The 72,089-nt window shown below is 42.5% G+C and overlaps 1 protein-coding gene across 6 annotated transcripts; it reads left to right on the top strand.

Annotated features, from left to right (window-relative positions):
* Positions 1 to 30,938: 30,938 nt before the first annotated feature.
* On the top strand, positions 30,939 to 70,224 carry Thumpd2 (THUMP domain containing 2). 6 transcript variants are annotated; one of them, XM_052186465.1, is made up of 11 exons: positions 31,064 to 31,142; positions 36,422 to 36,510; positions 40,817 to 40,952; positions 42,840 to 43,249; positions 44,411 to 44,488; positions 47,567 to 47,619; positions 52,081 to 52,168; positions 58,505 to 58,576; positions 59,355 to 59,469; positions 65,115 to 65,223; positions 69,603 to 70,224. In XM_052186465.1, exons 2-11 carry the CDS (start codon positions 36,484 to 36,486, stop codon positions 70,000 to 70,002), a joined length of 1,488 nt encoding a protein of 495 aa, XP_052042425.1. In that variant the 5' UTR covers positions 31,064 to 31,142; positions 36,422 to 36,483; the 3' UTR covers positions 70,003 to 70,224. The 6 variants fall into 6 exon arrangements, with proteins under 6 accessions (XP_052042428.1, XP_052042424.1, XP_052042423.1 ...); XM_052186466.1 differs by lacking the exon at positions 31,064 to 31,142 and adding an exon at positions 36,705 to 36,777 and having other exon boundaries at positions 36,468 to 36,510; XM_052186463.1 differs by lacking the exon at positions 36,422 to 36,510 and having other exon boundaries at positions 30,954 to 31,142.
* The last annotated feature ends 1,865 nt before the right edge of the window (positions 70,225 to 72,089 follow it).

The following is a 72,089-nucleotide window of genomic DNA, read 5'->3' as shown; positions in this document are numbered from 1 at the left end:
CCTTAGGCGTCCTGGTGGGAAGAATGGAGCGCCCATCCTGGGTGTGGTGACACGGTTTGATCTGCTCCACGGACTAGAACACTCTGTGCTGTTGTAGCCTCCCTTGCTGACCAAACACAAGGCTCCACCCTCCTCATCCTTAGGTCCTCTCAGGCGTGTCTCCCTTCTAGGAATCCTCTGGGTCATCTCAGCTTTCCTTAGACACATTCAGTCAACCAGTACACGGTTACACTGTAGTCCCCAAAATTAGCTTCATAATCTAGAACACCAAATATAACTAGAGATGTACACCTATAAAATAAAAAAGGGAAAAGGGGGGAAGGGAAATGAGACATAGCACTCAATAAACCACCCTTTCTCCCGGCCCATGTTTTCCTCTGAGAACGAGAATGTTTTATAACAATCTAGTGTTTGTCTCTAATTGACCATAACATCATGACTGGAACTTAGTAAGATCCTGTATCCTCTAGTCTCTTATGCCTCCCTTCCTGAAAAGTTAATCCAATGGGTTTTTTCCTTTGGTACTAGTTTTGTTCTCTGTACTTTTGAACTAATTTTGTATTCTCTTTTTTGAAGCAGCTGCTTAAATCACAGAGAACACAATGTTATCAGCAGAGTTTCCCTTTCAAGCCCATTTTTGCTGAAATTGGAACCCTAAACCCAGAGCGCTAACGAACAACGCACATTGTGCAGTCGGCTCATCGCTAGCTCTAAAAACATTGAGATTTTCAAGAAAAGGCTCCTAATTCTTTTAACCCCCTGGTATTACGTTTAAAAACTGAGTTTTCAGAATGAAATGGGGAAATATTGATCTGTAACAAAAATAATGCTTTGAATGTATCTAAAATGATCCGTAGGCTTTATCCCAAAAATGAATGTATGCATGTGGTTAATGAGGAGACAGCAGAGTAGTGAAAGATGGTGTTCACTGCTGGGTTGATCACAGGCCACTGCTGCAAGAAGTGGGTTGGAGAGCATCTCAAAGGCTCCTCCTTCCTCAAATGCATGTGTGGTCTGAGCCCAAAGGGCTCCTTTGTCAATTAAGCCCAAGTCTAGCCCAAATATACACAGTCTAAGTAACATACAGAGTACGGGAGAGAGATTAGAGCAATGGAACAATGTCTGTTGTTGCAAAATTAATTACATCTTTCTCTAGACTTCCATTCCCTCAGATGATAGGGGTTGTTTCCGATTTCAAAATGAATGCAAACTATATTTGGATACTTCATGTTGTGTTTTATTTTGTTTGTTTTGTTTTGTTTTGTTTTGTTTTGTTTTGTTTTGTTTTGTTTTGAAATGGGGTCTTGTGTAGCCCAGGCTGGCCTTCAGCTAGCTCACTAAGTAACTGAAACTCGAGTTTCCCAATGCCCCTCTGGTCACCTCCCATATTTCTGGATTACAGGTATGTTCCTGATTCCTCTTTAGATCTCTAACTCCTCCCATCTACCCTCCTTTCCAAGACAGCATCTAGGTACAGACTGAGTTTTCTCTACTAATGAAGTGACATGGTCTGTGCTTAAGATGAATCCCTTACATGAAGTCATTTATTTAGTTGACTAAAGGGTCATTGGCATTATTGGTTCTTTGACTTTCTCTTTGGGAGCTCTCTGACCTCTCCTGGAAGATATGGGAACTCATAACTGCTCTCTACCTCCATTAGCTTCCATGACCTCCATGTGCACAAATGTGCACATGCTAACACACACACATGTAAAAATACATGAATAAATAGGTTAAAAGAGTGAAATAAGTTAAAGCAAGTTAAGAGAGCCGGGAAGATAGCTCAGTGGGTAAAAAACAATTCCCAAATAAGCATGAGAAGCTACATTAGAATCCACGCAGCCTACACGGGCTCTGTAATCGCCACGCCTCCACAGGGCAGCAGATACAGGGGACTCTCGGGAAGCTCATGTACAGTTAGCATGGTATGTAGAATAGGAAAAACAAGAGGCCCTGCCCTGAGCGAAATGGAAAGCAAAGGCCAACAGTGGAGGTTGTCCTTGGTGGCACATGAGTGCCCCTCTTGGTGCACACAAATGTGCAGGGGGAGGGTTGTAGCACTGTTGTGATGGTTAGGTGAAAGAAGTATGATTAAAGTAAAAATAAAACGCATGACAAGACCTGAGGTTGAAACTATAGCATGACAAGATGAAAGAAGTCTTAAGCTCAGATTATGATATGCATGGACACTGTACATAAGTAAAAGCTAACTAGTAATGTAAATACACATGCTTGAACTAGGGCTGCTGCAAACTCAGGGATAGGGATGGGGGGGTGGTAACAGAACTGGAATGATGAGGGTAATTAAGGAAAGGATAGAGGACTCAGAGAATGGCTACTCCGAAAGAGACTGCAGAAATAAACTCACCCCAACTGATCCTTGATTTCAGCCCAGGGAGACACAGCTCTGACTTCTATATTTCTGAACTATAAAATAATAAAGTTCTATCACTTATGAGGCAATGCCTGTAGCCATCTACTGCAGCAGCAATGGGAAGCAAGCACTCTGGCCTACATAGGAAAAGCAAGACGGATCCCCCAGCACCCTGACCTTCTCCCACATATACCACCTACTGTGGACAGCTGCTGTCCTACTACCATGTCCCACCTAGTGGTGACTCTATGTCTCCCTGTCCTGGCTTTTCCTAGAAGTTGAGAAAAGCTAAATCTGTGGCTTAAAGCAACTCTTACTGAAATTCATAGTACATTAAACATCCATGGACAGATGTTACTTACTGGCTTGCTTCCCTTGACTTGCTCAGCTTGCTTTCTTATAGAACCTAAGACTACCAGCCCAGGAATGGCACGGGCTCTCCCCCTTGATCACTAATTGAGAAAATGCCTTACAGCTGATTCTCATGGAAGCATTTCCTCAACTCAAGCTCTTTGTGATAACTCTAGCCTGTGTCAAGTTGACACAAAAAACCAGCCAGTACACAGTCCAACATTGGTGTTTTCTCCTGATGTTGAGGGAGGGTTTAAGAATTTAGAGAGCTATGTTTGCTCCCTTCAGGGCTTGGCTTTCAACGCTGCGATCTCAAGGCTGAAAGGCAAAAGGTACCTTTTGTCAAGTGTATCCATGTCAATGAACACAAACCAGCAATTGGCAAAAACAACATGCTTTCATGGTAAAAGCTTCCTGTGAACTAGACACAGAGGAGATGTGCTGATCCAACAGCAAATACTGTGCTTGGTAGTGGAGGTCGAAAACTTTGCCTCTGAGATAAAGAACCAAACAAGCATCCCCCGTCTTGTTCCTTCTTTTCAGAACAGTACTAGAAGTCCTTGCCAGAACAATTTGGCAAGAAAAAGAAATTCTCAAGGGAGAAATTAAATAGCTTCTACTTGCTGATAGCACAGTCTTGCTTAGAGAGAGAGTGTACAAAGGAACCCACCAAGTGAAAAAGCACTGACAGGTTAAGGGCACAGGATACAAAGCAAGCGTAGAGATGAATCCTTGAGGTTTCTCTTATTGATAATTAGCTATCCGAAGTAAATCGAGAAAATATAAATCCATTTATAATAGATATCAATGCAAAGAAATGTACCTAAGTATTTAACTACAGAGGTGAAAGACCCACATACAGAACTCTATAAACACTGATAGAAGAAATAAAACAAGAAATCAAAGAACACACAAATATAGGTTAGTGAATTAGAGAGTTAATGTCTAATGTTTCCCTTTTGCTTTGGTTTATTCTGTTTTTTGTTTTGTTTTTGCTTCACATCAGGTCTCACCGTGTAGCCCAGATTGGCTTGAAATTCACAGTTACTCCACCTCTGTCCCCTAAGTGCTGGCATTACATGTTTATGCCACCACAGTCAGTTTGTATGAGTCAATACTGATAAAATGTTCATACTGCCTAAAGCAAACTATAAACTCAGTGCAGTTCCTGGAAAATACCATTGATATTTTTCACAGAAATAAATTAAGAGGTGGGGACAATGGAGGCACCTGTTGGGAGGCCCAGCACTTGGGAGGCAGAGATGGGAGATTATGAGTTGAAAGTCAGCCTGAGTGACAAAGGGAGGCTTGCACAAAACAAAACAATAGCAATGAAAAAAGAAATTTAAAATTTGCTTGGAACCAAAGGACCTCAATACCCAAGGCAACCCTGAGCAAAAGGAACAAACGTGTATTCATTACAAAGCTGCCATCCTCAAAATGGCGAGAGACAGGCAGGTAGGTAAGTAGATAGATAGACAGACAGACAGATAGATAGATAGATAGATAGATAGATAGACAGATAGATAGATAGATAGATAGATAGATGCAAAACAATATAAATTCAAGAAATACATCCATGCACTTATGAATAATTGAATTTCAGAAGGACGGTTACTTTAATGAATGATGCTGGAGACACTGGGATCACCACATGCAGAATAATGAAGTGGGGATCCTGCCTTGTACCGTGTGTAAAACTTAACTCATATCCCCCAAAATATACAAAAACGTTTTCAGCATCACTAACTATCAGCAAAATGCAAGTTAAAACCACAGCAAGATACTAACAGAACAGCCTCTATCAGATCAACAAAAGGTAGCAAATATTGGTGGAGATCTGGAGAAAACAGGACCTGACACACTGACGGTGGGATTGTGAAATAGCCACTGTGATAAACAGTGTGGAGGCTGATCATCCATGTGTGAAGAGATGCAGAAATAAAGAAAAATCTCAATCTCTCTCTCTCTCTCTCTCTCTCTCTCACACACACACACACACACACACACACACAGACACATGCATACTCATGCATACACACACACAGTGATACACAGTTTAGCTTTTAGCCTGCATTTGCAGCAATATAGATGAGTCAGGGGACACTATACTAAGTGAAATAATCCAGCCACAGTAATCTAAAAGCATGATTATATAAAATTATAGAAGAGGGTGGAGTTTGGCTACAGGCAGTTGGAAGGGGTTGGAATTGGAAGAAATAAGGTCAAAATATCTATTGTATAATAGCTGCAAAGTCTGATTAATAAATATTTTATTTTTAATTGCTAAAAATAGAATTTTGGTGTTACTGTTATAGGAAAGCATTTTCAAGGTAATGCTCTAATAATTACTTCAAGTTAGCCATTTTGCAATGTATACATATTTCCAACTATGTTGTGAACAATACATATAATTTTATTTGTTGATTTAAAATTAATTAACTAGCCTTTTTTCCTTAAATGATAAAAATATTAGAAAGAGGGATAGAATACACAAATAATCAGAATATAAAGAGTCTTGAAGGGCAGCATACCATGCACTGAGGGGACAATGGTATGTCCCCCACTCCACCTAGCTCCACAGTGATAGTCTCTGACACAAGGGACATCTGGACCAGCTAGTGCAAGCCATCAGTTCTGTGGTGGCTTGAATAGGTTGGCCCCCATAGACTCATGTGTTTGAATGGTTGGCCCACAGGCAGTGACACTATTAGGAGGTGTGTCCTTGTTGAAGGAAGTGTGTCACTGTAGGGGTGGGCTTTGAGGTCCTGTGCTCAAGCTCCACCCAATGTGGAAGAGATCCTCCTCCTAGATGCCTGAAGAAGCCAGTCTCCTGCTGATGCCTTTGGATCAAGATATAGAACTCTCCGCTCCTCTCCAGCATCATGTCTGTTTGCGTGCTGACTTGCTTCCCATGATGATGATAATGGACTGAATCTCTGATCCTGTAAACCAGCCCCATTAAACGTTGCCCTTTATAACAGTTTCCTTGGTCATGGTGTCTGTTCACAGCAAAGGAAACACAAACTAAGACAAATTCTTTCCCATCCCCGAAGCAGGTTCCCAATCTCATCCATGTGGCCTGCCTTTCTTCTTTAGCATCTACTCTCACCTCTCTCTCTCTCTCTCTCTCTCTCTCCCTCTCTCCCTCTCTCTCTCTCTCTCTCTCTCTCTCTCTCTCTCTCTCTCTCTCTCTCTCTGTGTGTGTGTGTGTGTGTGTGTGTGTGTGTGTGTGTCTGTGTGTGTAAATTTCTTTATTCATGCACCCCTTCACACATGGTGATCAACCTCCACAGTTTATTATTCCCTCATTTTGTCTCCTTCCTTTCCCTTTATCTCTTTAACTCTCCCTCTCTCCCAGAATAAAGGCTTCCAGCATGTAAACATCTCAAAGTGTAGGACCATAATGATAGTAACAGGTAGCATTTGGCAACCTCAGCGTTATCATCACACAGCAAGGCAAACTCCTTGAGCCTTGGTCCTCACAGCAGCTGCCATAGTTTGAATGTAGACTCTCCCAAGTCTGCATGTCGCCAGTGTGAAATATTAATTGGTGCGGAGCTTGAAAGATGGTTAAGATGTGAGCGCCTTTCCATCGTGGATGGGATGAAGGTCCTTATGGAAGCCTTCTCTTATCTTCTTGCCTCCTACCATATCATGTAAAGACACAGAATCCCTCCCTCAGGAAGCTGACCTCAGCCCTCAGCAGATGATCTTAGGTTTCCTGTTATCTAGAGTGCTAGAAAATAATTTCTATTCTTTAAACTCTAGTCTTTATTGAGTATCAGTACAAAATGGACTACGATGCCCTTCAGGCATGCATTATCCTGCAGGTTGTTCTACAATACAAAGTGAAGTCCAGAGAGTGAGTTGATCAAGGTGGCATAGCTAGTTCAAAACAAATAATAAACTGCAAACGCCATGGGGCTCAGCCACATAATCCATGCTATTAATTACTAGTTCTGTGCAGATATTCCATAGTCTATAGATATACTTTCATAATTCCTCAAAAATCCTAATAAATCTAACCATAACATTTTACAGAATAAAGTATATTGATATTAACAGGTAGGTTTCCTAATACACACCTATGTTCACTATCCAGGAAGAATGATCTAGATCTGCACGTATTTACATTGAAAGGCCTAAGTCATTATGTAAAATATGCAAGGACTAAAATACTATGTGTGACATGATGACTGTTATGTAACCTCTAATATATTCTGTGTTCATACAGACATGCAAAAATGCCTGCCTACAAGCATTATAAGAAAGGAATAGCTAGGAATATACTCACAGTAGTTTTAAGGTAAAAAGGAGATCTGAAATAGAAAGAAACAAAAGTGTGGGGAGTAGGAGGTAGGAGGTGTGTGTGTGTGTGTGTGTGTGTGTGTGTGTGTGTGTGTGTCTGTGTGTGTGTCTGTGTGTGTGTCTGTGTGTGTGTGTCTGTGTGTCTGTGTGTTAAGCAGTGCATGAACATGAGTGTGCCTGTTCATATACCCATCCATTCACATAGGAGACTAGAACAGGACACTAGCCTCTCTGTCTCTGTCTCTGTCTCTCTCTCTCTCTCTCTCTCTCTCTCTCTCTCTCTCGTCTTGAGTCAGCATCTGTCTCCAAATCAGAGTTTTGGCAATTCATCCAGGCTGCATGGCCATTGAGCTTCTGGAGTCTACTGGCCCCATCCCCAGTGCTGGGATTTTTAGAGATGACTAGTCATGATCCGCTTGTTGGGTCTTTTGTTATTGTTAGTTTGTTTTGTTTCTAATTGTGGATATGGGAATTTGATCTGGGGTCTGCATGTTTGCAGATCAAGTACTGTTACAACTGAACCATCTCGTCAGCCCCAAGAAACACCCCTTTTAAAATTATTGTTAAATTTGTTTTAAAATTCTTCTTAAAATTGTTTTTAAAATGACAAAATAGAACATTTCACTGTGTGAGAGAGTCCTCAGGACATAAAGTCTGGATATTACCTGATGGCCTGAATGATGTCCAACACCCAGGAAGCTTGTCTGGTCAATCAAGTAACAGTCTGTGGTGTCCAAGCATCATTACAGCCAGAAGAATGGTGTCAGTCTTGGCTTCAGGAACAAGACAACCATTTCTTGTTGTTCACTAGCCAGAAAGAAAACCAAGTGAGTGTGTCGCTGCCTGGCTGTCATTCCAATTGTTCGTGGCACCAGTCAGCTTGCCTCTAAAACAGATGGACAATGAGGCTCAAGTAGGCTCAGTGGAGAAAGATGTTGCTGCTGAGACACACAACTTGAGCTTGATCCTTGGAACCACCATTGTAGATGGAGAGAACTGACTCTTGCAAGGTGTTCAAGTCAACTCCAGCCTATACACACTCATACACACAAGGGGGTAGGGGGAGGAGAGAGAGAGAGAAAGAGAGAGAGAGAGAGAGAGAGAGAGAGAGAGAGAGAGAGAGAGAGAGAGAGAGAGAGAGAGAGAGAATGTAGTTTTTACCAAGCTAGAAGTTGGCCTGTTGCTAACTATATATATATATAGTTGACATGATTAATTGTGAACTAACAAATACCTTTATAGAATGAAGTTTGAAACTAATTTGTAGCATTAAAAGAATTAAACACAATTAAACTCCGTCCAGACAGAAGGTGCACTAGAGGGAAAAAAAATCTTTCTTTTCTGATAACAACAAAAAGACTTTAAAATGATGTAAAAAATACATAGTTTTTTTAACAAAATAAAAAAGCGATGATCCTAAAAGAAGCTAAAACTAAAATGCAAACATATTGGCAATAGCACCAGTGGGAGGGAATTCTTCTCCATGCAAAGCTGTATGTTCTAAAAGACCAAGGTAATTAGCGAGCTTTTTGCTTCCTGTGTGTCAATATTTGCCTGTATGTATCTACATACATCGCATGCACGCAATGCCCTCAAAGACCCACAATCAGTGTTAGATCCCTGGAACTAGAGTTCCAGGCAATCATGAGCTGCCGTGGGAGTGCTGGAACCAAGCCCAGGCCTTCTGCAACAGCAGAAATTGCCCTCAATCTCCAAGCCATCCCTCCAGTCCCTTTGTAAGAGTTCTAAATCTGCATGCAAATCTCACTTCTAGGAACTGGTCATACCAACCTAGTAGAATATGGTCCAGGTTCAAGGTGACCCACACAGTGTTGTTTATAAAAGCAAAAGATTAAAAGCAACCAGAAGCAACATCCCGGGGAGGGAGAGCAGTAGGTGAATTACTGTGGAGTGATATTTTGCTGACTAAACACAAAGTTATTACAATCGTTTCGATTCACAGCATGTTTTATTTTCAGTTGCAGTTTTAAACTAAGAACTCTCAAATTGACTTAAAGAATTTTATCCTTGACCAAGGCTGTGCAAATATGAAAGGGGGAGAAGAGAGGAAGTAAACTGCTTAACAGAGTCTTTATTCTTGCAGTTTTTCTGAATCACTTTTAGGCTAAGGATTTTAGCCTAAAATCCAAATTTTGTGGTGAAATATGACAGCCCATTGCTGTCTCAGAGATCTCTTCAAAAGTACTGGCATGAGACCTGTTGGTGCTACTGCTGTCTTGATTTCTAGCAGAAGAAGAAAAAGAAAGGGTTTCAAATATGGACTGGAACTCATGTTCCTCCCGTGCTCTCTCAATTGCCTATTGACATAACATCAAAAAGCTGCAATTCTCCCATTCTCACGCACAGTGATGGCTGGACCTGGATTCCTGTTCATGGACAATAGTGGAAGACATACAGAATTTAAGCCTTTTTGTAAGTTAAATGGCTAAAATATGACAAAGGTCTCATTGTTGAAATGTACTAAATGAACCCAGCAAGGTGCAGCTTAGTGTATGAAGCAAACCATCATTTGCATAAATGTGGTGATAAAGACCGTAGTCTCTATCATTGTCTTATATGATTGTGAGTGCATAAATGCCTCAGAAAAGGCACACACACACACACACACACACACACACACACACAGTTGTCTGGGCATAGGAAGGACAAAAAGGTAGAATAAACAAACCTCATAGTATGGTTTCTTAAACAATTCCAAGCAGTTGGAATATAATATCAATTCAAAACACAAATAGCATTAAATTTTCATAGATCTACTCTTGCTGTTTTGAAAATAAATTTAAAAGTGAAGTGTGTTTTTATTCTTACCCCACATTAAAGCAACCATTTTCATTGCCGGATACAGCATGTTTTTATAGAAGTAGCAGGATTCACTGCTTTATGCATTCATTCTAAAAGCAAAGAGAACCCCAAAGGATGCATTACCACAAGGAAAATGAAAGTACAAAATAGCTGGTAAATCACTCCAGGGCCACCATTTGTATCATTACTAGTGAGTTCAAATATATCCTAAAAACCTTTGCACCACAGGGAAATAGAAATGCTATTTCTGATCCATCCTTTTGAACCACGTACACAGGGGCAGGAGACAGTCATTCAATAAGCCACTAAGTGGCTATTATTATGGCAGAATGAGGATAAAAGTATTGACTTCAAGGACTTTAGAATCTGGTATAGTGAAAGTATAAAAATTCTACATTAGGGCTCAGTGTGAGCACAGAGCACTGGAAACAGGGCGAGTCTAACTTATCTTGGAGTGTACAAAGAAACATCACCTACACTGACTACCCATCCCTCCTAAATTCCATACCAAATCCCAACACCAAAGGTGATGATTATAGCATATATCACAGTTTTGTTCCCAGGTGCTGTGATAAAACACTCTGACAAAAGCAACTTAAAGGCAAAAAAGTTTCTTTGGCTCACAACTTCAGGTTCCAGGCATTGCATCATTCCAGGGAATCTAAGGTGGCCAGCACTGGAAACAGCGAGTCCCATCACGTTCACAAACAATGGCAGAGAGTAAGGAGTCACTGCGGTATGCTATTGGTCAGCTCACTTGCTCTATTCAACCCAGGATTCTCTGCACAGGGAATTGAGTCTTCCCACCTCAATTAATGTTGTAAAGATGCATGCCCCGGCCAACGTAATCAAGACGGCCCCTCACTGACTGATACTCCCTGCCCAGGTGATTTTGACTCATGTCCAGTTGACAGTTACAACTAACAACTATAGGGTCATCAGAGGTCAGAAAAATGTAACTCTAAGAATGGGATGTCCAGCCAAAAATATATATATTCTCTATTCTCTCTCTCTCTCTCTCTCTCTCTCTCTCTCTCTCTCTCTCTCTCTCTCCTCAATCATGCAAAAAACATCTATGAACCAAGAAACTGGCTCTGACATGACACCTTGTCCTGTTCCCTGGTATACCAAAACAATAATACAATAATCCACCTCTCCCTTAGAAAGAATGCATGAGTTGACAGGAAGTGATCAAGAATGTTATAATAACCTTATAACAATTGATAAGGCTAAGACAAACTCAGACCATTCTCACGGAAGTGTTTATAATTCTAGAGACTGGATGAGGTGCTGCATGCCATAATCCCAGTCCCTGAGAAGGGATTAAGTGAGGTCATCCTCCCCTAAACAGCACATTCAAAGCCAGCCTGTGATAGATAACACAGTATCTCAAAACAAAACAGATAGTTAATGTTCTGCTTTAACTATATAAGAGTATTTGTTTGCGAGGAGTGTAAAGAATAGATTGAAAAGAGAAAAATCAAATCTAATGCTAGGCTAGGGGAGAACACAAAGGATATCTCAAATATTTTTACAATGCTGGTAAGACAAGTGTTTCATGTTTGTAAGACAAAAGCAAAGAACAATCTGAGACTATAACAAATGGATTGACTAATAAAAAACTTCAGATGGCTTAAAATTGTTCTAAAGCTTTAGTGGTTCAGTGGTTAATGCAGTTGCCATCTGGGGCCATCTGTCAGTACGCACTGGTGCTACAGTAGTTAATGCAGCTGCCTTCCAATGCTGTCAGTGTGCCATGGTGGTACAGTGGTTAGTGGATCTGCCTGCCTGCATTACCTGTTAGTGTGCATTGGTGGTGCAGTGGGGAGCACAACTGCCTTCCTCAGCTACCTCTCAGTTTTTACCTATATCCCCCTAAGAATTATCAGTTACAGAAAAGTACTTCAGAGGGGAAAGGCTGCATTTTCTTACCTATATTGAGGAGCAGTTTCGGTCATGGGCCTCAAGTAGAGTCATAATAGATATCATCTCAATTCATGATCTTTCAACTATCGCTAAGCCAGCTATCTCAGGAAGAGAGAGAGATACCCTCTTTTTAAGGAGCTTCAGAAAGATTTTCACATGCCATCTTGATGATTAATTTCAGTGCTTAATACCACCTCTTTCATGAATTAAATTAACCATCATTCAGAGCTTTTATGGGTATTTCTAAAAATCAAAGCAAGGAAAAATTTTTTATGAATTAAATTAACTCTCACTCAGAACTTTAACAGAGGCTTCTAAGAAAAAAATTCAAAGGAAGAAGAACTACTTAACCTACAACCTAAATCTTTTTACCTTTCTCAAAGTAGACAGATAACTTCTAAGAGCCACAAGGCTGGTAGTAAGATACTGCAAGCAAATCTCCCCACAAGTCCTATAAAGGTGGTGGAGTTGGGTGAGGTTGGAAGAACAGACTCTTCATCATCCTGAGTGATAAATCTTGGTGGGTGTAAGATTGATGGTGCTGAAATGGATTGCCTGACTTTGTGGAAATCAATGAAAGTAAAATTCAATTTAAACTTTTTTATGAAAATAACATAAATTGTAAGATGTGGCTTTCCCTGTAAATCATCAAGACTGGTAGGGATTGCTAGAGGAAGGACTGGGGAAAAAACACCATTGGTGGACATGAATTATACCCTTGCAAGGAGACTATTGGTCTTCCAGGCTCATCAAGGAAAGAAAGCCTGAGCCACCAAACTGTAGGATAATATCTATTGATGTCAGCAGTCCCCAGAGATGGTGACTGCTAAGGTCAAGTCATTTAAACAGCTATGTGCATCAATTATCAAAACTGCTGAATTTTAAAAGGTTATAAGAGGTCTTTTTCTTAACACGAACAGCACAACTTGAGGACCAGCAATAGTATAAAGACTGTTGTGACGACACACTGGTGCAGTCCATGCTGGCTGTATTGAACACAATCCTGAGGAATCAAAACAAATCAAGCAAATGCAAAGCCAAAAAGATAAAAATAAAAATAAAAATAAAGAACAAGCTTGTATTGAAAGATAAACATGCAAGCCAGGTGTGATGGCTCAGACCCTTAATCCCAGCACTCTGGAAGGAGAAGCAGGTGATCTCTGAGGTGCAGGCTAACCTGGCCTACAGAGCAAGTTTCAAGACAGCCAGGTCTACACAAAGAAACCCTGTTTCCAAACAAAACTAAAAATCAAAAAAAAGTTAACCCAAAGCCCATTAAGAGACACCTGAGATAGAAAAGCGAAACAACTCGGATTCAACAGCAAGTTCACAAAGGGGTCCTGATCTAGATAGAGTTCCTCACTCTGGATATCCACAGACTGGGGTAAATAATGACTCATTGCAGAGTGGAACCAATGAAAGAAAGAGGCTGAGAATTTAAGGTAAGGATACGATCAAGGATTGGATGCCTGATCCAGAAACAAGAATTTTCCAAAGTCAAGAACAGCAGCATGGATACAAAAGGGGGGGGGAGGGCAACCCAGCTTAAGTGGCTGGAAACTGGAGTCACGCAACCATCCCAGGCCCTGGGGAAGATCGATGAATGCATCCAGTATGAGCGATTTCGAAGAGAAGAGATGCGAGAGGAGGGTGTTACCCCTGTGTGCTAAGACAATGTGCTCCTGGAATGAGAACAAAATCCACAAAAAGAATTAACAGGACAGATGCCTGGCGATTTCTCAGAACTAAAGGCAAAATGCCTCCGATTTTAAAGGCTAAGGTCTAAATGAAACAGAGAAAAGGAAAAAAAGTCCAAACTCCAGACATGAAAGGGGGGCTTCAGAGTCCAGGAGAAATGGCTAAAAGCTACTGGGAAGAGAGAGCAATTCAGTTATAAAGAGTGGAATGCAGATTGTCATCTGGGATAGTGGAGAAATCTTTTCAGTGTTTCCACCGAAGAATATCGAACACTGAACGTTGACTCTGGAAAAGCTGGGCTTTAAATATGATGGTTTAAGTTTAAGAACAACAGAGATGCTCTTTTTCACATGTAACTTCAGAAGATTAACCATAAACCATAGCAAAAAAAGATATACTATGAAAACATTGGGGAAACATAGAGGAGGGTGTGATGGCTTTTCCTGGTTGTCAACTTGATTACATCTGGATAAACTACAATCCAGAAATGGAGGGCTCACCTGTGATCCAGATCTGGAGGCTGGAGGACACGGGTTTCTGACTTGGATCTTGACATGGAAATCTTAAGGCATAGTGGCCATGAAAATCTTAGGCCAAGGCAAGGTAGTGCATGCCTTTAATTCCAGAATACTAAGGCAAACATATCTCTGAGTTCAAGGTCAGCCTGGGACAAGGTAAATTTTAGATCCAGGCATGGTGGTACACACCTTTAATCTGAGCCACACCTTCTGCTGGAGGCATATATAAGGACATTGGAAGAAGGAAGATTCATTCTTCTTTGACTGCTTTCCCATACTTGCCAGCACATCTGTGTGAGCCTAGTTCTATAGAAGACCAGCTTAAACAACTAGTCTCATGGGACTGAGCAACTACTAGATCCTTGGACTTCCCACTCACAGTTGCCCGTTGTTGGGTTAGTTGGACTACAGATTGTAAATCGTTACAATAAATTCCTTTAATATATATATAGTCATTCCATAAATTTTATGACTCTAGAGAACTCTGACTAAGACAGAAATTAGTACCAGGAGTGGGGTCTAGAGAAGCAGAAGTATAAGGATTAATCTTTTAAGAATCTGGAATCAGTGTGATAATTTACCAGCCCTTTATAATTCACCTGTACCTTCAACTACTGAAATCTTTCGAGATACTCTCACTCCTGGGAGCTGAGAGAATATAGAAGGCTTTGGTGGAAACTGTATTTCAAACTTAAGGAAACAAATGCCTTTGATTATCTTGATCCATCAATTTTAACTGGCAATGAATTAGGTGACTCGGCATGCAAAGTTTTCTACAATTTGGCAGAAGATAAGAAAAATGATTTTGCTTAGTATTTCTGGACAAATTGATAAAGGAAAAAATTGAGCTGTATGATAAAATTGAACATCTCCTGATGTAAATAAACAGTCTAAAGTTTTCTAAGTGTACCCTTAAAGAGAATCTTCTCTCCAGCAGGAATAGAGCTCAAGTTGCAGAAAACCAAACTGAAGCCCTCATTATAAGGTTGGCTGAATTACAGAAAAAAAATTCAAGTCTCAGCCTCAGTGGCTGTCAGCAGTTAAAGTAAGGGCATTAACTGGCAAAGAATAGGATCCTATAACTTGGAATGGGGATGTGTGGGAGGACTCTGTTGAAGCTGAGAACTTTGAATCCTCAGATACTCACCTACTGAGGAAGTAGTACCCTCAGCCCCACCCCTTGAAATATTGCCTCTTTCACGTGAGGAAAGTGATTCCTCAGAGCCTGATAAACCAGCAGTGACTTTCTTTCACTGAAGAAAATGCTGAAGTCCCTCAAGGCCCACCAAGAGTTTCTTCAGGACCTATAACCAGACTCAAGTCAAAGCAGGCCCATAGAGGTAGGAAGTGTAGTCCATGAGGAAGTGTGCTACACTACCAAGGAGTTTAATGAGTTTGCTAATTCATTCAAACAGAAGTCTGGAGAATATGTGCATGGGTGAAGTAGAAGGGTGAAAGATGAACGTTGCAAAATTATAAAATTAATATATGTAAAGGACAAAAAATAAATCAATATTCCTTCAGTTGGGTCCTTATCTGACAGCAGGTACTTCTTCGTAAGAAATAACCCTATCACTAATTATAGAAACCTGTGTTCCTTCTTAGCATTAAAAAAGACCTACATCCTGATTCTATCGGCTTTAGCAGACAGCACCTTTTTCATTCCCTAATTGCCGCATCTAAAAGACCTACACAGTCTAGTTGTCTTAGTCAACCTCAGTGCTGGGGATTCCAGGACAGACAGAGCACATCTGTGACCTCAGTGCTGGGGAATCCAGGGCAGACAGAGCACATCTGTGACCTCAGTGCTGGGGAATACAGGACAGACAGAGCACATATGTGACCTCAGTGCTGGGGAATCCAGAAGAGACACTGTACATGTGTGGCCTCAGTTCTGGAGAATCCAGGAGAGACAGTGCACATGTGTGACCTCAGTGCTGGGGAATCCTGGAGTGGCACTGTGCATGTGTGACCTCAGTGCTGGAGAGACAGAGCACATCTGTGACCTCAGTGCTGCAGAATCCTGGAGTGGCACTGTGCATGTGTGACCTCAGTGCTGGGGAATCCAGGAGAGACACTGTGCATGCACTGTGCATGTGTGACCTCAGTGAGGGAGAATCCAGGAGAGACAGTGCACATGTATGACCTCAGTGCTGGGAATCCAGGAGAGACAGTGCACATGTGTGACCTCAGTGCTGGGGAATTCAGGAGAGACACTGTGTATGCACTGTGCATGTGTGACCTCAGTGCTGGAGAATCTAGGAGAGACAGTGCACATGTGTGACCTCAGTGCTGGGGAATCCAGGAGAGACGGTACACATGTGTGACCTCAGTGCTGGGCTGAATGAAAAAGGTGCTATCTGCTAAAGCCAATAGAATCAGGATGTAGGTCTTTTTTAATGCTAAGAAGGAACACAGGTTTCTATAATTAGTGATAGGGTTATTTCTTACGAAGAAGTACCTGAAATGTGTAAGACACCTATGTTATACAGTCTTTTTCTAACTTAAGGAGTACAGTGTGAGAACTGGCAAACATATAAAGATATATTATAGAATAATATTCAATAAGAAAGAAAGGGAGAGGGAGAAAGAGAGAGAGGGAGAGAGAGAAGAAGGGGAGAATGGGTAATCAGATTGTCATTTTTTAAAAATGGGGCTTCCAACTGGCCACTCTTTGTCACCGAATGAATCTTCCAGGGCAGGGGATAAGTTACATCTAATTGAATTGTTGGCCAAAACGGGTCCTATGGCAATCCTCAAAGAACACAGGCTGTTGCCAGGACTTCAGGTCCTTTTCCACAAGCTGACTTGATGTCGGCTTGAGGCCCCATTGCTGAAAGCAATGCCTACACCATTCATGGATGAGTCAAGCTGTGCCTACATGCGAATGGCTTTACTACAGAAAGGTGCTCTGTACATTACCAAAGGAGAAACGTAAACACCAGCCCAGCCATATACCCTTTAGCCTACACCGCTGTCCTGCCTGAAAGCTATACGGGTAACGGCAGCACAAAGTTTGGGAAGTAACCAACCACTGTCTGACTGAAGTCCCACTCCACGAGATAGACCCATACCTGACCCAGAATCTGAGACTAGATAGCTCAGGGGCATAGGGTAAAACCAGATACAGCTGCTCTGAATAAATAAATAGATAAATAAATAAATAAACCAAAGCAATAAAAGGACATCAATAACACTCTGTTACATTCATAAATCAGTGCCTTCTTCAGCCATTATCAGAGACGCTTCTGCCTGCAGTAGATGAGAACAAATACAGACATTGCAGCCAGGCATTATGCAGAAAGTGAGAGACCTTGGAACACTCAGCCCTAAATGTGATGTCTTCATCAAATTTCTCTCCCCAGGGTTCAGGGAACCTCTCAGAAGAGGACACAGAAAAAGTGTAAGAGCCAAGCAGATGGAGAACACGAAGAAAACACGGCCATTTTCTGTATCAGCATTCGCTAAGCACATGTGAACTCACAGAGCCTGAGGCAGCATGCACAGGCCTGCTCGGGTCAGCATGCACAGGCCTGCACGGGTCAGCATGCACAGGCCTGCACGGGTCTGCACCAGATGGGGTCCTGGAGCAGAAAGGACACACCCCTGTCCTTAACTCAGACACAATCTCTGGTTGATAACCACTTGCTAGTGAAAACCTAGCTTCCTCCAAGGGAGTTTAGCTGGGGAAACAAACTACTCTGAAAAGTAGGCTTCAAGATCAGCAGCAGATGGCCAGCAGAAAAAGAAGTCAAGGGCATCTTTGGAGATTCATTATTATTATTATTATTATTATTATTATTATCATCATCATCATCATCATCATCATCATTATTATATCTTATTATTTTTTATTTATGTTTTTTCTTCTTTCTTTTTACCTTGTGAATCCTTTGCATACAGATTACAGCTTCCAGTTTAGGCTTTTTATGGGATTCCTAAATGAGTGGGTCTCTGATCTGGGGCCTTCTCTTGGGCTCTCTTCTGTTCATTTCTTTTTATCCAATTCAGATCTGTTAGTTTTTGCTTTATCATATTATATTATGTTATATTATATCATATCATATTATATTTCATTTCATTGGTATCCCTTAGAAGCCTGTTTGTTTTCTAATGAGAGAAAGGAAGGCGTCTGGATGGGAAGAAGGGAGGAGGAACTAGTATTAGAGGGAGGGGCACCATAATTGGGATATATTATGTGAGAAAAAGAAGTCTATTTTCAATAAAGGAAAAAAGAAAAGAAAACTGGGGCTGGAGGGGAGTTTCAGTCGTTAAGCACTGCCCTTGCCGAGGACCCAAGTCCGGTTCACAGTGCCCACACTGTGTGGCTCACAGCAGCCTATAATTCCAGCTCAGAGGAATCAAACTCTTCTGGCCCCTGAGGCCACCTACACTCATGTCCACACACACACACACACACACACACACAAGACAAAATTTAAAGTAAGAGGCAAGAATAAATTATCTACAGAAACTCTGGAACACACAGAGTTAAAAATGAAGGAACGGATAATGAAGCAATAGGCACATGTCGACCAGAAGAAAGCTAGAGGAGCCCCGTCCAGGAGTGCAGGCCTGAAATCCAAGAATTCAAATCAGATGCCGAAGGATCTCCGCAGGCTTCAGGCCAGTCTGGTCTACACAGATCCTTCCAGGGTAGGATGTATAAGGCTAGAGATGCTAGAGATGTATAAGGCGACTTGGTCTCAAAACGAAACTAACAAAGCCCGGAGGAGCAATTGTGATTTTAAATAAAAACTAAATTTAAAGTCACAATATCCTGCAGAAATACAAATGTTGTAGATAGATGAAAAGAAGATATCAAGATGGTCTGGTGATTGTATACCTAAATGATCCATCTCAAACAGCAGGGAAGCAGGGAAGGAGAAAAGGTTTGGTGGGTGGAGGAGAGATGGAGAGGAAAATGGAATATAAACAAAGTACATTGTATACATGGAAGAATGAATAATTTTTAAAAAGGAAAAAGCATGTAAGTGTGGCAGATGCATAGCACATATCTAATGCTAGGTCTATCGCAACACAACTGTGGCTGTTCGCCAACAAAATTTTCATGAGCATCTGTTGATAGAGCTCTTCCGGATCTCATGCAAGAGAGAAAGACATCAAGCAGACAAGAACTTGGGCTTTGGTTGGGAGCAGTCCTATAACAGTAGATGTCTTTAGGAAGGGTCCCTTAACTGTGTGGTGACTCAGTTTCCTTCCCTGTAAAATGAAGCTAATGATGGCTCAGACCCAGTTCTCAGGAGTAGTAAAGGAGATAGAACGAGGAGCTAAAAATTGTTCCTTGCACCTCAAAAGCTTCTGGGAAAGTCTTTTGGAAAGTGATCTGCTGGGGCAACTATAGCTGAGAAACCAGCATGACTGACGGCGTAGACAAGGTCTCAGAAGTGTGTTCTCCCACTCGCTGGTCCCTGGCTGAGCAGCTGAAGCAATGTGTGAGGAGTCCAGGGTGCTTCCACCCATTTTCTTCATTCATTAAGAAAATCAGTATACATAAAGAAGAATAGAGTTGGGCCAAAGATAGGGAAAGGGCAGTGTCTGTGACACAGGCTTTCCTGTGATCAATGACAGTGTACAAATGTTTCCTGGTTGATACCGTAATACAGAGGGTCTCAAGCTGTTGGTTGCGACCTTTTCAGGGGTCCAGCAACCCTTTCACAGGGGTAGTCTATCAGATGCCCTGCATATCAGATATTTACATTTTGATTCATATCAGTAACAAAATTATAATTATAGCAAAAATATAATTATTATAATTATAATCATAAAACAACAAAATAATTTTATGGCAGGGGTCACCACAACCTGGGGAACTGGATTAAAGGATCACAACATTAGGAAGGTTGAGAACCAGTGCTGTAGAGAGTAAGGGGTTCTACACTTAATCTACCAGCCCACCTTTTCTAAGGTTCATGGGAAATTTTTTTCTTTGTTTTCTAAACATGTTTTATTGAATTGAGCATAACCATACCCAAAGTAGATCACTATGGTCATTTCCAAAATCACAGAGGCAGAACCAAGCAACCTGGAGTTCAATGTAAATTTCTTTTTGACATTTATTTACTGGAATATTTGTCAAATGATTAAAAAATATTTGTCACTCGATAGAACCTCAGTTTTAGAAACAATGCTGGCACTAAAGCTACCAGTAGAACAACCAGGAGATGCATATGTTAAAAGGGGAGAGGGCTGTTTGCAAGGGTGATAGCTATTTCTCAAACTTGTCCCTGAAGACATATATTATTGCACTCTTGTTTATACTTTATCTAGGATGTGAAGTCAAATGACTTGCCTGTGTCAGATGTAGAAGCCTGGGTAAGATAAACAGTTTTCACTTTGTGCCATAAAACTTCAGACCAGAAAGTCATCACAGTAACTCAGGGATAAAGACTAGAACATGAGGCCCTCCAACAGAGCACCCTTTCCTCTCCTCACTTCATGAGAACACAGATTGACAGCACTCCCTGAAGCATGTCCCAGCCCTAGACCATGTTCCTGGAAGGGGCGGACCTCCAGAGACTTCTGTTTGCTTCTCCGGTTTTCTCTCAAGCACACTCTTGCTTTGACCGGAAGTAAAGCTGTATCTGTCTTTGTGCCCGTTTTGAAGCGGTAACTTTCTTTTTGATATTCTGTAACTACTGTATTTCACTTTCCCCAAGTAAACTGAAAAACAAAAAACAACCAACCAAACAAAAAACCACAGACATTTCTTTAGGGGAAAAAAAAAAGCCAAGGGCTAGCTAGTGATGGATTTGCTCGCTGTCTCCTAAAGAGTTTGTGTGTTTAGGTGACAACAAGCAAGTACCAGCATTAATCAAGACCAAAGCTAGAGAGCCCCTGGGGCTGTCCTGGAGGCAGGGGCTCACTGTGTACCTCTGGCTGGCCTAGCCTACGAGGCTAGCCTTGAATTCACAGAATTCACTTGTGTACCTGCTTCAAAAGTAATTCTTTTATAGATCTTTCAAGTGATTTACATAAGAAGTGATAATTTCTAGCAAGCCATAGGTGTGTGCAGTAGTATGCATGCTTAGTACTCACAGTTCTGTGGTTCAATCTGCAGAGACTTAAATCCTCAAGGTTAAAGTGGGACCATGATTTTATACACTCAGAGGAAGACTCTAAGGCAACAGTTCTCAATCCTGTGGTAATGACCCTTTGGTGGGTCAAATGACCCTTCCACAGGGGTTGCCTAAGGTCATCCTGCATATCAGATATTTATATTACAATTCTTTTTTTGAATGATTAATTTAATTTTTTATTTACTGAAAAGGGAAATAAAGGGAAGTAAAAACACTATATGATAAAATTAAGGATTTGCATGGAAAATATTTCAGATAAATACATTAAAATTGACAATTTTCATAGAAAATTAGGGAATAAAGTGGTAGACATGCAAAACATTTCTAAATTAATTGAAATATGGGATAGAAACATTTTATGATAAAATTAAAGATTTATGTGGAAAATAATTCTGATAAAATTGTAGAAAAACATGTTAGAATTGAAGATTATCATGGAAACTTTTATATAGATATAATAGTGGTAGGCATAAAAGTATAACTAAGTTGATTAAAAGTGGAATTATAAACATTTTCTCATAAACTTGGAGATTTACATGTAAAATATTTCTGATAAAATTGTAGAAATATATAGAAAAATATGTTAAAATTAAAGATTTCATGGAAATTATATAGATAAAATGATAGGCATAAATATCATTCTAACTTGATTGAAGGTGGAATTATAAATATTTTCAGATAACATTGAATATTTACATGGAAAACATTTCTGGTAAAATTCAAGAAAAAATAGACAAACACGTTAAAATAGACTATTTCATGGAAAATTTTACATGAAAAATAGTTGATGTAAAAACTCTTTCAAAAATTAATTGAAGGTGGAATTAGAAACATCTGTGATAAAATCAAAGATTTACATTGGAAACATTTCTGATAAAATAGAGCAAGTATATAGAAAGACATTAAAATTGAAGCTTATCATGAAAAATAATGCAGATAAAATAGTAGACATAAAAGAAATTACTAAATTAATTAAAAGGGGAATTACGAATATTTTCTGATAAAATAGAAGATTTACATGAGAAATATTTCATTAGTCTATGTCTCTTTATTGGGGAATTGAGTCCATTGTTAAGAGATAGTAAGGAATAGTGATTGTTTCTTCCTGTTATTTTTTTATTTATTTTTTTTTTATGTTTGTGTGGGTATCTTCTTTTGGGTTTGTTGGAAGAAGATTACTTTCTTGCTTTTTCTAGGATATGGTTTCCCTCCTTGGGTTGGCATTTTCCATCTATTATCCTTGTAGGGCTGGATTTGTGGACAGATATTGTGCAAATTTGGTTTTATCATGGAATATCTTGGTTTCTCCATCTACAATGATTGAGAGTTTTGCTGGGTATAGTAGCCTGGACTGGCATTTGTGTTCTCTTAGGGTCTATATGAGGTCTGCCCAGGGTCTTCTAGCTTTCATCGTCTCTGGTGAGAAGTCTGGTGTGATTCTGATAGCTCTGCCTTTATAAGTTACTTCCCCTTTTTCCCTTACTGTTTTTAATATTCTTTCTCTGTTTAGTGAATTTGGTGTTTTGATTATTATGTGCCAGGAGGACTTTCTGTTCTGGTTCAGTCTGTTTGGAGTTCTGAAGGCTTCTTGTATGTTTATGGGCATCTCTTTCTCTAGGTTAGGGAAGTTTTCTTCTACAATTTTGTTGAAGATATTTACTTGGCCTTTAAGATGCAAATTCTCGCTCTCGTCTATACCTATAATCCTTAGGTTTGGTCTCCTCATTGTGTCCTGGAGTTCCTGGATGTTTTGAGTTACCAGCTTTATGCATTTTGCATTATCTTTGACTGTTGAGTAAATATTTTCTATGGTGTCTTGAGCACCTGAGGTTCTTTCTTCTATCTCTTGTATTCTGTTGTTGATGCTAGCATCTATGACTCCTGAATTCTTTCCAAAGTTTTCTATCTCCAGAGATGTCTCACTTTGTGATTTCTTTATTGTTTCTACTTCCACTTTTAGATCCTGGATGGTTTTATTCAGTTCCTTCACTTGATTGTTTGTGTTTTCCTGTAATTCTTTAAGGGATTTTTGTGTTTCTTCTTTAAGGGCTTCTGCCTGTTGACCCATGATCTCCTATATTTCTTTAAGGGATTTTTGTGTTTCCTCTTTAAGGGCTTTTACCTGTTGACCTATGTTCTCCTGTATTTCTTTAAGGAAGTTATTTAAGTCTTTCTTGAAGTCCTCCATCAGCATCATGAGATACGATTTTAAAACCAACTCTTGCTTTTCCGGTGTGTTGGGGTATCCGGGATTTGCTGTGGTGGGAGAACTGAGTTCTGATGTTGCCGTGTGGCCTTGGTTTCTGTTGGCAGGGTTCTTGTGCTTGCCTTTCACTATCTGGTGCTAGTTGGTATTGTCTCTGGCTGGAGTTTGTTCCTCCTGTGGGCCTGTAAGCCTATGTCCTTACTCCTCTGAGCTCAAAAGAGAGAGCACTGCTGGGAGATATCTCTCTCCTAGTGAGCTATGCACAGAAGATTGTGGAGTTTTCCAGCTTCCTGATGCAAATGGTGGCAGGTGGAAAGACTTCTGTCCCAGCTGCTCCACTGATCTTAGGCCCTGTGTGATCCTAGCTGGGTCCCTCCAGAAAGAAGGTGGAGATCTCACCTCTGAGCTCAAAAGTGAAAGTCTGTTGGGATATTACTCCCTCCTGCCGGGCTATGCACAGCAGGCTGTGGAGTCTCCTGGCTCTCTGGTGCAAATGGCGGCAGGAAGACTTCTGTCCCAGCTACTCCACTAATCTTAGGCCCTGTGTCTATATTACAATTCATAATAGTATCAAAATTACAGTTTTGAAGTACTAATGAGAATAATCTTTTGGTTGAGGTCACTACAACATGAGGGACTGTATTAAAGGGCCGCAGTGTTAGGAAGGTTGAGAACCACTACTCTAGGGAAAGGCTCATTCCTACACCTGTCTGGTTTCCATTCTTAATGTTCATGGTTAGTGAAGTTTCACCGTGAGCTCATACAAAGTCTACCAGTGCAAGCCAGAAAGCCAAGGGTGTCAGAGTGGCACCTTCCCATTGCTTCTCTCTCTTCTCTGCTCCCAAACAGACCAACACATTGCCATTGCGAAGCCCTGCTGTGCCAAACTAAAGTAAACTAAAATCCAAATCACTCCATTGTATGTATCAGCCACAGATAAACCTGAAGGACATCATGCTGAATAAAATAAGCTGGCCACTGTAAAGCAATTGACATAAGGTTCCATTCATAAGTCATACCTAAAATAGATTCATGGAGACAGAGCATAGAGGCAGTGGCAGGTGACAGAACAAGGGGAATGGGAAGTTGTCGATGGGCAGAAAGTCCTATTTATGGATGGTGAGGTTCTGATTGGTGTTCAACACTGTGCCTACACAAAACAACCCAGGCTGTGTATGTAACTGTTTGTTCAGAGGCAATGTTTCCTATTAACCTGTGCTTGTCACAGTCAAAAGAGAAAGCAAAAAGGACTTCTGTATCCAATCAGAAAACCAAGGTGCACGGAACAACCTATTTTAAGATGTGTTAAGATGGAAAAAGCCATTTTACTCTCAGGCCTCCTTGGTAAGAACAAAAAACGCTGCATTTATCTTGTCCCACATGTCCAGTCACCTCAGTGATTCATTAACTATTACCAGATACAGAAACAAGCAAACAAACCACGAAGGTGGCAGGGTAACGCTCCTGAGTGTCTTAGCCCACAGGACACCTGTTACAGGAGCTAGTTCTTTGAGCGTGGCTCAGTCACAGACACACCCATACCTCGAAGGCATGCAATGATTAATTTTAATTATTTATTGATATTTTATTTTCTTTTACATGTGCGGGTATTTTGCTGCATGTGTGTCTGTGAACCACTTGTGTGCCTAGTGCCCAATCAGGCCAAAAGAGGGCGACAGATCCCTCGGAAATGGAGTTACAGACTATTACAAACTGCCATGTGGGTGATGGGAATCGAACCCTGGCCCTCTGCACCAGCAGTCATTGCTCTTAACAGCTGAGTCATCTCTCCATTTGTAATTATTTTCTTGAGCTGGGCATGATGGCACAAGCTTGCAATGCTTGTAGTCAAGTGGTAGAGACAGGAATGTTATAGATTTAAGGTCAGTATGGGCTACAAAGTGAGAACTTATTCCCCACCCTCCGGATGGAGTTGAAAGTTGTTATTTTTAATTCTATAAATTTAGACTGCAGAAAATTGTGTCAACTTCTGGTTTCCAAAATGATATGCCTTAAAATGTGTGATGAGAATGTGAGACAGACAGAGGACTCACAATCTCAACATAGTCAGGGGACCTGCCTTTGCCCTTATCTGTGGTAAACAGCTGTAACTTTCCTTTGCCCTCCACAGAACACATATCGGTTATAGTACTCATTCAGAAAGCAGATATCATATTTACGATTACATCTTTCATTTTTTTTATAATCATGCTGTCCTCTCACCTTAGTCAGGAACTGCGACACACCTGTAATCCCAGCATCAGGAAGGTAAAAGTAAGAGAATCACAGACTTTGGGGCCAGTTTCTGCTGCACAGGAAGACCTTGTCTTAGAAAAACAAACAGAAAAGGAATAAGGAAAACCTTGATGTCCTTTCCTGACATAACTGTAATATAAACCCTGCTCTTTTCCCCAGTCCCATCTCTTTAATTTTTTATGCACTCACGTATACTCACACACACACACACACACACACACACACACACACATACACACACACACACACAGAGAGAGAGAGAGAGAGAAAGAGAAAGAGAGAGAGAGAGAGACACTAATGTAAGAAAAAGAAGAGAATGAGGTTAAAGAGGAGATAATAGCTAAACTCTAAAGGGAAATAATTTACACAATCACAACCATAGTGCAGCAAGAAAAAGGGAATATTAAAGTAGCAATCTGCATTAAAGTGCACACAACTGCAAGAAGAAAATGGCTTCGTTTTATTTAGGCAATATAGCTCATTCCAGTAAATTGAAGAAAATTGCACATTGAGTCATTCATTCATTCTACAGATACATTGAAGAAACAATTTTCCTACTCTCTTCTAACTGGGGCATTCAAGGGGTCTATCAAATATGTATACAGTTTTATAGGCTCAAAGTGCATTTAAACAAATAAAATCCCATTAAATAGCTCATTGTTTTGAAACAGGCACTAAATAAATACGTGACACATTATTCCAAAAAGGTCTTAGAAATACTTGACTGTGTTTGTACATAAAAAAAATTGCTTTCCTGCACTGTGTAACTAAAGGCCAGACAATGTGTAAACAGGAACTGTCTCTGAATGAGAGCATAAAGATTGCATCTTTAGAATTTCAATGGTACATTAGAAGTACATTGTTGTAAACACTAATTAGCAAGCAACACTCTACGGACAGTATTTATGTATTCTCTGCAACTATTTTCTGCTGAATTTTCTCCTTTTTAACTGTATGTTCAAAGAAGCTTCATCTGAAGCAATTATGCATATATAAGTGGTTTAAATGATTGGTATATGATCATGACTGGTGATAGCTTTTCTCCAAGTGGCTTGAAGTTGTACTCAAAAATAAGTGGGTTCATTTTTTTAACTGACTCAGTTAAAATGTGTCTCTCATCTAAGGTTTTAGCAAACATTACAGTGCAGTTAAATTTTAAAACCTTTTATTATAATCATTACTGCTATTGCATGTGTGTGTGGGCATAGTGAATGCCTTTACCTGCTAAACCTTCAGGACGGACCAACATTCTAACTCTTTGTAAATTACTCAGTATATGCCTGTCATTCGCCTGTGGAGCTTACAGAGGAATTAAGAAGAGAGACTAATACAAGTCAGGGGAGGGGTGGGGAGCAGAAGGGAAAGGAGAGGGGAAACTGAGTCAGTGAAGCTAGCAGCTCCTGCCCAGAAAGAGGAGAATAGAGCCATGCATCTGTCAAGGCTCTTTGTTACATGAAATAGATGCTCAGTTTATCTGATTATGAAAAAGAGATTTTTTTAAAAACAAAACAAAACATTATAAGGCTCACATCACTGAGCAAACTGAAAAAAAAAATCATAACCAGGACATGAATGCCTCCGACATCTTCCTACCATCCCCCCCATAGGCAAATTGTCTCTGAAGATCAGATACTTCTACTGCTGTCCCAAGGAAACAACCTTTCTTTCCAAGTTAGCTGTCAGTCATGTGAGCTTCTTACTAATTTAATCCTCACCAGTAAAGCCTCTGTTACATCACTATAACCGGCTACCAAACTCCCCTAAGGCAGGGAATTGCCCAGTCTTGGCAAAGGTGCTCTCAGGTGGGAGAGACTAAGGCTCATGGAACATCGGGACTACTTCATTCATTCAGCATCACTTATTCTTATTAAGTAGCTACAGGATGCCAGGCCCAGTTGCGTGACTTAGTCCCCCAGACATTATATTGCATTAAAATTTTGTATATGTTTCTCTTGGCATTCCAGTCCCTTCCACATTACCTACCCTAAATTAAAGGTTGTCCCAGGGCTGGGATCTTGTCATATTATGTGATGTATTGCCATGTATTCAATAAATATGTATGAACAAATAAATCATAAAGGAACAAAATGTTATATAAGTAAATGGTACAAGAAAGAGCATCGTCGATGTGGAATTCTAGATTAACCTTAAAGAAAAAAATCTAATCTAGAGTGTTCGTGGGAAAGGGAACAGTATGTAGCACATCCTGAAAGCGTGGGGTTGAGGGATAGATAGTACAGAGATGGTACTGATGGTTAAAATGTGAAATGTCCCCGTGAAGTATCTGAACATTCAATCACAGACTGGAGGTACTTTTTGAGAAGTTGTGAAATCTTTGGGAGGTGAGTCTACCTGGAGGAGGTAGACCACTAGAGGCCTAGTCCCATATTGGAGCCACACGTCTCCCGGTCCACTAAGGTGTGAGGAGGCACAGCCATCCCAGCTACATGCTCCCACCCCCATGGACGAACTGTCATGCTGTCCCTGCTGCTCTAACTTGTTTTCTGTCACTGTGATAAACACCATGACCAGAATAAACTTCGGGGAGGAAAGGGTGTATGTCACAGGGTCACAGTTCGCCACTGAGAGAAGCCAGGGCAGGAATTCAAGCAGGAACTGAGTATAAACCACAAAGGAATATCGCTTATTCGATTGCTCTCAGGCTCACTATTAGCTAGCTTTTCCCTAAAGCCCAGACCCCCCTGTGTAGGAATGGAACAAACACAGTGGACTGGGCGCTCCTGAATCAATCAGTGTTGGGCTGAAACCCCTGCTCTGCCCCTGCACAAGCTGGGAAACCCTGTCTGCCCTCCTTCCCCAAACCCCCAGCCCCACAGAGAAAGTTCCCCCATCATCTTGGAGAAAACTTCAGGCTAACCTGTCATCACTCCCTGTCTCCCCATTTCCAGCAACCCATTCAAGAGAACCCACCCAGGGACTCCATTTTTGACCATGTGTGGACTCAGTCCCGGCTCCTAACTGGCACATTACTCATCCCCAAAGCTCTATAGAATCCCCTTGCTTTAGCCAGGATATGTGACTTCACTGACCTCCACCTTAAGATTAATGTACCCACCTATGAACCTCCCTGAAAGCTGGCTCCTAATAAACCTGCCTTTATCTACTTTTTATCTTTGTGTCACTGAGGGAGAGAAAAGGCCTATCAATTAGGAATCAAGACAATGCCTCAGAGATATGTCCATGGGCCACTCTGATTTTAGACAATTCTTCAGTCGAGGTTCCCTCTTCCCAGATGACTTCAGTTGACAATAAAAACTAACCAAGATGCGGGCCACCATAGACTGTCTCCTCTGAAATCATGTGCTCAATCATTCTTTCCTCCTTGATGATGTTTATACAATCATGTATCTTGCTGCATCGAGGAGAAAAGTAACTACTGCAGTTGGCTCTATTCACGGTTCTTAATTGAAAAGGGGACAAGGCACCTACACTGAACAGACAGCATCAGCGTAAAGGAAAGGAGAGCAGCAAGAATGATGCTGAAAAACCATCCGGTAGTTCTGAGGGATATTCCTCTTGGCTGCAGAATATGTACATGAGATGACAAGGAAGAAGGAAAGCAGCAAGCAAGGTTGAATGAAGTTCAGGGGTGCAGTGATCGCCTACCCTTTAGCACCCCAACTTTCCTACTTTGTTGCCCACAGTTCCTTTCCTTTATCCCATGACTGCTCACAACAGCCACTGCCAATAGGATGATGTTCTAGTTTCATTTCTGTTGCCATGATAAAGCAACTTGACCAAAAGCAGCTTAGGGGAGGAAAGGGCTTATTTGGCTTAGAATTCCAGGTTATGAAATTAATGTTCCACCTTGACACTCAAGAGAAGACAGAGGATAAATAAATGGATCCCTGTTTGCTTGTTTTCTGTTTATACGCAAGCCAGCTTAGGGAATGGTGCCACCCACAGTGGGCTGTGTCAATCAGCAAGACAGTCCTCCAGAGACATTCGCACAATGTCTCTGGACATTTAGATGATTTAGATGATTTAGATGATTCTTCGGCTGAGGATTATAGGTGGTTTCAAATTGTATCAAGATGAAAAAAACTAACCATCATAGGCAGTTATAGCAATTTTCCTAGCTGAGAGATACTTCCTGGGTTGGTGTTTCTTTTAGACTTATGCAAACAAATTGCATCTAATTCAGTGCCAAACTGACTATCTACCAAGAGTAAGACTGTGTATGACTATGGTATACAGATGAATGAAACTATCATCTCCCCAGGAATCTTGTAGCCTAAAACAACATCTAAATTCTGATAGTTAATTGTGTACATTAAACACCTTTGAAATGAAAGGAATTGACAATCACATCAAAACAGGGAGAAATTGTGAAGCAAATTTCCTATGCTATGTGCTCACAACCATTCCATTTTAAAAGTATATCTTGAGGTGGGATAAAAACAAATAAAATTTATTATAGAAATGTACGGAACTGCCAAACATGAAAAAGAGGTAAAGTCTTTCCGTTCTAAAGTTGTTTCTGTTGACTTCTAACTTCCTGAGTTTTGAATAAGTAATATTCAAATGGCAAATTGCAGCTGGATAAAGTTAAATTCATCTGAAGGCATCTGCGGTTATATTTTAGGATGGACTGTGTATGTATGTGTGTATGCATGCACATGTATGTGTATGCAGGAGAATGTGTGTGTTGGGGTGCATGTGCATTTGTGCACATGGAGGCCAGAAGACAACCTCAGGTGTCTTGTCAGGGGTTGTCCCTCTTTTATTTTTTGGAACAGGTCTAGGGTGAGTCACCAAATGAAATAACTTAGGACTGACCTTGGGAAAAGCTCAGGTGACAGGACTCCATAAGGAACTTTGCTCTACCGCCCCACCGTTCAGGAGCTGACCACTGGGCAAGAGAGAAGAGAATCTCAGTTACCCACTGGCATCCATTTCTGGACCGTGAGAAACATTCCTTTAACAATTTCTAATATCTGATTCAATATAGAACGGCATAGCTAATTTAATGCTGTTGAAATAGATTTTATTCTACCTATATCATATTTTGTCATTTTAAAACTCAAGAGGTTTTTGTTTTTGTTTTTTTTTTAAACCGTTCAAATACTGTTACTAGCTCAAATCGGTTAGACTAAACTGGATGGCACATTCATTATTTACTTAGGTGATTGGCCAGATTCAAGAAATGTAACAACTTTCGGGAACACAAAGACATTTTGCTGGAGAACAAGAATTTGTGCTCTTGGCCCTGAGTTCACTGGTTTGGCTCAGTCTTTGATGAAGATTGTAAGGACAGCATCTCCAGGATCCTAGGCAATCAGACGCCTGGCTGCAGGGGCTCAGTGTAGTTTCCGGGACGCTCCCTAGGGGGCGGGCCTGCGAAGCCGACGCTCAGGTGCGCGTTCCACGGAAGGCTCCCGGGCGCGCTCCCGACCTCACGTGACCGGGTCTCGGGGTCGCGCCCGAGCGCCATGGCGGCGGCCGGGGCCGACCCGGGCTCTGACCCCGCCGGCGGCCCCCGGTTCTTCTGCACCGCAGGCCGCGGCCTGGAGCCGTTCTTGATGCGGGAGGTGCGCGTGCGGCTGGAGGCCACGCAGGTGAGTCGGGCTCACCGTGCTCGGGGGCGGCCACGTCCCCACCCGGTCCCCTCTTGCCGCCCGCCGCTTGGGACTCAGGCTCGGGACGGACTTGTGAGCACTCGCACTCGGCACCCATCCTGTCGGGCAGTGGGCCCCACGCAGGACCTTCGAAGACTGCTGAGAGCAGCCGGCTGCTCTGGTGGTTTCGATCTTTATCCAATATGGTCACTGCACATTTGTCACAGCCGAAGTTTTAAACAACGGGATGCGAAAGCCAGTTTTGTCCCGGATTCCTAAGAAAGAAACTACGAAATGGCAATAACTGGAGTTAGAATCCTTCCTTTATATCTTAAATGCAGATATACTTTACGGTCTTACTTGAGTCTTGTTACTTGACAAGCTTGGGTTTTACATTATAAGATGGCTATGAGACATACTCAGTACACCCAAGACACACGTGGTAAATAGTAGCTAGAACAGGAACTCTCTCCTGCCAGCCTCTTGGCTACCCGTGCGTTTCAGTGAGTGATTAGTGAACAGATTTCAAACTTACCCGAACATGCTAACTGAGTTCTTGAAAACATAAGGGAAAGGATATCGTAGGTTAGGTCGGTACTTTTGTGTGTGATGTGTTCTTGGAAAGGGAAAGCTTGCTAAAACCAAACTAGCTGCTCACTTCTGGGAGCAGTGTTCGAAGCCCACACAAGGACTCTCTGCCATGGTGGGGATCCAGATGTAGATGGTGGAGATGGAGGTGCAGGTGCAGTAGGGAGAGTTGCCAAAAATAGCATCAGCCACATTAATCTAAATTACTTATCTAAATAATAATGTCTGCGTTCATCTAGTATTTTTTTAATTGTGTGTGCTCATATGTATGCAGAGTACTGGTGAAAGCCTGAACCATCAGCTCATCTCCCTGGAGCTGGAGTTATTGGTGATTGTGAGCTGCCCTGCGTGGGTGCTGGGGTGCAAACATGGATCCTCTACAAGAGTAATACCTGGTCTTAACCAGGTGAATCCAGTGTTGTATTCAAGTTACACAATTACAAAATGATGATGGTGATATTAAGATTCTGAAATCAAGCAGAATTCTATAAAGTCCAACCCAGCCACTTGTGGCCATATATATGTTGCAGGGCATTTGCTCACACTGTGAACCCCAAGATTGTGTTATTTACTGAAAAAAAAAAAACTGTTTCTATTTGTGGTATGGCTCAGCCTTTAGCACCCACCTTTAATCCCTCTGGCTGGAATACAGACACGCCCTTAGCACACATCTTTAATCCCAAACAATGAAGGTAAAATGCCTAGTTTGTAGGAGGCAGCCATGTTTGAAAGTGATGTCTAATTGAATGGCAGACAAGGTGATGAATCAGAGAAGGATTTCATAGAATAAGGACACGCCCAACTCTCAAGAGAAGAGAGAAGAAAGGGAAGCTACTGAGCAGGGGCAGAGAGAGAAGAGGAGGAGACAGTTTTACCTCGACAGTTACAGAGAGACAGGTTGCAGAGAAATAACAAGCTAGACAGGCGAAGACAGAGCAAACCAGAGAATGAAAAGAAGCCAGAAGATTAGAACAGATTGCCAAAGTTAGGATGAGGCCAGGGAGAGCAATTCAGGAGAGGCAGACAGAGAGAGAGAGAGAGAGAGAGAGAGAGAGAGAGAGAGAGAGAGAGAGAGAGAAGAGAGAGAGAGAGAGAGAGAGAGAGAGAGAGAGAGAGAGAGAGAGCAGATTGAATCAGTCAGCTTGGAGAGGAGTTTGAGCCAGAATTGAGTTGAATCAGCCAGCCAGAATTCAGAAAGATCTAGAAAGGGTGAGGTTATTATCAGTAAGTCTCAGAGGCTGCAAACATTCTATACCTAGATTAGATTGTACAGAGGCTAGAAGCTTCCAGGACTAGGCCTAGGTTAGCAGACAGAGGCAGTAAGCCTCTGAGACAATTATATCTGGTGAATAAAAGTTACTTTTACATAGTGAGGCCCAGAAATTTGTTTTGTTAACTTGGTGAGCTTAGGGTGGAAAAATGACAATGTGTCATCCAGTCTGGTTATTTAAGATTGTTAGAAAAAGTCTTCTGTTTGTCTCCTTGGAAGATAAAATCGTTTGAGGAAAACTTCCAACAGCGAATGAAGATCTGTTTGTACCAGTCACTGGCCTTTTGCCGGGCTGTCAGGCCGTGTGCTCTCTCTCTGGCCTGAACAAGAATAAGTTCAGGATAAGCATGGACATCTGTAGTTTTCCAAGACTTGTAAGATCAAAAAACAAAAAGAGTCCCATGCAAGGCATTTGAAAAAGCCATGGCTGGAACAGCATTTTAAATGGCCTGCGCTTCTGCAGCAACCAGCTGTGGCTGCTGAGCCCCTTCCTCAAGACCTCCGTGGAGTGTTAGCATCAGGGCAGTCCAGCTGCACAGCTGACTGACTGACCGTCCTTGATCAAAGCAGCCAGAGCAGCAGAGAAGGTCTAAAGCATTGGAGTCAAATTTCCCCAGCCCCCAACACCTTCGCTTATTTAAAGGAAAAACAAAAACATTCAGAGGGTTATTTGTAGAAAATGATTTGTAATCATTGATATCAGTGTTTAACAATACTGCAACAATAAGCTTACCTTCTGCCCCAGGGTGGGTTCCTCTGATCTGTCTCACCCTAATATCTGAGGATGTTAATATCTAAGGCACCTCCCTGGACACAAATGCATGGTTGCTCAAGTCGATATACAAAGTAGTGCTTATAACTTGTTCATGTGAACACTGCCCGGATAGCGGAGGGCACTAATGCTATGCCAGCTGTTAAGCAAATTGTTTAGGAAATAATACCGAAGAAGGAGTCTGTGCACGTTCAGTATTTACTTCCTAAATATCTTCTGTCTGAGATATCGAATCCACCAAAGGGCAGACATGGAGGATCAAGTACAGAATGTAGCACTGAGGGAAGGCTCTGCTCTAAAGCCACAGTAAAGAACATAACACGCTAACACAACCTGATTTCGTATAAGTGTTCCATTCTCTAAGTGTCACTTCTTGACTGATACCTTCATGAGGACACTCAACTGAAGAGAGATAGCCTGGAGTGCATAGCAGACAAAGTTAGTTGGTATTCCATAAATGCTCTCCTACAAAATGACTTAATCAAGGATACTTAAAACTCATTCTTGTGGGGCTGGAGAGATGGCTCAGAGGTTAAGAGTACTGGCTGTTCTTCCAGAGGTCCTGAGTTCAATTCCCAGCAACCATATGGTAGTTCGTGACCATCTATAAGGGGATCTGATGCCCTCTTCTGGTGTGCAGGCATCCATGCAGGCAGAACAGTGTATACATAATAATAACTAAATACATGTTTTTTAAAAGATCATTCTCCTGGTGAGAAGAGTCTCCTAGAAATGTAGGTTTTCTGGAAGAAAATTAATATTCATAACACCTGAATTTATAAAACAGATTAATTCAGAAGTGACTGTTTACTTTTAGAAGGTAATCACTCAATTTTAATCAGTGCTTTTATGACTTTAGGGAGTGTTAAGACTCACCAGGGAAGCTTGTTGAAGGTGCAGATTCCTGGGTAGAGCCCCACAGGTTTTTCCTTCAGTTGGCTGCTAGTGAGCCCTGGTGTTTGCATTGGAACAGGAAAACACTCTCCCCTCCCAGGGACTGTCTGTCACTCAGGTAAATCCTCTAAACAGCTTGCAGCAGAAAGCCTCCTGTGTATGCCTTTCTGGTGTTTTTCATGGACACAGAAACAAACAGAATAATACGGGGGATTCACCATGTTCATCAACCAGCTGCCTTAGCTATCAGCACACAGCAAGTTCTGCCTCAGTCATCTCCTGCCTCACGTCCAGCCCGTGGGATTTATGTGTCTCTAAATTAGGATGTTCAGAGCAGGGCATAGAGTGTAATGTAACGGAGGTGATGAAGCTTTTAAAATGTCACCTTATCATTTACATAGCTAAAAAAATTCCTTATCAACAAATACCTAATTGGTATTCAAAGTTGAATTTGTTTTTAATACCACTTTTCTTTTTTAAGTTTGTGTGTGTTAGTAAGGATTTAAATGCCATCCGCACATTGTGATTGATTCATAGTCTTTTTCATCTAATGTATAAATTTACCTGTGCTTCTCTTAGAATTTTCATGTTAAAGTGACTGTTGTTTGCCCTTAAGCTAAAGCAATCTGTAAAATAAAAGCTATGTGCCTCCCAATTGGCTTCTGTCACACTTCCTGTCATCTTGATTAGTCATGTGTGGCTTCTATGATATTTTTTATCTTTGATGTTGTATTTATATCCCTTAAAAAATATTAAGCTATTGTCAGCTCAACAGGGCCAGTTAGCTCAACATGACCCTCCATGGCTGTGCTATCCAATAGCGTCACTAATAGCCCTGTCAGTGGCTATTTAAAGTTAACTAAGAATCCGCTTTTTCAGACACGTTGTTGGCACTTCAGGTGCTCATAAACTACACATCCTGGACTAGATACAAAGTTACCCTAGTCTACCACAAACTGTGGTAGTTTGGATGAGGTTCACCCTCGTATTCATATATTTGAATGTTTGGTTCCTAATTGTTGCTCTGTTAAGGAAGAATGAAGTATGGCCTGTGTCACTGGGGATGGTCGTCAAGGTTTCAGAAGCCCATGCTAAGCACAGCCTTTCTCTGCCTCTGTCGCTCAGTCTCTCTCTCTCTCTCTCTCTCTCTCTCTCTCTCTCTCTCTCTCTCTCTCTCTCTGTGTGTGTGTGGGGGGGGGGGGAGAGGGGAAGGTGGTGGTGCTGGGGGTAGGGAGAGAGAGAGAAGAAAGAAAGAGAAGAGAGAGCGAGCTAGAGAGCGCTTGTCTCTATCTCTCCCCCTTCTCTCTGGCTCCATCTTGAGGATAAAATTTTAAGTTTTCGGCTATTACTTAGCCTTTCCACCATAATCCCCACCATGATAATCATGAATTTTCCCTCTGCAACTTTAAGCAAGCCCCTAGTTAAGTGCTTTCTTTTAAAAGCTGCCTTAGTCCTGGTGCCTCTCCGAAGTAATAGAAATGTCACTAAGACACCAACATTCCAATGGCATGACTTTTTTTGGGGGGGGGGGTTGGTTTTTTGAGACAGGGTTTCTCTTGTGTAGCCCTGGCTGTCCTGGAACTCACTCTGTAGACCAGGCTGGCCTCAAACTCAGAAATCCGCCTGCCTCTGCCTCCCAAGTGCTGGAATTAAAGGTGTGCGCCACCACCGCCCGGCACAATGGCCTTTTGTATCACTATAATTGAATTCTGCATACTGAATACTGTATAAAGAAAAGAAATTTACTTTTTACAGCCCAGGAGGTTCAGAAGCCCAAGAGAGAGGGACTGTATCTGAAGTTCTTGCTACCCTCTAACATGGCGGACAGCTTCCAGGGAAAGAAAGTAAGAGACCATGCAGGGGCACTGGGACCCAGGTTTGTGTTTGTAAGAAGTTCATTTCCTCAGTCACGTCAATCCACTGTGAAGCTCTGCCTTAGAGAGCTCCTACCTCCCGTAATGCATAGAACATTATATTTCTAGCACAGAAACAATGGGGATTGGGAAACCTAGGACCCCATCCTCTGTATTTCCTACAGACTGAGTTCCTGTGATTTGGTCAGATTGAAGCTTGATTCCCATGTTCCAGTGGTGGGGTGAATGTCATTAAAGGTATGTGGGCATTTTAAAATATTTAATACACACATTTAGATCACTCTCAGTACAGAAAAAAATATATTTATAACAATATGTAATGTCTTAAACACTAATTTTTGGTAAGGATCATAGTAGCAATAGTTGTCTTTAAAATAAAATTGAATGTAGTGGAGGTGATGCTATGCTAGCGGAGCAGAGGCTCCTGTCGATTGACTCATTGATCTTTACAAATCCACACAGCCAAAACTATTAACCCAGGCCTTTAGGAGGCCAAGTAGTTTTTCTTTTTTTAATAGTGTCGTGACAATGGGGTATAGTTGAAGATAAGGGGTTATTTCGTGGTTATTTCCGAGGGACAGCATGACTGTATAAGCCTTTCAAGATTCTGTACATTCCTTTTCTTTCAATTTGATGCCATTTTGAAAATTAAATCGATTTTTAGATTCTGTCTTATAAAATGAACCAAAACAAACTTAGATACCACCACAGGTCACTTAGTACTTTAAGAATCCATCCTAAGTCTAAATAGTATCAGTAGAATTAGAACTTCGGTGCCTCCCAGTGATACTGTGGTCTACCTAAATTTACTAATCATTAGCCTAAACTTGAGTCCATAAATGTAAAAGACAAAACTGCTAACCACTTATGACATACTAGCAAGGAAGGGCCCTGAGCTCATGCGCATAAGTGTTAGACACTAGACCAGTTGGTTTAGACACTTCGTTTTCATTTGATTCAAAATGGGAGAAACAACTTGTAATTAGCTTTTCAAATAGCAAATATTGAGATGGAAATGCTACATTACAATATTATAGTTGAATATGATCCATTAGAAGCAATAAACCAAGGCCTAAGAGATCCTCATAGGTAAAGGTACTTGCTGCCAAGCATGGCAGTCTTGAGTTCAGAGGAAGGAGAGAGCTGACTCCACGAGTTGTCCTGGGACCTCCACATATACACTGTCATGCACATAAACATTCACACAAATCAACACGTGTTAACAAGTAGCAGTAGCTGCCCTTCCAGAGGATTTAAGTTCAGGTCCCAGCACCCACATTCAGACAGCTGACATGCACTTCCAACTCCAAAGGATCCATCTGGTCTCCATGGCATCCAGACAACACACATGACATACACACATGCACATAAATAACATTTTAAAATGAAGAGAGAAGTTGAAAGGCTAGGGAGATGCTAAGAGCACAGTACTGCTCTGGCAGAGGGTCTGAGTTAGGTCCCAGCACCCACGTCATATAGTTGACAATTGCCTGTAATTTCAACTCCAGGAGACTTTGACAACTGTGAACTCTTATGTTACCCAAACACGTATGTGCTTATCTACACACATACACATGATTACAGATAATAAAAATACATCTTACCCAAAAGCAATGAAAATTAGCTGGAGGAAAGGGGAAATACTAGTTTTAGCTTTCAGTTGTTTTTTTGTTTGCTTGCTTATTTTGGTGTTTTGTCTGCATTTAGGTCTGCGGGAGGTGCCAGATCCCTCCGCAGTTGTGAGCTGCCATGTGGGTGCTGGGAATTGAACCCCAGTCCTCTGGAGGAGCAGCCAGAGCTCTTGACTGCTGAGCCAACACTTCAGCTGAGTTGGTGAATTCTTAAATACTGGAAGTCATTCTCCCCCGCCTTATTCACAAAGAGAAAAATACTTGTGTTCACATATGTGATTGTGTGATTCTCACAGTGGCTAAATCAGTAAACTGCTTCTGATAGAGTGCTTCTCACATGCAAAAAGTCTAGTGGGCCTTACGTAAACTCTAAAGGTGGTAACAGTGCTTTGAGTATTGATTCTGGATTTGGTGTTTTAATTAACCAACATCCTGCATATGCCAAGTTTTCATTTGTGTCCCTTGATACCCTGTCATGCTCTTGTCAAACGAAGCAAAAATCGTTGCTAAAATCCCTGGTCTAGGTGTTTATGTTCATTTTCTTGTTTTTATTACTTTAATCTCTTTTTAAATGTGTATCCGTGTTTTGTTGCATTGAACTGTATCATACTTATGCAATGCCCTTAAAGGCCAAAAGAGGGCATGGCATCAGATCCCCTGGAATAGGAGTTACTGATCTTTGTAAACAGCCTATTGGGTGCTAGGAACCTCATCCTTTGCAAGAACAGTAAGTGCTCTCAACCACTGAGCCATCTCTTTTGTCTCTGTTACTTCAGTCTTAAAACCATTCATCTTCAGTAAATACCTTTGTTTCTTCAGTACCTTGGAAAGGATTTTAGGTTAAGTTGCATAATGACCTTTATATATATAAGATTTATTTTATGTGTATTGATGTTTTGAAGAGGTCAAAAGAAAGTATTGGATCCCTAAAACTGGAGTCATAAGTGACTGTGTGCCCTTGTGTGGGTGCTGGGAGTTGGACGCCCAGTACTGCTGGGTAACTGCTGAGCCATCGCTCTCGCCTCTGAGTGATAACTTCTTAAGCCTGTGGTTTCTTCACTCATTGTGCATGGAGTAGTAGAATAGCTGGGACTAGGTACCATAAAAAAAGAGATGAGATTTATTTGACTCAACATCATGGTAGCAGAAAGTTGAAATAGCATGGATAGTGACTAAAATGCCCACGTCCATCTCTACAGTGAGATGGAGAAGCTTCAGAGAGCCAGTCTGAAGGAGGGGGGCGTGTCTGCAGGAGAGAGATGGGATCCACGCTTCTCTTATCGCAACCTGCTTTTCTGGGAAGTAGCTACCTTCATGAGACCCAGCAGTAACTATGTGACCAGCCTTGGTTTCAAGGTCATTGTGTCCCAGTCACCGCTTGCTAGGCTGAGTCTAAAAGTTCTGCCAGATTTCAGTATCTCCACAGTGACCAGCCTCCCTTACTTGACCCTTGGGGTACGCACTCGGCCTATGGCACAAGGTGCATCACATTCCCTGGTACCTTACTTCCAGATAACTTAGGATTGTGCCAGTCAGCCTTGACCATTGTGGAAAAAAAGGACTCCAGGACCATCAATGTCCTCCCTGAACTTGAGGACAGCCAGAAAGTTCAGGATCCCTTTTGCACCATGAGCAATTTCCTACACCACACTCAGCACCCTCGCTGTGGATCAGTGAGTTTCCCGTCCCTCCTCCCCAGTGGACCACATGCTCATCCCAAAGACTGTGTGATGTGTATTCCTCACTCCTGTCTGTTTTCCTGTGCCGTGGCCATGTGCCCCATCGTTTCTACCTCAGTAATCTAGTTCTCCCTCCAACATCACATTCTACACCAGTCTTTTATGCCCCTTCAAGGTAATTTTCCTGTCAGCTAAATCATTGCCGTCATAGTTCTCATCAGAATCCTTTAATGGTTGCCCATTACCATCTGTGATACTCAGGATTTCATGGCCATATATCAGGCTGGCCTAAGCTATGCTGTCCGTTCCCCTGACATTATCAATCAGCATAATTCAGCCAGTGCTGCCAGGATCTGACAGTTGGCTGCAGCCTGGTTTTTGTTGCTTCTGCACCTGCTCCTGTTGGTTGGAATCCTATGCTCTTACAAGATCCTTCTCCCAACATTTAAAAATGGTGGCTTCCATGTTCAGTGCTAAATTACTGTGTATCAGATGCACTGGGGTTGTCTTATGAGTTTTATATCTTTGTTTACATATCTGTTGCATTACTTTTCAGTATTTGCTGTAGTTCAGTATTTTCCCCAGTAGACAATGGAAATATTTAAGAAACATCTGCCTTGGTCTAGACACCTAGTTTGTGCTAGGTAGAACACCTTTCTTTTGCCTACTTTCAAGCAGTGGTTGGGGTTTGGTAGTGTAATTGCTAAATATTTTGTTTCCAAATTTTCCAGTCACGTGGGTGTGTACTTCATAAGAAATAGCATGATAGACTGACTACATGACCACAAACAGATTATTTAGCCTACAAATCTACCTAAGTGTTTTTACTGTTTAAAGAAAAAGCACGTGTTGGCAGTACCTACCGCAGAACCTCACCTAAGACAGATGCTCCACACACGATCAGAGGCAGAAAGTGGTCCCTTTTCTGACCCACAGTCATACTAATATCTGTTTTTCTGTGTCTAGGTTGAATATATTTCAGGAAAAGTGTTTTTCACTACCTGTTCAGATTTGCCCTCGATGAAGAAGTTAAAGTCAGCGGAAAGACTGTTTTTGTTGATCAAGAAGCAGCTGCCCATTGCAGGCTCTTCTCTGCACAAAGGTACGACGTGTCCCTGTTGTTTTCACCCACCTGCTATGTGACACCAAGGTTACTCACTCAGAAGTGTGTGTCTCCATTTCACACTCCCGGGTACGTCCATGCTGTGTCAGTTACAGACGTCTCAGTACAGGGCATTGTCTCATAGCTGTAGCTATAGCTGTAGCTGTGGCTGTAGCTGTAGCTGTCTCATGGCTGTGGCTATAGCTGTAGCTGTGGCTGTGGCTATAGCTGTCTCATAGCTGTAGCTGTGGCTGTAGCTGTAGCCGTCTCATAGCTGTGGCTGTGGCTGTGGCTGTAGCTGTCTCATAGCTATGGCTGTGGCTGTGGCTGTAGCTGTCTCATAGCTGTGGCTGTGGCTGTGGCTGTGGCTGTAGCTGTCTCATGGCTGTGGCTGTAGCTGTAGCTGTCTTGTGGCTGTGGCTGTAGCTGTAGCTGTCTCATAGCTGTGGCTGTGGCTATAGCTGTAGCTGTCTCATGGCTGTGGCTGTGGCTGTAGCTGTAGCTGTCTCATAGCTGTGGCTGTGGCTGTAGCTGTAGCTGTCTTGTGGCTGTGGTTGTAGCTGTAGCTGTCTCATAGCTGTGGCTGTGGCTGTAGCTGTCTCATGGCTGTGGCTGTGGCTGTCTCATGGCTGTGGCTGTGGCTGTAGCTGTAGCTGTCTCATAGCTGTGGCTGTGGCTGTAGCAGTAGCTGTCTCATAGCTGTATATGTAGCTGTGGCTGTAGCAGTAGCTGTCTCATAGCTGTAGCAGGCTCTGCGACTTCTCTGTGGGGCCTGCTGCCTTCCCTCTGGGTTTTATTGTTCATGTGTTTTTCTTTCTAGGGATAAATATGCTCCATTGTATTTATTTGATTTTTCGAAGCGTGTAATAGCCAGAATACAATTATGCATCACAAGTTGATAAAAACTGTCATCTTATAAATTTTAACTGAGTGATACAGTTGGAAAATTACTACATAGTAAAATTTTCTTCTCCTAGAACCTTAAGTGTTTTCAACCAACTTATGACTATGTATAAAAGGAGCTTAAGAGATTTCTTAACTACTCCCTAACTTTAAAATTATGTTGTATAAATAATTTCAAGATCGTGATTAAAGACATTTTCAAAAGGCAGACCCTGTAGGATTTAACACTGCCTTAACCTTAACTCTGATTACTTTGTGCATAAGACATCAAAGAATTACATAAATCTATAAGAAGCTATTTCAAGAAATAAGTGCAAATGATAGAAATCAAGACTGGAAGAAAAAACATTAAAAAAATCCTAAGGCCTTGTGGGTAAATCCTGAGGCATTGTGGGTAGCATAGTTTCTTTCCAGTCATCGCAAACTGTTATCTTGAAGGAAGTAGAGTAATAATCTTCAGATCATCTTGGTGGCTTTGGCTAGCATTTGTTTATAAGAAAAGATTTAAAGTTCTCTGGGCAAACTGACAACCCTTATTTTAAAAGTGGCTTGTGTATCTGACATTTAATTTCAGGAAACTCAGCTTAAGGTTTATGTCAAGTTTTCTGTGGTCTTAGATGAAACCCTGTCTTAAAAAACCAAAACAATAATAATAATAAAAATATTAACAACCCTCACAATCACTGGATAAATGTGGAAATCACTTGGCTTTGCTAAGCAAATACAAGGGATTTCTATAAATTTGATAAAACTTAGAGCTCTGAATGTAAAACAGCGAGGTTTATTCTGCTTTATATTCTTTGGGTAAATTACATAAATTCTAAATAAAAGTGAGATTTTGTTCATGTAGCAATTCTTGTTTGTGCAGCAATTCAGCAAAATATTTTAAAGAAATAAAGGTCATAAAACCTGGGACTGGGGAATGTTAAATGGCAATTGTCTATAAAACTTGAAGATGGGTAAACTGAGGTTTTGTTTATTTAGGAAGAATACTTAATGAGATGCAAAGATTTATACATGACGATCCAGGAAGTTGGCTGGAGGCCATTTCCCTTTGGAGAAAACTTCTCAAACATGATCCAAAAGGAGAAAGAATTTCTCAAAGGGGTGCTAACCCACTAAAACGAAAAGCAGGAGAAAATGAAATTATCATTGCTAAGAAATTAAAAGTAGAGGAGATACAAGTAGCTGCCGAGAGCCGTGGGGAAAGCCAGCCGGGCAGACTGCTGCAGGGCTCAGCAGAGCGCGGGGAAGCTGTCACTGGACCTGAGCTTCCGGAACAGAGACTCTACAGTGTCATGGAGAAGGCAGCTGATGCTCAGAACCAGGAGGACTTGACCTTCAGGGTTTCCTGTCGCTGCAGCGGGAACATCAGAAAGGTCGTCAGCGGGCAGGTAGGCTCATCTCCCAAGTGGGATCCTGCTTTCCAAAAGCACAGCTCTGACAGAACAAGTGGCACGGCCCAGACAGGTGATGGGGTCAGAGGCCACAGGACTGTACAGCTTTAAACGTGCAAGTCCCTTTTCAACTCAGCTCCAGAGGCTCCAGAGGAATAGCATGCTATTCCATATAACAGCTTTCTTTTGCTTTCTGCATAAAGGTTTCTCTAGGGTCATAGTTGTCCTTTGCATTTGTGAATCCCAGTGCTGTGGTCTTAGTATGTTGGGGGTACTTCTTTATTACATCGGTATGCCTGTTGAGGACCACCCTGCTTGTGTGATGTTTTTAGACTTGTCACTGGGACCTAGACCACAAATACACCAATGCACAGAAAGTCTGACCATCTAGGAAAGGGTTGTGTCTTAGGGTTTTACTGCTGTGAACAGACACCATGACCAAGACAACTCTTATAAAGACAAACATTTAATTGGGGCTGGCTTACAGATCCAGAGATTCAGTGCATAATCACAAGGCAAGAGCATGACATCAGCCAGGAAGGCATAGTGCAGGAGGAGCTGAGAGTTCTACATTTTCATCTGAAGGTAGAATCCTAGCTCCCAGGCAGCTAGGACAAGAGTATTAAGGCCACACCCACAGTGACACACCTACTCTAATAAGATCACACCTTCCAACAGTGCCACTCCCTGGGCCATGCATATACAGACCATCACAGGTAGAAACCTGTTTTCATCCCAAGATCTCATTTACAAAGTTCAGTAGCACCAAGTTGGTCTGGATGTTTTTAGCGAAACTTAGAATCACACAGAGGTTGAATCTGATGAAGCTGATCTATCTGGTCATGCAAACATAGGATGGTCATGTTTAACCTTTCTGTGTATGTTCATTCCTTTATTAGAAGGGTCACGTGTAGCAGGTCACGGTCTTATGTCACACATCTAGGATTGCCAGAGTAGAGATCCCAAGGGGTTTGAAGATGGAGAAAGTGAATTCCACCCCTATTGCCTACATAGGCAATCTGTGGAGCATGTTTTAATATCACTGAATGGCCAGCGGGTGCTATGACGTGGTTTTCCCCCAGGCTGCTAGCTTTTATCTGTTTTAAAGTTTTCGTCTTTCTTACATTCTTACCTTTTTAATAACTCGCCACTTTGTAGGAGGCAGGAAGAGTGGTTGGACTTGCTCTCATGAGGCAGTTTGGATGGAAAGCTGACTTGAGGAACCCAAATTTAGAGGTAATGAATATCTATCTCAACCTCTACACGGCAGCATCGGCTCCTTTTCATACTTCTCTTGGGAGCCTCAGTTATAAAAACCATGTCTGCATGGACCCAGCAGCCAAACAGTGCAGACAATGTCTTCCCCAGACTGGAGTCCCTTGGCCACAGCTGAAGAAAAATTCATAGTGATGTTACAGAGAGACTGTCTGTGGTCTTCACATGTGTACCATTCAGGAGACGTGACTAGTGGCTTTGTTGGACTTGTGGGATTATGTTTGCCTTTTATTGGGAACAAATACATATAGAGGCTAACAAAAAAAATAGCCTTCCCTATACTTTAAAAAACATTTTCTGAATTGATTTGGCAGGCAGGCAGTTGGTTTCATAATTTCTGTATAAATTTATTCCATGTGATACAACTTTATATGGGGACAGACTTGACCAAATAAGTCAGAACCCTTTGTGAGTTGTTGGCTTTTTTGTCCCCCTCCCCGCCCCCCCCCCACACACACACACACTTTATTTGGTGTTTTTCGTCTCTAAAATGTAGCGCCTGCTATATTTTAGGATTATGGGTGCTATGTCTGCTCCGCCACAGGGCTCATCCGCTCAGAGAGGACAGCACTTACCCCACACTGTCGTCACCAGGCGGGTGGGTATTGGGCCATACAGCAGCCCCAGGACACTGCCCCGGGGAAGCGCAGTCTCAGTGTGCGACAGCTGGAGCTGGTTCCGGGTCCCCGGCCTGTGAGGAGGCTGGGCCATCTGGTTCTCAAACTCTTAGACACACAGGCACTGAAGCCTTCTACGGGACATTAGATGGCGGCTCTATAGGCGAAGGCCTTCTCTGTGGCAACCCACAGTGGATCCTGATGAAAAGAGACAGTCAGTCCATGGGGTTGTTTGTTTGTTTGTTTGTTTGTTTTTAGTTTTTCGAGACAGGGTTTCTCTGTATAGCCCTGGCTATTCTGGAACTCACTCTGTAGACCAGGCTGGCTTCAATCTCAGAAATCCATATACCTCTGCCTCCCAAATGCTGGGATTAAAGGTGTGTATACCACTGCCAGTCCATGGTTTTAAGGTATTTATTGTCGTGGTGGCAGCGGAGAGTGGCAATGAGTAAAACCCTACCCCACTTCTCAGGGCGGGCCTGAGGTTAAATACCTTTTGCAGGGAGAAGTGTCTGGGAAGGAAAGCTTGTTAGCTAAGCCTCCAGGCCTTTAGACACCTCATTAAAGTAGAGATCTGTCTTGAGCCTGCATGACCACAGGTCACATCTTCTACAAGTGGAGGGGCTCAGGGCATTGCCCTTCCATGACTGATAGGCACAAATCTATGGGGGTCTAGTGACAGGGGCCTGGTGCCCAGGAATTGACAAAGCGCCTACTGTCGCTTCAAGGTTTCTGGGGCTTCAAGCCTTAGCTCAGCAAGGGACCAAGCTGCCTTTCATGGTCCCACAAAATCCCATACCATGCCCAAAATATTTGGTCCCAGATTACTTGACATTGTTTCTCCTCTTCATATTCTCTCTTTGTTTTCTCCTTTTGTCCTCCAGCTCCAGTATACTATCAAAATCATCCCCAAAATATCAGTTTAGCTCCTGTCCACCGTCTCATGCAACTAATAGTAGCTATAATGGGTTAAAGTAATAATGCAAAAGCATACTTGGTATCAAAGCAACATATAATAAAATGTTTGACTCAAACTGCTGAAGAATCAAATCTTAAATTTGATCCTGTAAAATTGATAGGAATTCAGTTTATAGTGAGAAAAGCAGTTCCTGATATTTGGTATGTGAAAATGAAATCAATATATGTTAAAATTTGAACAGAACTCTATCTATTAAATACTTTTGCTAAAATGCATCATCGGTACAGTTGGCAAGTTTGGCAGTGATATGTCAGCTGATGGAGGAATTATGCACAAGTGTAACCGTTTCATGCAAATCTGGATGAAAATTGCTTGTATGAGAGAGACTCTGGCGAAAATGCTAGTACTGAGGCCCTGGGCTCAGAGTTCAGACTCTAGCAGCAAGTAAGGGGAAAGATACTTTGGGCGAAAATACCATTTGGTTCACATGTTAGAATGGTCTATAAGTCTCATCAGACTATAAAAGTAAGAGAAATTCCCATTTTTTAACTTGATGTGGTCAACTGATGATGATACATTAAATTCTATCCAGGACTTAATAGAAGGAAGGATTGAGGTTTGGTTTGGTTTGGTTTGGTTTGGTTTGGTTTGGTTTGGTTTGGTTTGGTTTGGTCCAGTTAGCTTGGCACAAGATAGTTATTTGGGAAGAGAGATCTCACTAAAAATACCTTTGTCAGACGGCCTGTGCTTGGGACTGTGAGGCATTTTCTTAATGGCTGATGTGGGAAAGGCTAGCTCACTGTGGGTCGCAGTGCCACTCTGGGCGGGCGGTCCTGACCTGTACAAGAGAGCAGGCTGAGCAAACCTTCCGAGCCAGCCAGGAAGCAGCAGTCTGCCATGTCTCTGCTTCAGCTCCTACCTCTAGGTCCCTCCTTGAGTTCTTGCCCTGACTTTCCTCAGGGATGGAGAGTGACCTGAGAGTTGTACTATGAAATTACTCCTTTCTCCCCAGGTTGCATTTAGTCCTGGTTTTTCTCACTGCAATAAAAACCTAAGACTCTCACCTGCAGATAGTAGGGAGGAGGGCGCTGGCTTACAGAGGCGTCCCTTGCCTGAGCTGTCTGTCATAGGCTGCTCTGCATGGCCGTAAGTCTTACTTGAGGTTAGACCAGACTCGAGGAAGTCTTAGCCACCCCAGCTCTTTCCACTTACTTCAGTCCAGAGAGTCACAGGGCAGAAAGATCTGAGTTCTTTGACATAGGACTCTAGAGCTCACCCACCACTTAGACCTCAGGTTTTTCTTTTTATAAAATGAACCTAAATTTGGTTTACCTCTGGTTAAGGACAAATGATAATAGAATTTTTTCCAGACATGACAAGTAGGTCTTGGCATTTCTTATTAAAATATAAGTCATATGAACTCAAAACAAATGCTTCCAATCGTCAGTAGCCTGGTGTGGTATTTTCCTGTGTTGTGTGTGATTCCTGTGTTTGCTCTTTCAGATCTTCATGCACCTGAGTGACGCTTATTCTGTCGTGGGGATTCCTCTGCTCAGGTGAGGGCTGTATCTGTAGAATTAAGAACTTACTTTATTTACCTGGTACAGACTATTGATGCAGCAGAGGAGGCAGTTTGCCGATGTCTTTGCTTGGGGATAGGCCTTGATCTAACCAGAGCTGAGAAAGGTTGCCCACAGTCTTCATGGACTGCAGGATAAATCTTGACGCTTCACTTTTCTATTCATTAGTCTGCACAGGCCCATGTATAAGCAAAGACTGTTAGTCTCTTGGCATCTTGGCGATAGAACTTAAAAAGAAAATGAAGCATAGTTTTATATATATGCATATGAACATTCTCCAGATTTTATTGCCATTATTGTTTTATTACAAGAGGCTATTGTTCATTTTAAAAATCATTTTCAAGTGTCTCTTTACTCATGCAGAGTACTAAATAAGTTCAAATTCTTTTGTAAATACGTATCTACTGAATTCTTAGTGGGCAACAGCTGCTTTTTCTAGGCGTTTTGGGAGAAAGCTGGTTGGATGCAAACAGTCGCTCTTAGGTTCTTGAGAGCATGTAAACAGCAACAGTGTTTAAAACTGTCTGCGTGTCTAACCCTGTGCACACAGCGCAGTGGCTTACTACCCTTTTCTGTTAATTCTGCATTTGCCTTAAGCTCTTGGTTTCTCAGTCTTACTTGAGAATGTATTTTTAAGATGCTTAAGGTGGTTATAATGGCTCTTCTCCAGTGGGCCTCTGCCGCTGGCCAGCACAAGGCGGAGAGCTGTGCGCATGCCCAGGAATTAGGTGAAGGTTCTTGGTACTGCAACCGCTGTGAGACTGTGACCTGCCTTGGTGGCCCAATGCTTTCCCGGGGCCACAGTTACCCCACAGCCAGCTCTTCAGACCCAGGCCTCACCTGTTGCGTGCTGTGCTGTACGGGGTGCAGGCTGCCCTGCTCGGGGCCCACAGTGACTTTAACTGCAGTACTTCTGCCCACCTGGCTTTTTTTAAAATCCCCTAATTGCTGACAGAAAGGGTGGGGGAAATGCAGAATGATTCCATTTGAGCTGTGTGTTTATTAGTGATCCCCAACACACAGGCCAAGTAAGGCAGTTAAAGGATATTTTATAAGAATTCATAGCGTGAAATAAGTCTCAGTCACTTTCTGTCTCTCTTTGTGCCTCACCCCCCCCACTCCTTCCCTCTTCTTCTCCCTGTCTCCCTCCCCCTTGATGCTGGGGGTCAGACCTAGGGCTTCACACACATACACTACAGCAGATGTTATACTTCTGAACTACAGTCCCAGCTTCTCTCTGCTTCCTCCCAAAAAGGTGAGCCTGGAAACTTACTAGAAAAGCCTAGTAGTACTAAAATGCAGCAGTGATATATTTAAATTCCAATGCCAAAGTAATATTTTACATTTTCAATTATATATAAAACTGTTAAATTTTTATTCAGCAAATATATATAACTTTGTATAAGTGTTTTTAACTCATTAAGTTTTATAATTCCAATTTTTCCATACTTGTAGTCACACAAGTCATATACATATAGCATTTCAAATAACAATTGATAATAAGCACATATGTACTCGGATATTAAGACTCAAAACCAGAACGCACAGTGTAATGAGAAGATACCGTTGATATCCTGTGGTAAGTTGCATTGACTTCCTCAGTGAAGGAAAGAAGTAGTCTCAAAGGTGTCTCACAGTTGACATGATGATTTGTGGGAGTGTGAACCAAAGAACAACATGGTGACCCTGGCCATGGAAGATAGTGGAAACTTGGGAAACAGCATAAGATGGCCAGGATATCCAATGGCCACATCAGAATATCAAAGGAGTTCCTGAAGGGTTGCTTTTTTAAAGATAAGAACTGTATGGATCTTTTGAGGAGCAGTTTGAAGTCTCGAGGGCATTAGCTGTTCCTACATCCACAAGGTCCATGGTATCTCTGGTACAAAATCAAGAAAGTAATATTACCTACCTAGAGCTGTCTATTGGTTTGATTAGACACCATGCCAAGACAACTTATAGAAGGAATCGTTTATTGAGGGCTTACAGTTTCAGAGGGTTAGAGTTCATTACCATCATGGTGGGGAGCTTGGCAGCAGGCAAGCAGGCATAGTGCGGTAGGAGGTAGAGAGAGAGAGACTGGGTTTGGCATGGCCTTTGAAACCTCAAAACTCATCTCCAGTGACACACTTTCTCTAACAAGGCCATACCTCCCAGTCCTTCCTAAACAGTACACCCTCTGTGGAGAGAACATTTGTATGTATGTGCCTATGGGAGCTATTCGTACCCAAACCACCAAGCTAAGTTTGTGGTGGGGTTAAATGAGCCAGCCAGTGTGACAGTTTCTAAGGTTCAGAGCTTGTTGAACACATTTTAACTTGTATTTTTGAAACTGTTCAGGAAGGGGAGGAGTATTACTAGAGCTACAGAAATCCATTCAATTAGTCTGAGGTGAACAACTATGTCTCTGACGGTTATTAAGTTCAAGAAATACAGTCTTGGAGTAGAGTGGCCCGTGATAAAAGCTTGGCCAGTTAGGAAGGAGTTAACTGTTGAGTGGCACATGGGCACAGGACCTAAGTGATTTGAAAGGTTAGGTGTGGGAGCCATGTTTGCCCTCTGTAGCAGGATGCTCTGGGGACACGGGGAGTCCCAGGACTGCTTAGACTGCATAGCACAATTATGCAGGAGGGAGAGGGGAGGGAGAGGGGAAGGATGGAAGGAGGGAGCGATAGAAAGTATGAAGGACAAGAAAGGTGTGAGGGGATTAGGGCCTCCCCAGTGGACAAGAGAAGGAAAGATCATCCAGGCAGATCCCGACAACCCACACACAGGCCACAGGGGTGCCTAGAGAGGGAGGGCTGTTCCCAGGCATTAACAACCTGTGATACAAACCACCACTCTCATCGTCTTGATGGAGGATGTTGTGTAAGAGAAGAAAGAAATTTATCTACATGGGACAAACCAAAACCTATATTTCCTTTTGAACAACTAAAACCTGATTTAAAGCAAATAGACCATAGTTTTTATTCTTCAGCTTTTGAGCTCTGCTTGCCCCTTGACTCTCCATGCTGGTTTGAACCGCTCCGTTTGTTGTGGTCATGGCAGATCACATGCCTAGGTTTAAGCAGAATAAGAACGCTTACATTTGACAGATGTGTCAACGTTGTCCAGGTCTTATACAAATCCTGATACTTGGAAGACGACTGTAGACTTCCTGACTGAAGACTCTTCCACTCAGTATAGGATAAACTGAGGTGTTCTGCAGCAAGATAATTGCCGAGCTTACTTTGTAGAAGCAAAATTCATTGATCAAAATATTTTATCGTCTATCTGCTGCCAGTTTACAGCCTGGAATTCAAAGCTATAAGTATAGTGCTGTTTATAGTATGACTATTATTTCCTGAAAAGGCTTCAAGTAAAAGGCCATTTCACATGGGTTTACCACACAGAACCACCTAATTGTGACAGGAAGTGCACAGTTGCAGTGTCTCATCTAGTTCTAAAAATATAAGAGGCATGCAGAGTTACAAACAGAATAATCTAAAGCCAGACAAAGATGAGAAATAAACTGATAACAAGCCTGTGTGGAGTTACACTGAAAGGCTTTTAGAAGGATGCAGAAAACTGTGGCTTTGTGTGATAGCCCTCTCACTAGTAGGATACCCTTCACTTGTTGCCTTAGAAGGGTAGATACCGAGGGTTGGGAAGGCAGCTTGGTCTGTAAGATGCTTATTATACCCTGGTGAGGACCTGACTTCATCCTCAGAACCCCAGATGGCTTCCATTTGGAGCCCCAGCACTGGGGAGGCAGTGGACAGCAGGGTCATTGCACTTGTCTTCAGTCCAAGGCTAGTCAGCAAGCTTCTGGTTCCAGAGAACCAGTCTTGAGAAATAAGGTAGACAGACAGCCTCTGAGGAGCTTCTCTCAAGGCTGACCTCTGACCTGTATCCACACAAAATGGCAGACGTGATACATGTCTGTCAGATGTAGAAACATGGTAGCTAGGAAGGGGGGCTGTAGGGTGGGCCTGGGCTGCAGTTGAGAATGAGAGCAGAGACTCATTTGTATGCTTCTGCCTCATTCTGTCCTCTGAGAAAGATGCAAATCAGCAGAAACCGAGCTTACAGAAGACACTATAAATTCCCCATATTGCATCCAGATCACAAAGCCCTGTTCCCCTCGATGATGCCAGCTGTTCCGTGTGGAAAGACGGAAGTGCTAAGTAAGGTTTCCGTCATGTGTGGTTATGTTTTTGTAACTTAGATCTCAGTTGTCTAAAAAAATTGTTATACTTAAATGGCACACTAGTTGATTAAACAAAAGGCCCAATGCATAAGGTATTTAATAATGAGATGAAAATATCCTCTAGTTCAGAGAACATATCAGGCTGATATGTAAAAATGCTTCTCAGAGGCAAAATAATCATGTTTTGCATCCTGTTCTTCGGCGTGTGGTAATCTTTGATACCTACCTACCTTGTCTCTTTCTTGCAGAGCTCCCTTAGCCAGCAGAACGTATATCCAGACAGCTGGGCTGCGGTCAACCATCGCATGGGCCATGGCGTCCATTGCTGAAATTAAGGTGAGGAAGAAGCCTGGATCCTCTGAGGCCAGCGCGGCCCTTCCTGTGCTAGCCTCACAGTCTCCGGCTGATTGTCTCCTCTCTCTCCTCTTTATTATTTTTTACTTTTTGCAGCTGCCAATTGACTTAAAAGCCTTTGCTTTATTTCTCGTTTTTTGCTTTTCTGCATTGAACTTCTGTAAGCATTTTGACTAAAAAAAAGAATCACATTTTATCATTTCTGATCTTGTGAGTCATAGTCCAAAAAATGTGGCCTATAGAACCTTCATCTTTAAAAATGTTGGCTTTCTCTATGTCCAACATCTTAATCAGTCTGTGACAGTAGGAAAGTTGTATTTTCTTATTGAGGAATGTTCTGTATGCTCTCTGCGACCTGCATTACTGTCTAGAAGCTATTCTGAAACTTCTCGCGTTTCTGTATTTGCATTAAGTTGTGTTTCTCCTTCTGCAGGATTTCACTGCAAATGTTCCGTGTGTTGTGAAACTCCTCTCTGCCTGGGTCAGCCAGCTCAGCTCAGACTTCACCATGTCTTGTGTCTTATTGACCATTTCACATCAAGTTTTTCACTTTCAAGTTTAAGGGGGTCTTTTTGTTGCTACTTCGCCTTTTGTTCCCCCCTCCCCCCCCCCCCCGGGAAGTCCTGAGCACCCTTTGGAGCAAAGACTCGTCTTGAACTTGTGACTGCGTCTGTGTCAGCCTCTCTGTTTTCTGTTTATTACCACCACACCCAGCTTCACGCCTGACTTTGATCTTTTCTGTCCCTTCTCTTTCGTTGAAAATATCCAGGAAGAGGCTTGGTAGATTCACTTTCTGTCTTCCTCCTCCACTTCCTGTCAGCTGTCTGTCCATAGTGTTTCTTACTGTTTACCTATGACCTTCCCCAACTGTGACCTGCTGATCCCTTGATGTCCTCCTCCCTTGGGGTCATTCCCATAGGTTGCTTTACTCGCTCCTAACTGATCCATTCCCACTCTTTCTTCCCAGCTGCCCCTTCTGGGTCACGAGGAGCGCTTCCCTCGTCTTCCCTTCCCTGCAGCCACACTTCTGTAACTGTCCTGGCTTCCCTCCCAGCCCGTAGCTCTTCCACTGGACCAAATTACTGTGTATCACAGATCCCTCAAAGCGGCCCCTGCACTTTTGAATCTCAGCTCTTTGAAGGCTCTCTGTAAAGGCATGCTTTCATAGCACATTTGGCAACAGTTGCAAAGACTCCTCCAAGGCCTGTTGGTCCTCACCTTGCTCTTTCCCTTCCCTATCTGGGGCACCAGCAATGACTTGGGTCAAGTCAGTTTATAGCCATGTCCTCTCCTGTCATATTTGGGAACAATGTCTAAATCCACCCCATCCTCGGACCCTCCTTCTTCCTTTCTTCATCATGGCGTACAGAGGGTCTTGATTTGGAGTTCTCCTCTTCTAGGCATGGAATGCTCTCCCTCCTTTATCTTCGGGTGCCACCAATGCTTGTGCCAGACACTGTGGGTTTCTTGGTTCTTTCTAAAGTCTGGCTCCTAAGAGTTTTGTCTTCCATCCTAAAGCTCTGTAATATTGCCAGGATCTCCTAGATGGGGTGTTGTGTTAGGTTAGGCAGACATGAACATTTCCATTTACTCCCAGAGGCTCCTGAGTCACCTTCCTCGTGAGTTTTGTCTCCAGCACTTACTGGCCAAGGACTTTTAGGAAAAATATGTAACAACACTGCCTCAGTTTCTTGTTTGCAAGATAAGAAATAAGTATGTCATGCCATTGAGTAGCCATTAGGGTCAGAGCCTGGGCCTTAGCAGCCCTGATGGCTGGCCTCAGTCACCTGTCCTCAGTAGGCCAGCGACAAACAGGGCTGATGACATGACTCAGTGGCTAAGCTCAATAGCTGCTCTTCGAGAGGACCAGGATCCCATTGATTCCCAGCACCCACTGATGGAGCCCCGCCATCTGTAACTGCAGGTCTGGGCATGCCGCTCTGTTCTGGCCTCAGGCACCAGGCACACTCGGTAGTACACAGGCTTATGTGCACAAGACACTTCATACACAGGAGTAAAATAATTTTTAAATTAAAAAAACATAATCATGAATAGAAAAAAGGAGAAGAAAAAAGATGTAATGAATGAAACAACATTAGAAAGAAAACTAACAATAAATGTCCAGTGAGCTACCTACCTACAGTCCATCTCTGCAGTCCTGACAGGGTGTTTCGGTTAAATAAAGGGCCCGTGTAGATAACTAAGCAGTCCAAGGTGTTGTCCTGCCCGCCACCGTGTCCCAGCCCCAGTCTCTGTTGTGCAGTGGTCTGGCAGTTGTCAGACTATGAAATCCTTCTGAGCCAAATTCCTCCTCAGGCTTTGTTTTCTCTCAGCAGAAAGGTTCAAAGAAAAGTTTCTGGGTCCATTTTCTCCATGACGAGAAGAGAGACAGACCCTCCTTAGAATATCTCCCTTCCTGCTGTGATGGTTACAGTAGGTTCAGCTCAAGACTAGATGAGTTAGCATTAATAAAGCAATTAAAGCACTAGTGACTCTGCTAGGAAATGCACACGTGTGCGTTGTTAGGACAGTGGGATTTAAAGTTATTGTGGCATGTGAAATTGTTGCTATTTAATAGTAATTACTGTCTATTGTTCCCCTTAGCTAAGCACGCTTCCGTTATTTAATATCATTGCCTCAGCTGTCCCACGAGTGAGACTTCAAACTCCTTGGTTTCGCCCTCTGAAATTCCCAGTAGAGCGTGTTGACCTGCTGCTCCGCCCTCCAAGCCACTCATCTTTCCCACGTGGTTTCCCCATGTCTTACCTCTCTATTTGAGCTGTTCTCTAAGTTCCAAGAGTAACAGAGACATGATCTCCCTGTATCACTTGTCGAGTTTTCTAGCTTTAAAGTCATGGCTTTGTTGTCAAGTGTGAGTGTCTGTCTCATATCACAGCCCCTCCAGTAGTCCACAGCTCTGCTCGCTAGAGAAATAGGATGCCTTCCCCTCCTCAGATGAGCCAGGTGTTTTTGTTTGCTCATTAAGGCCAGAGTGTGTTATCAGTGTGACCAAGCCCACTCAGTCAGTCAACAGGTTCTCCAAAGCAGGAGTGAGGATTGAAAAGACAGAGACAAAACTGCAGCATGACCCCAGTCGATTCTGAGACTGAAGGGTGGGTTTAATAATTTCCAATCCACTTTTATACCAATTTAATTACATGCAGAAATTAAGAACGATAGTGGTACAATGAGGAACAAGCAAGACAGTAAACACAAAATTGTCAAGGTAATAAGCAAAAACCCACATCACTTCAATGACAGTTGTTTCCAAGGGCTTGTCTGAATGACCAAAATACCTGAGCCTACTTCCTTGTCCAAGCCCAGAATCTTGCCTGAAGCCTGCTTCTCTCATTCCACCCTAAGATAAAAATTCCTGTCATAACCTACTTCCCTATTCTGCCCTAATGTCAGATTCCTGCTTGAAGCTCTTGTCCTTGACCAAAGTCAGGTTCCTGCCAGGCAACAGGGCACCCCAATAAGGCTCTCCACATCAGTGGATACGTGACTGACTTGAGGAAATGATAAGAGGCAAACTGATCTCTGTATCAGCAGTGTGCAGAAACTGTAGTCCCTGGGATGCCCAAAGGGAAGGCAGCTGTCTGGTCTCCTAGGCCTAGAGCTCTGAAGACAAGCTCCCACCTGGGACCACTGCCGTTCTTATTACTCAGCCCAAGCAAGGAGTCCCTACCTGTTCCTTCTCGGGAGTCTCAGTGGGAGCCAGGCTTCTCTGAGCACCAGGGCCTTAGTGGTTGAGCATCATCTGGACCAGGGATCAAGCCCCCATGCTGGTCTTTAAACCTTTATCCTAATCTACTTTGTATAAGGCTAGAGATGGGATTCCCATCTTTTCTTTTCTGTGCTTTCAGTGGTTTCAAAGTTCATGTTTAAATATAAATGTATGTGACCACATACAAATCAAAACTTCCATGTTTGTCTGGATATAGACATGTTTGGTACCAGGACACAGATTTTCTTGCCTGAAGGATTTTTCACTTCTTTCCTTCAGGTACTGTCTGGTCCTGACACCTGGCTGTGCCCTGGGGACCCTGCTTCCTCTGTAGACACGTCCAGTGATGGATGTTTTTCTCCCACATCCGAGTGCCACTCAACCTGAAGTGGGGTAGGTGTGTCCCTTGCTCCTCACTGGTTATTGGTCCCTTTCTTCTGCCCTTGAAGCACATGCTATCTGGATATGCCAGTCAGGTACAGACCTCTCTCTCTATCATTCCCGTTAGAGTAAAAGCCTTTATTTGTATCTGGTTCTTAATGATCACCATAGCCAGGCAACAAATGGCCTGCCTCTTGGTTTATTAGCTTCTCTCCCTGTAATGACCTGGCCTCGTCCCTTCCTAGACCATGTTAAATCCAGAATGTCTTCTGGATGTCTCTTGTTTCAATAATTCTGTTCTTTGCCAGGTGTGGAAATGTCCACACCTCAGCTACTTGGGAAGCTGAGGCAGGAGCATCACGAGAACCCAGGGTTTTGAGGACAGCCTTGGTAACCTGCAAGATCCTGTCTCTCAAAAAGGAAGAATTTTATTGACTTATACTAGTTTTGGGCTTGGGTTTTGGTTGGTTGGTTGGTTGGTTGGTTGGTTTGGTGGGTGGTTGGTTGGTTGGTTGGTTGGTTTTGGTTCTGCACCTTCAGGGCTCTCCCTTCTTACTAGACTTGAAGACTTAGAGCCCGAACTAGAGTGTTCTCTTTACCCAGTCTGTCAGCTTCGAGAATCTGCGCCCTCATAGCATTGTCCTTTGTCCTTGGTGGGGAATTGTCTATTCTATCTCAGAACCGGATACTGTATTCAGCTTCCTCTCTCATATTTAAGGACTTTTTCCTTTTAAAGGACCTCTGCCATTACCCTGTCCATTGCTCTTGCAACTTGGAAAAAATAAAATAAAATAAAATAAAATAAAATTCTCTCCAAGTAACACCCATCCCCCACCCCCCACCCCCGCCCACCCAAACAAAACAAGCTTGGAGATGACTGATGTGTGTTCCTGGTCCCTTCCTTCCCATTCTCTCGTGCCCACTTCTTTCATGAAAACCTCTCTGAACTGGCCTGTTGTTCTTTTTAACATCTGATGACATGACTGCTTTCCCTGGACAGATGTTCTGTGTTGCTTAGGAACCACTCTGCTTCTCCTCCTGAATCACACACACCACCTCTCAGTAAGCATGTCTGAACCTCATCTTCTGAACATCTGTGTTTAGGGTACCAAGGCCTGGTGCCTAGATGTATCTTCTTAATGTCCCTTGCTTCCCAAATATTCTCACTCAGCTTTAAATACAGTATCCGCTGACTCACATTGACTAACCCTAACCCCATATCTGTAGCCTGAACCTTGAGCTCTAGATTCATCTATGAGTCCCTCATTGTGGATACCCAGACTCTAGGGGTGTCTAAAATGAGCATGTCAGAAGAATTTCCTGACTCCTCAAATCTGCCCCCCCACCCCCAGTAACAGACAGCCCTTCTGTTGGTCAGACAAAAAGTTTCATCATTTTCGCTCTCTGGCTCCACCCTTTAAAATATACGTAGAATCCAACTATTTCACCAAGTGTGATTCCTGATCTCTCCTGCCTGGTCTCTCTAACCAGCCTCCTGATGGTTCATGTTCCAGAGCAACCAGTGTGATGCCCTCCGACTGCAGTATCACGTGACTTCTTTACTCACGCCCTGTAACACTTGCCTGTCCTTCAGCAATAGAACCAGAATCCTTAGGGAACTCCCAGAGTGGGAGTAATCAATTAGGCTTTTTCTCCAAATTTTTATGTCTTTTCAAACATAAATTGTATCTCTTCCTGACTCCTTGAAGCTGTGTGTGCCAAGTGACTGGCATGGTTTAACCAGCCTGATGCTGTAGGCAGTGATGTGACTGACATTCAGATGTTACTGTTCAGAGCAATGTACAACTTGTCCCGCCTTCCCTCCCTCTGACATGGTGATGGGAACACTTCCGATGGTGACCACTTCCTCAGCCATTTCATTTCCAGAAAGAGTAAAGTCCCAGTGCCCAGTTTGGGCGGGCACGAAGTACAGGCTGCATGCTGCCATAGACCTCTGCAGTCTGGAGGTTACAGTCATGGTGTCCCCTGGCTGCCTCTTCAGTGTCACCATCACCTCTGCCCCCCACTCGATGTTCTTTGACCATACTGGGATCCCTCCTGTAGTCCTGCCGAGGGCCTTGAGCAGCCTGAGGTCTCCTGGAGTATAAGAAGGAATCTTAATTCTTGAAATAATGACTCCCGGGTTAGGCTTCTTTTATAGTAGACCTATTACAGCAGCCATAGTAATACCAATTCGTGTTTCTGTTTAGGCTGGAGCGCTGGTTTTAGATCCAATGTGTGGCCTTGGGACTATCCTCGTGGAAGCTGCTGAAGAATGGCCAGTAAGCTGCAAAGTCTATGTCAAATGTGTTTATTTCCATAATTATAGTCACCAGTCTGTATAAGCAGATAGTCTGGTTTTGGATTACTGTAATTATATGAGTTCTTGATAACTAATTATAATAGATTTTGAAGAGTTCTTAAATGTCTATATTATTTCATTAAATTCTATAAATAATTTAAGAAAATATGACAGGATTATCATAATTATTTATACCTAGATTATACTAATGTCCAGATTCTTTAGGCAACTATAAAGGTAAAATATTAACAGACTTTAAAATTTACTATTCTATATTTTTAAAAACATGCTTTAAGATTGTTTTAACTTGAAATTAAGAATGTTTACTTTTTGAGGTAACCCAATCACAAAAGAATACACATGGAATGCAATCTCTGATAAGTGGATATTAATTAGCCCAGAAGCTCTGAATACCCAAGGCACAAATTGCATAACAAATGACTCCCATGAAGAAGTATGGAGAGGGTCCTGATCCTGGAAAGGATCGATCTAACATGGGAAGGGAATATAAGGACAGAGAAAAAGGAGGGAGGTGATTGGAGAAGGGATGGAGAGAAGAAGGTTTATGGGACATATGGGGAGGGGGGATCCAGGAAAGGGGAAATCATTTGGAATGTAAACAAAGAATATAGAAAATAAAAATATTAAAAAAAAAAGAATGTTTACTTTTGCCCTTAATAAAATGCAAGTGGGTTTTATTAAATACTGAAACACTTATTGGGTTTACTTATACCTAAAGTATTGGCTTTTCTCCATAGGATGTGTTTTACGTGGGTGCTGATGTGAGCGACACACAGTTACTTGGTGCATGTGACAATCTGAAGGCCGCAGGCCTTGCAGATAGGATCGAGTTACTTAAAGGCTCTGTTACAGGTGAGATGGTAAACACAAAGTGAGAGCCTGTTTGTGTGTGTGTGTGTGTGTGTGTGTGTGTGTGTGTGTGTGTGTGTGTTTACTTTCACTACTATAGCTGTTTGAAATTTTCCACATTACTCCTGATCGGGAAGCGATATATCTTTAGTTTCCATATCATTAAGCTGGAGCAGGTCTTCTGCAGATGTCTGTGACCGAATCACTGTCCCCTCATGACCTGGGATGGAATGATGCAACCATAGCATAGAGTACTGGAGGGAGAAGGAACTATTGAATTCTTCACCTGAACTGTGGGACATGCTCTGCATTAGCCAATCTTTTGCTTCACATTGGACATAGAGAAGGGAGTTAGTCACCCACCCTTGGGTGCTAAACAATATCTTTAAGAACCCAGAGAGGTCTGGGCAAACGAGGAAGCATATAACCATCACTCCTTCTTCACTGATAGGGAATCAGCAGTGGCAGAAGGGACGGGAAGGGAGTACACAGAGTCCTCACAGCCCCATCCCCTGGGGCCCAGCACTGAGGAGTCCTCGCATCCTCGCACAGCCCTGTCCCCTGGGGCCGGGGGCTGCCTTCCTTAGCAGGGTTTCACTGAGCTCCTTGGCTACTTGCTTTCCCTCAGTTTCATGCTCTCTCTCTCTCTCTCTCTCTCTCTCTCTCTCTCTCTCTCTCTTTCTTTCTCTTCTCTCTCAAGAGCAGCTCAGTTAATTCTGCTTCAGAAACTGTATTATGCTCTTGGCTATGAATAAATATTGAACCTATAATCCAAAAGAATAGCGCATGTTTAAAGTTTTTCTTCTAGAGAGATAAAGTAACAGAAATGAGTACCAGGAGAAAATGTTCGAATTGCTTCTCTGTAGCAGTGGTTCTCAAGTCGAGACTCCTTAAAGAACACCTTCACAGGGGTCTCCTATCAGATATGCTGTTATCAGATATTTACATTACAATTCATAATAGTAGCAAACAATAAAAATAATTTTATGGTTAAGGGTCAACACAACATGAGGAACTGGATCAAGGGTCACAGCATTTGGAAGGTCGAGAACCACTGATATAGAAATGTTGTAAAGCAGATGCTCAGAAAGACTCGGACTGATTGCACACTCGTGGTTGTTTTCAGCCGTGACCATTTACTCAGTCTTGAGACACAGATTTCCAAAGGTGACCAAATCAAGTTGTTGTGACTTTGATTCTTTAAGAAGGCTCTCCCTGAGACCTTTAAGAGAACTACTTTCTAAGTTGTCTCAGCTGAGGTTTTGAATCTCTTTGCTTTCTCCAGGGTACCCTGCAGACCTGAGGGAGGGCAAACAGACTCCCCCCCAACACACACCTCCCAGGCACCACCCCATCCTCACCCCCCCACACACACACACCCAGACTTCTGCCACATTTCCACCTTTACTGTTAATTCATTTTTGAGATATTTCCTATGAAGTTTCACTTTCAAATACAAGAAAAGGTACCTCTGCTATTCTTAAATACAGTAATTTACATTTATATAAAACAATGACCTCATTCTCTCTATTGTGCTGTATTATATTTATTTATTTGATGTGTGAGGTCAAAGGACAAGTTCTAGGAGTCAGGCCTCTCTGTGCGGAGTCCAGGGAGTGAGCTGTGTCGTCAGGCTTGGCAGCAAGAGCCTTTACCCACTGGGCCATCTTACTGCCCCGCTTTATTGTACTGTGTTGGTTTTGTTATCTCTGCTTCTTGCTAGCACTCCTTTGCTTTGTAACCCTCTCCTAATACAATCACAGGTGATCAGTTAACATGAAGAAAGTCTTCAGATTTCTTCCTGAGTTTTAGTCGTTGTGAAAATGTGGCCTCCAATGGCTGTGGGCTGCCAGTTATCCTGGAAAGTAAGAGCTCATCCGCACTGAGGCGTTGTCATCTGTTCACATACACACATTTTTAACATATCTAGAACATGTAACATACAGTCTTGAGCAAAAAAAAAAAATTTGTGATGTAATTAAAACATAACTAAGTAAGGAGAATGTTTATGTTGCTTCCAGTGAGGCAGGCGACAGCTGGTCTCTCATCGTTTCGGCAACAGGCTTTATAACAAGATTCTTCTCACGAGATTTTGTGTCATTTATTGCCACCCTTGTTGAGGAGTATGATGATAAGCTGTTTCTAAGGCCATGTGGTTTTCTTCCTTTATGCTAGCGTGTTTTCCTCTAGCACCTCTCCTTTCCTGTTGGCCTGGCTGGCTACCTTTGGGGAGTTGCTGGCAAATGTGGATGTCATAGGCTAGGTGTTCATGAAGTACAGAGAAAATAGATAAGAAGTCACCTCAGAAGAATTTGCATGCCGCCATTGTGTTGTTTGGTAGCATTTCTATGTTGTAATGAGCTCTTGGTGCCAATAAGTTCATTAGAGTGCGTTTTTAATGGAAAGGTAAGTACCAAGTCTGTATTCTCTAGACAGAGACAGGTCTGCTTATAGAAACACCTAGCGTTGACTTCAAAGCTTAGAAGTTATTTAAATGATATCTGTGGATCAAAGCCAGGAGTTTGTCACATGCAGCTGAAGAAAATGCATTTCACTCTCTGTGTGAAGCATGGCTTTTCATCAACACAGAATCGCAGATTTTCTAAATTAATGTTGTTCAGTCTTCAATTAATTGCAAGTGTTCCTGTGCTTGTGGTTTTCTTTTCTTCTTTTTTGGTTTTTGTTTGTTTGTTTGTTTAGTGATTTGTTATTAAAAATAAAGTTAGCAATGGGAAAGAATGAACAGATTACCGAGCTTAATAACACACAAGGTGAAATTCTGTAACTATCCCTGATGTCTTGTCGCAAGAGCCTTCTGGTGGCTGTCTTTGTTTTCTTCCTTGTAACTGGACATGAGCATATTCTAGAATAGAGTAGAATGAAACTGCAGTCCTATTTTTGTTCATCACTTGGTAAAATAAAAACAGCAGAGACAATTTATTTGAATTGTGTGTTTGTTGAAGTCTCTGAGTGTAAGGTCCGTGAAGGCCTAAAATGCTCCCATTTTCTGTGTGAGGTAGAGCTGAGAGCGACCTCCATTCGCTGGAATTTGCTCTGAGATCCACTGTTACTTAAACAGCTCTAGACAAAATATGTTCTCAACTACAAATGTCGCCCAAGAAGTTTATTAAATATGAAAGTAAAACTTCGAAGCTCACAGGCAGTTTTATGAAAATCAGCTTTAAGCCAGTGATATCTGAAACATATGTGTATAGGAAGCTTGTTGGTAGATGAGCGTGTCCTACAAATATTGTCATGCTAATAAGATTTTAAAGTTTGATTAAAACTTTAGTGTGCAAAAGTGTGTGTTATCCTTAGGTTCAACATTATGTAGTATAATAGATATTTCCAAAGTATATACTCTAGCATCTTCTGTCCCAACAATATTCCTTACTAAACTATAAATTAAATAGTATCCCAACCCAGTTGCCTAACTAGTTATTTTACATGTTTAAGACTACTTATAGGGGCTGTAGAGATGGCTCCGTGGTTAAAGCACTGGCTGCTCTTCTTGGATTTGAGTTCTAGCATCCACATGGCAACTCACAAGTATATGTCACTCCAGTTTCAGAATCTGACATCCTTTTCTGGCTTCCAAGGTCACTGCAACCATGTAGTACACATAATACACACAGGACTGCTTTTAATCTCAGCACTCGGGAACAGAGGTAGGCAGATCTCTGAGCTCAAGGACATCCAGGAGAAACTCTGGATGGATGGATGGATGGATGGATGGATGGATGGATGGATAGATAGATAGATAGATAGAACATTCAAGAACATTCATACACATCAAAATAAATTAAAAACAAAAATCAATAAAGACTAACTGTGAACTTGTGGATTAAGAATTTGTTGACATTATTTGTGCCTCCCTATGCTTAACTAAAGTGAACAAAAAAAGAGTAAGCATAGAAGATCCAACAGCAGCTCTTCTTAGTTAATTAACTTAATTAATAAAATGCAGATGTAGAAGAGGTGAATCTCCTGAAGAACAGAAAGAGTCCAGGCAAGATGACTGGACATGAGGACTGAGTCTGTGTGAATACAGAACTAACTTCAGCTAGAATGTGAGTGTTCCACAGGCAGTTCAGAGAACTTGCTAATTTACAAGGTTTGACTGTGTACTCAGTCTTAAGTTGGGCTCTTAATGTCTCAGGAGTCTCTGCATCAAATCCCTGACTCACAGCCTGTCTTGCAGACACCCCTACATGAACTCCATGCAGTCAGTGGTGCTTCTTGTAGATGCTGATGCTGTGAGCTGCTGGGAGCTGTGGGGATGGAGAGAACTGGATGTTCTGGGAGTGGTGAGAACTGTTGATGCTGTGAGGCTGGTGAGAACTGATGCTGTGGGGTGTTGAGAACTGATGTTATGAGGCTGGTGAGAACTGATGCTATGGGGTGGTGAGAACTGATGTTGTGAGGCTGGTGAGAACTTATGCTGTGGAGTGGTGAGAACTGGATGCTGTGGGGCTGGTGAGAACTGGATGCTGTGGGGCTGGTGAGAACTGGATGCTGTGGGGCTGGTAAGAACTGGATGTTGTGGGCTGGTGAGAACTGGATGCTGTGGGTTGGTGAGAACTGGATGTTGTGGAGCTGGTAAGAACTGGATGCTGTGGGCTGGTGAGAACTGATGCTCTGGGTTGGTGAGAACTGGATGCTTTGAGGCTGGTGAGAACTGGATGCTATGGGCTGGTGAGAACTGATGCTGTGGGCTGGTGAAAACTGATGCTGTGGGCTGGTGAGAACTGGATGCTGTGGACTGGTAAGAACTGCTGCTGCAGGAGTAGGAGAGAGACCTGTTTACAGGGAATGGCTGCCTAAGCCCTTAAAGACCTTTGACAGAAATAAAAAGGAAATTGTTAAGAGATTCTTGTCTTCTGCATTTGCTCCTGACTATTTACTCTGACAGACCAGGGAGGATTACAAAATAATGCTGTTGATTTTTTATCTTGACTCTTCAGTTTTCAAAGTCTTGTCTTCTCATAGAAACAGTATAGACACTCTGAATTTTGTTGGATATGTTTTGTTGTTGTTGTTGTTTTTATTGCATATATTCTTTATTTACATTTCAAACGTTATCCCCTTTCCTAGTCCACCCCCAGAAAACTCCTGTTCCATCCTCCACCCACTTCTGTGAGGGTGTTCCTCCACTCCCACCTCCCTGCCCTCAATTCCCTCACACTGGGGCATCTATCAAGCCTTCATAGGACCAAGGACCTCTCCTCCCATGGATGCCTGACAAGACAATCCTCTGCTACAAATGCAGCTGGAGCCATGTGTACCCCGTGGTTGATGGCTTAGTCCCTGGAAGCTCTGGAGGGGTCTGGTTGGTTGATATTGTTGTTCTTGGGTTGCAAACCCCTTCAGCTCCTTTAGTCCTTTCTCTAACTTCTCCATTGGGGACCCCATGCCCAGTGCAATGGTTGGCTGTGAGCATCCACTTCTGTATTTGTAAGGCCCTGGCAGAGCCTCTCAGGAGACAGCTTCAGCAAGCATTTCTTGGCATCCACAATAGTGTTGGAGTTTGGTGACTGTTTATGGGTAGGACAGCCTCTGGGCAGCCTTTCCTCCTCGTGGTGAGTGTCGGGCTGAGGTGACACACCCTGACCTTGCCATAACAGGAATCTCTGGTCTCTGCATTCCAGACTTACCGCTGCCATCACAAAGTGTGGATGTTATTATTTCTGACATTCCATTTGGAAAAAAATTCAAGTTAGGAAAAGATATCAAAAGCATTCTACAAGAAATGGAAAGGTAAGCTATTGAATTTATTTCCATAATATTCTAGCTATAGGCCGTTTAGTCAAAATGTATCATTGCCCTTAAGACTGTTTGCAGTGGAATAATTTCCCAAAGTTGTTACTATTATTTTTCCAAAACTTAGAAGTTTATAACTGAAATGTGTTTTCTGCATCTTCTTATACCATTAATTTTATTGAGGAAAGAAAAGCAACTATTGTTTTCATCACCAGAGTGGATAATTTAGGTATTTGTTTCTAATCTTCACAAAAACCTGCATCCTCCACGTCAGACCCCACACTTTACAGACAAGAAGCATCCCAGGAAGATGAACCTGTGCCTGTGGAACCACAGACCAGAGTGACAGGGTGGCACCTCGCTGGTGTGCGGTGACAATGCAGACACTGTTCATGCCACACTTCCCAGTGCTGACCTCTGGATATAGTTTAATGGAAGTATTGTTTCAAGAGGCTCAGTGAGGCCTTGATAAACATTTTCCAGCCATCTGTATTGATATAGGAACGAGTAAACAACAATAAGGGATTGATCAGTGAGAAATTACATCAGCTGGGCCAGGAACTGAGTGCCACTACCCTTCCTTCTTTGGGAGTAATGTGTCACCAGTGTGAGAGAGAGAATTCAGTGTCGAGGGAGTCAAAGCCTGACTCAAGGTCTCACCCACCTCTTAGCTGTCTCACTGCATCTTGTCAGAGACAACTGGGCGCATCATGTTTCTCATTTGTGTTGTACATGTGTGTTCATGTGGTGCACATAAGTGGAGGCCAGAAGTCTCTGTTGGGTGTCTTTCTGTCTTACTCACCACTCAGTTTTTAAGACAAGTTCTCTGAGCATGACTGGAGCTCACAGATTTGACTAGACTGTGACCAGCAAGCCCCAGAGATCTTTCTGTCTCACCATGCCCCATGCTGGATCGAAGGCAGTGCTACGGGAGTGCTAGGGATTTGGCCTTAGGTCCTCGTGTGATGGACGGGTGGTAAGCCATAGCTCCGTCTACAATCCCAGCTCTCCTGTCGGTACAGAGCAAGAACTGGCTCTGGACATGAGTGTGTGCTGTGGCATGCAGACATGCAAAAATAAATAACTGAAATAAATACATTTTAAAGCCATCCCCTGCTGCCTGGGTCCCTGGCTCTGTGCTGCTCAAAGCAGCACTAGTGGTTTAGGCACCCTTAGTCATCCCAGATCTGATATTAATTCTCCTTCAACAGATTTCACAACCGTGACTTCATGTTAAAGTCATTGCATGAGCATGTTTAAAACACTATGGCCTTTTCCCACCTCTCTCTACATCTCTAACTTAATTGGTCTAGGGTTGGGCCTGGGTATGATCCTTAAAAGCTGCCGGTTGTGATCCTGTTGTACAGCCTAGCTCCTAAGGACAGCCTGTGACTGTGGCTGAGTTGCTCACTACCTATTAACCAGTTCATGGAGAGATAATGAAAAGTGTAAGCCATGACACACATTTAAACTGGAACTTTGCAGAGAGATAATGACTACATATCATGGGAGTTAGGGTTGCAGACAGTACCTGTAGCAGCTGGAAGTTTTTGTAGATATGAGACAGTGATGGGTCTGCCTGCCTGCCTGCCTGTCTACTGTCATGGAATTTAAACATTTACCACAGTCAGGAAGATGAATATTCAAGTTTCCTGCATGATTAAGTCTCAGTAGGTCCAGTTTAAAGTCTATGCATTTGACTTATTGGGGGCGGACTTTCTCCTTTGTCCCAGCTTCCTTGCTACCTGTCTGACTTTTGACTTATGTAGTTTAACATTCATACGGACAACAGCATAGTGACTGAGAACACAGCCTTGGAAGCCAGACAGCTTGTTCCAGGTTTGGCCAGGACTCTATAATTCTTTATAAGCAGACTGGCCGTTTCATAGCTAATTTTTCTATAATAATATATACCTTCAGGTATTCTTCAGAGGGTCCCATGGATCTAACGCTTTCAGAACAGTTCTGAACACTAGACAGCACTCCACTTCTTAGCTCTTACCTAGACTTCCAGCATAAGCCACTTCTCGGAAGGTTTGTGAGGATATATATACTCATAGTTAAATACATAAGCTTTTCTCTTAATAATTCAATGGTGTTTATTGGATCTAGATATCTAGAAATCAAAAGATACTTGTGTTACTAAAATTAAGAAAAAGAAGTATTCAGTAACCTTATTCATAATGACTGTGGAAACCAATGGGTCTCTGTGTCATACAGAATGGGATTCCCAAGAAGGAGGATGGATCAGACTCAGAGTGTCAGACAAATGATCGCTGTGATAGCAAGAGCCGCCATGCAGCTCACTGGATTGTCTTGTCAACGCAGAGCACAGTTAGGAACTTGATGGAGCATTTGGGCTTTCTTCTATAGCAAAATCTGAGATGGACGTTGGTCACCTTGATGGAAGGAGAATGGTCCACATGCTGAAGAAGCTGGAATGGTTTCAGGGAAAAAGTTTCTAGTAAAGTTTGGAAGCTGTGAAAGAGTTCTTAAAGGGGCCATGTTTTTATACATGCTAATATTCAGCGAGTGAGGAAGCAGCAAAGCTACTCAAGGACCAGGGAGTCCACCAAACTTCCTGAGGCAGAAGTCGGCAGTCGGTGCATTAGATGGCAAAGACCTAAGGCGCTCCATGATCCAGTGGCAGCTTTATTGAATCATCTACCCCTGGTCTTGCAGGGTTACATGCAGAAGAGAAATCCTTTATGGTTTGGCAAACAGAGTTTTCTCACCCTTTTAACAACAGGATATTTTAAAGATATTATCATCAACATCAAGAACTGAAATACTGCTGCTGCGCAAGGCATGCATTTTGAGCTGATAGCCCTGTTGTAAGAAATCCTGTGCACATGGAGAGGGGTCTAGAAGAGCACTCATCAGGGATGGCTCTTCTTTTCTCCTTTCTCCATTATTTGAAAAAATTACAGTAAATAAGCTGATAAGCGTCATGTGAAGCATCTTGCCTTGCGCATGTGCTAGAAGAGGGCGATGGTAAACAGACAGTCAAGATTAGCCACCGTCATTGTGAGCACTGTTACTCTGCTGCTACTGCAATTATGTAGTCTTGAGATAGTTTCACAGAGATAATATTACAGGATTGAAGATATTCTGTATTGTTGATAAAATATGACTAACCACTGTCCCAAAAATATTGTAGCAGTTTCCGTCTTCAAAAATGCTCGTCTTCCCAGTGTTCCCATCCTAAGCACCAGTCTTTTCATCCTGGATAATGAAATGAGTCAAAAGACCGTGTTTCCACTTCACTTCCATTTTCTTTGCTGTGTTCGGAGCTATTTGTAGTTTTCGTATTTCCGTCTCTGGCGTATAGCTGACCTCCTCCTGCCTGCTGTTCTGTGTAGAAGTGGCTTTTCTCCTCCGGCCAGCCTCCTTCTCCCAGTCTCTTCCTCAAGAACCATACTCTTCCCACTCCCCTCCCCTGTCTTCAGCCACTTTACCTCCCTGATCTTCCTAAGAGGTTCCATCACCCTTGGTGAAGATGCTCTCAGAGATGTGTGAGTGGCTGTGTCCTGACCTAGATCCTGAGGACACAGCAGTGGGCAGGAGAGGTGAGGTCCTGCCTGTCAGAGTGGGATGGTGCCAGCAGTGTTCCCAGTCAGGTTGCTGTTGTGGAGCAAGGGGACAGGATACCCGGCTGGAGAGGGAGAGTCGTCCTGGCTATGCCTTAGGCCTACAGAGTGAGAAGCCCACCTCAGTACCTGCTCCTGTTGCATCCACCCCCTGCTTCCTGTCACTGGGCTGGCTCACTCCTGAGCCTGGTTTTGGAGCCTCTAGTGTGCATCTTGCAGCTTCTACCACACCCTCACTGCCCCTTGCCTCCCTTCACTGCTGTGAGCCTTTGGTCACTCACGAGCTGTCACTGTTCCCACAGATGTATCACTGACAGCACTTGAATGACTAGGTAAATAAATTCTCAAAAGCTGATGTTTCCTGATCCGCCCTTCCTGGGATCATCCCTCAACCGTCCCTTGTCCATGTCCCAACTTCTCCCTGGTGACTTCTGCTGCCAGCATTTCCTACCTTAAATATACTGAGTCCATAGGACTCTGACACTTGCCTTCTCTGTTATACAATCATTTATTAGAATGTGACTACAAATTACTTTGAAGCTTGCCTTCTAAGTAGAGCAAAAATAGATAATTAAAGCAGATTTGTACTAGAGATTCCATAATTACTATAATGAATATGCATTATGGAAGATGCTACCTAATTATCAAAACTCTTGTATTTAAATAGATGAAATTAAATTTCAGATTAACAACTATTTTAAATAAATCGGAATGGTTTGTTGTCTAGAAACATAGAAACACTCATCCCAATTACCATTTGTTTGGATTTTTTTTTTTTTGCCACAGAGTGCTGCGTGTTGGTGGAGCCATGGTCTTGCTGCTCAGTGAAGATCACCACCAGCATCTTACAGACTGTGGAGGCGGCAGTATCCCCCTGACTCCCCAGGGCCTTGTCGCTGACCCTGAGATGAAGATGCTTTTGAATCCTGACAGAACTGGTACACCAGACACAACATCACCTTCACAAAAAGCAAGTAGTTTGCAGTGTCTGGACAGGGTGCTGCCCTGTGGCTCACTGGTACCAGTGGAGTCCTTCAAAGTTAGCCTTGGAAAAACAGATGCATTCATATGTAAGTATAAGAGGGCACACGCTTCGAGACTGTCCCCAGCTGGATGCCATGAGCCTGGTGCACATCCCGAGGTGGCCACCATGCAAGAATCCCCTTGTCGCCGGGGTTCCTTATAGCCGCATAGCTCCAGGAACACAGCCTCTATAGGTGGATGGCCAAGAACACTCATGCCAAATAAGGCTTCCTGCTTTGTATTCTCCAGTATTCAGATCTTGACAAAGATTTTGAAAAGAATTGATGTAAAAACTACTTCTTTCCAAAAATCTAACTTTTAGAAATGAGGAAACCTTTATATGTAACTTTTTTTATATATTAAACTTGATTTTTTTAACCTATAATTTGCCTATAGACTCATGTATGTAAATGCTTGCCCCATAGGGACTGACACTGTTAGGTGTGGCTTGTTAACAACTAGGATGTTAATATGGAGCTAGACAGTCAGAGTGATTTCAAGCAAAAAGCCCCCAGAAATGTGAGTGTGTTGTTGGTTGTGTAGCCTCGCTGGGTAAAAGACAGGCTATAGAGAACAGTGTAGAAAGTTTCTGGTAGGTCTTGGTGGTGAAGCAATCTATGACTCCTGTGCTTACCAACTGCCACAGGCTTCACAAAGAACCAGAAGAACACCAGCTCTGTGGGGTAGCCCAGGAGGTCTCAGCCAGGGGCAACTTTGTCTGTAGAAGATGTATGGTAATCTCTTCAGATTTTAGCTGCTTCCTTATGAGAAAACTGGAGTCTACTGAATAAGGACAAGGAACTATTAAGCATCCTGAAATGTATAGAGCAGCCCCTCACAGCAAAATACCACCAGTGCCAAGCTGAGAAAAACTGGCTTAAGGCAGATCAGGAGATGCCAAGGATCACTCTAGACTATGCCAAGACAACCTTTCAGATGAAAGGATAGACATATCGGAGGGAAGAGACCTTCTAGCCTTCCACAGAGAAGAGTTACAACCAATAAAAATAACTGCTCACCAAGCAAGGGGAGTATCTATACCTCTATGTCCATAGCTGGATGACAGTGCCATCCCTGGAATTCCAAGTGCCACTGAAGTCCTCTGATCAGAACGGGGACTCATGGGACTTCAGTGGTAAGTGACCCTTTGACCCTGAACTGCCTCACAATTCTATATAACGAGTACTACCTACTGATGCCAAGGCACTTGTATAAATAGTTGTTTCTGCTCTGACACAATACCTGGTTAAGGCAGCACAAAAACAAGTATCTTTGGGCATGCTGTTTGATGTTACCATCCAACGTGAGAGACAGAGGGCATGGTGACAAAATCATGAAGCAGTTGGTCCCATTATAGCCACAGTCAGGAAGCAGAAAGCAATGATCCTGATGTTCATCTTGTGTCTTAGTTATGGTTTTACTGCTGTGTACAGACACCATGACCAAGGCAACTTTTATAAGGACATTTAATTGGAGCTGGCTTATAGGTTCAGAGGTTCCGTCCATTATCATCAGGGTGAGAACATGGCAGCATCCAGGCAGGCATGGTACAGAAGGAGTTAAGAGTTCTGTATCTTCATCTGAAGGCTGTTGCATCCAGGCAGCTAGGATGAGGGTCTTAAAGGCCACACCCAGTGACAGACCTACTCCACACCTTCTAATAGTATCACTCCCTGGGCCAAGCATATACAAACCACCACACCTTGTGTTTTCCTTTCATTCCATCCAGGACCCTGGCCCATGAAATGGTGCCAGTCTCTATCAGCCCCCTCCTAGACATTCCCAGAGGTTTGTTTCATGTAATTCTAAATCCCATCAAACTACCATGCTAAGCCTGAAGCACGCTCATTACCCCAACCCTAGTTGAATTTAAACATCCAGGGGAGGCAGAATGCATAAGAAACAGCCAGCATCATTTATTCACTAGGTTAACTGATTTAAATCAGTTGTGATAGCTGTGAAGATAGGAAAACAGAATGAGGTTCCAGGACAAATGAGACACTCTAAAGAGACACCTGTGACTCTCAGTCTAACTGTCAGACTATTGAAACCTCAAAAGAAATGGGAATTTCCCCCAGGACTCTGCTGGGAGAAGGAAAAGTCCCAGCCAGAGGAAGAACTTGTCACCCAGACTTTACACATCCAACAACATGTCAGACCACTTTACAGGTCCAGATATTGGGTCAGAGTCGACGGGACCACCATTCACCTTGCCTGCTTAGATGTACATATTTTTAGCTCCCTATTTTA

Source organism: Apodemus sylvaticus, chromosome 6, assembly GCF_947179515.1.
Source record: "Apodemus sylvaticus chromosome 6, mApoSyl1.1, whole genome shotgun sequence".
Taxonomy (NCBI): domain Eukaryota; kingdom Metazoa; phylum Chordata; class Mammalia; order Rodentia; family Muridae; genus Apodemus; species Apodemus sylvaticus.
The sequence above is the reverse complement of the archived record's forward strand: the minus strand, read 5'-3'. Positions and strand labels throughout refer to the sequence as shown.

What these genes read in the sequence shown, in the direction of transcription:
- Thumpd2 (XM_052186463.1), top strand. Translation starts at nt 31,017, where the DNA reads ATGGCGGCGGCCGGGGCCGACCCGGGCTCTGACCCCGCCGGCGGCCCC. An exon ending in TGAGGAACCCAAATTTAGAG is followed by an intron (nt 44,489 to 47,566) that starts GTAATGAATATC and finishes TTGCTCTTTCAG; the next exon opens with ATCTTCATGCACCTGAGTGA. An exon ending in GTGGGGATTCCTCTGCTCAG is followed by an intron (nt 47,620 to 52,080) that starts GTGAGGGCTGTA and finishes TCTTTCTTGCAG; the next exon opens with AGCTCCCTTAGCCAGCAGAA.